The following is a 72089-nucleotide window of genomic DNA, read 5'->3' as shown; positions in this document are numbered from 1 at the left end:
GGAAGATTGCAAGTTCAAGGTCAGCCTGGACTATATAGCAGGAGCCTGTCTCAGAAAGAAAGAAAGAAAGAAAGAAAGAAAGAAAGAAAGAAAGAAAGAAAGAAAGAAAGAAAGAAAGAAAGAAAGAAAGAAGTAAAGAAGTAAATAAATAAATAAGCTCTTTTCCATACAAATAAGTCATGAAATGACATTGAAGTCTGTCTGCTTGGAACTCTCCTCCCCTTCCAAACCTTTTTCTTCCCTTTATCTGTGGCTTACCTTAACATCACCTCTATTTCTTCACAATGAATAAGGGAAAGTCACTTGGCATCATATTTCAAAAAGATGATCACTTCCTACTGGGAATGCTAAGTGAGAGTAAGGGCACTTCATGACTCTGGGCTATGTTTGTTCTTCGGTGTCTGTTCAGTGTCCGGTGGTGGTGATGGTGGTGGTGGTGGTGGTGGTGGTGGTGGTGGTGGTGGTGGTGTGATGGGTGTGTAGATGCTAGGGGAAGTACTTCAGTGCTTATCCAACCTAGTCATGTCAAACAGAACAGGAAATTTTCAGAGGAGAAATGTTCTAGAGTAAAAGTTCACCCTATCCCTTCTTGGGGACAGATGAGAGGCCTGGCCCCAGTCAGGTGTAGCCTTCACCTGTAAACATTCCGTTCTTTCTGTTCTACCCCCCTCACCCCCTTGCCTGGCTTTCTTACTTACTAGGAAATCCTCTGACAAACATTTGGTTCATCATACAGATTTTACTAGCAGAGAGGGAGTCTCCAGGGGCATTTCATTCCTCATGATCAACCAAATGCCCGGCAGTTTGAGGCATCTCTAGAGTGGATTATGAGATAAAGGAGCATTATGAGTTCTCTTGGATACTCTGGGGCCCTAATGTGACCACATCTATATGAGATAGACCATAATATGCCATGTGGAGAATATACTGCCCCAGATAGTGTGGGCTGTGTAGGACGCCTCCAATAATTTTTTCTCAATGACTCATATGTATGATTCAATACTAACATGTTCTGACTTGGTCTGGAACTAGCAGGATGCCAATCTTCCCAGAGGTCTGAGGGATCAAGGTGCGTAACACATACCGTTGGCCAGGGGGAGCCATACACAGTCACTGCAGGTCCCAGCTCTACCTCATTATTCTCTGCTTCACTCAAGACTTGCTCAGTTGAAAGCAAGAATAATTTTCTCGGGAAACATTTGGAGCAATTTTCCCCCATTTCTCATTGCCAGGTAATGGTATATTTCAGACACACTAAAAAGGAACCGAAGTGAGACCCTAGTCAGTCTCTGAGGCATATTTAAATAGGTTTGATTGCATTGACTTTTTATTGTTTTGTTTTTAACTCCCTGCATCAAAATCTGAAAAGAAGCTGGGGGTGTAGGCCGTAAATGTGCATCAGGCTTAACTCCTGCCTTCATAAAAATGTTGTGGGCCATCTTGTCCCACAGGACTCCTATGAGAAGTTAAAGCTGGCTTGAAAACTGGTAAAGAATATATCTAACTGTGGTTCACTGTGATCGAATTGCTTTGTGATATGGTAGATAATGTGAAGTTTATATGAGAACACTCTTATGGCTGGATATGGTGGTACACACATTTTTAATTTAATTTAATTTAATCCCAGCACTCAGGAGGCAGACGCAGGCAAATCTGTGTGAGTTCAGACTTGTCTACATAGTGAGTTCCAGGCCAGCTAGGACTATGTGGTGATACCCTGATTTTTAAAAATATTTCTGAGAAAGAAAGATGACATGGAATCGGGTAGATGCAAAGGTGGGCAGGGGATGGGGGTGGGAGGGGTTGAGGAAAGGGAAATCATGATCAAAATATATTGCATGAAAAATATTTTCAATAAAAAATAATTATAAATATTCCACACACACACACACACACACGCATACAAAGAAAATTGGTAAAGAACTCCCTCAAGGTACTGTCAAAATATTAAGAAAAGTAATTAATCCATACTAATTATATTACCACATATTATATAACAACATTGGAAAATGAATAATACTATCTGGCTTCTGTTACAGCTGAGAAGGTAATGAAGACAAAATGCCTAAGTAGGTGGGAGGCGCTCAAAAATAATAATAGTTGTTTTAAAACTGGTATCATTATTGCTATTAAAGTAGCAAAGTAATTGTCAATGAGTATCAAGATTTTTTTGGAAAAATTGGCAAGAGATCTATTCCAGCCACCACCACTTCGCCCACTGCAGTGTCTGAGCCACCTGTTAGGAAGCCAGGGACGTGCAGGAGAGAACACAGAATGTAACTAGCCTTATTCACCCCTTTCCATCCATTAAGAAGTACAGATAGCTTCATAAATATGTCAGAGGTAATGTGGTCCTAATGGGCCCAGAAGCAGGCATGGAATTGCATTTAATCTGTTTATTTCTTTATCATTTGCGTTCACGTCAATCTGATGTAAAATCATTTCCTGCTTATCAGTGGTCCATTTTCTCTGGGGATGTGGGTAACAGATAACCAAAGCCATAAACGATGAAACCTGGAGCTCAAATGAAACCACCAGGCAAAGGAGTTGGCAGGATTACAGTAGGATTCAAAGTCCGCCTGGTAAATGGCTTATCATCTCCCACAGATAAGGACTAGAACAGAGGCCAAATGTAAGAGATACGCAGGTTCATAAAAACGAGCCGGGGAAGCCATCTTGCGTCTCTCAGAACAAGTCAGTGCTGGGACATCAGCTGACGATGACCATGGAACCTATAATGCCAGGTCTCAGAGTTCATCTCTTCCTCACAACAGCAGTGTGCTGAACATGTGGTGCTTCTAAGAACTTGCCTAAGGGAGAGAAGAAATGAAACCTTAGGCATACTGGCAATCTTCCTCAGAAAGGCTTCCTTTTGGTTCTGTTTTTATTCCTTCTCATTTGTTCATTTATGAAAAAAAGCTATTTTTTCATTAGCTAAATTAAATGTAAAAAAACAAACAAACAAACAAACAAACAAAACTAACTACAGTCTTACTATGGACAGACTGTCCTAGAAATCACTATGTAGCCTTGAACATACCCACACCACCCTCCTGTCTCTGCCTCCTGAGTGTCAGTATCACAGACGTGCATCACTGGGCCCAGCTTCCTTCTTTTTAGTTTTGGGTCTATATTAAATAAGGTACCAGTACACTAAAATACAATAGTATGGAACAAAACAGGCCCATCTGATGGAAGAGCTGGTACCCTCAGTGCTACAGATGAACTCAGTTCTCAGTGTAGCCCTCCTGGCAGGAATGGCATATTGTACAAGAGGCTCCGGCACCCCTCCGTTTGCCTATCATACTATTAATTCAAGGGGTGCGAAAACTGAAATTTCCCCAGGAATCTCATCCTGAGAGAAGGAAAACAATGAGACCTGGTGACAGCCAGGGGGGACTTGTCTCCTCAAAAGAGACTTCACCCAGTGCTGACAGCTAGTCAGGCATCGTGGAGGGGAGACAAGAGCAGACCACTACTGAAGGCTGCTTAATTCTGCCCGCCTCCTGGCTTTCATTTAAACCTAACCCCATGTTAGCAGTTAGAGATGGATGTGGGGGTTCACAGAGCCCCCTAATTCCTCTTTTTAATGCAGCCACATTGGATACATTGCCTTTCCTGCTTTTCACTATGAATGTGTCTTTTAGTTAGCCTGCTGAGGATGGTTGGCTGACACTTGTTTGCTAGGGCTGGCAGGGCTAAGGCTCTGACATTAACGCAGGTAACAGTGATGCTTTTATTTGTATAAAAACAGGTTTTCTTAAAAAGAAAATACATGCGTGTATGTAAGAATAAGCATGGATCTATGGATGCATACATTCAAATGATCACCTCCGAGGCTCGTGGAACCTGACATCTGTGTGGTAGCTATTACTGCTCTGTCTTAGGGGCAGAGGTAATTTGCAGCATTGTGTTAGAAAAACAAAAAAAAAAAAAAAAAAACAAAGGAACACGTCTTAAGCCTGCACTTGGTGCCAGGCAATTTCCACATGCTTTTCTCCTTGAATGCTCCCCAAACAGTTAGATATCACCATCCTACTTTTTTTTAAAATTTATTATTAGTGTTTTTTTGTATACACACACCCAAGACACAGGCTCCGTGTGGAGGTCAGAAGGCAACTTACTCAGTTCTATGCTTCCACCATGGATATCAGGGGTCAAATTCCAGTCATCAGGCGGTGCCTTGTTCACAGCAGCACCGTACAGGATTTTCCTCTAAGACGCTTCAACACATTTTTCAAAGCTAAAGGCCTTTTCCTACATGCTACGAGCAGTCTCTCCACAATCAAGACAAACACAGCAGACACTGAATTCCACATACATTCACATTTTATCATCACTGCCATTTCAAGTTAAATCGTGATCGGCTGCATTTTATAGAAGCAGAAAAATAATGGCACATTTACAATTCACAGAGCCTTACATTTTATGAAATATGATGTCACAAAAGAAACCACAACCTGTTCTGCTATTTGACATTTTTACTCTTCCTTAATATGGCTGTCAGTAGCTCTTGACTCTGCAACCACCGGCAAAGAGAAAAGAATTAGAGGGCATTGGTGAATTCCCCCACCACAGCCTGCAGGAACATTCTCACCCCCAACCCCATGGCTGAATGTTGGCATTTGAGCGCGTCCTGGTAAATCTTGCCCTTGCTTCCTTCCCTCGGTAACTGTGGTATGCTGTATCACAGATGTTCTACGCGTCTAACATTAGCGTGACTTGAGATTTTTGGATCTAGCCTCGTGGGCATTGCACTGTCCCGGGGTGCTATTCAGCCTAATCAGAGTCATTTGAGCACAAGACAATTGCTTGATGCCTTCTCATTATACTTATTTAGAAAGGGTGTGATGTCTACTTAACTACGACACACAGAAAAACAAGAGGGGGAAACAGCTCTGGGGTGTGTTCTCTACAGTGCAGAAGTAAGAAAGCTAGCTGGCTTGAAGGAAGGGAAATAAAGAACAACAGAGAGCTGTGGTGGTATTGTGTTCCCCCAAATATTGTGCACCCTAATAAACTTATCTGGGGTCAGAGAACAGAACAGCCACTAGATACAGAGGCTAGAAAATGGTGGCACTCACGCCTTGAATCCTAGCATTCCAGAGACAAATCCCTCTGGATCTCTGTGAGTTCAAGGCCACATTGGAAAGAGCCAGGCATGGTGACTGACACATGCCTTTAATCCCAAGAAGTGAGTCTTTAATCCCAGGGAGTGATGGCAAAAACAGAAAGATATATAAGGTGTGGAGACCAGAAACTAGAAGCATTTGGCTGGTTAAGCTTTCAGGCTTTGGAGCAACACAGTTCAGCTGAGATTCATTCTGGATGAGGACTCAGAGGCTTCCAGTCTGAGGAAACAAGACCAGCTGAGGAGCCAGTGAGGTGAGGAAGCTGTGGCTTGTTCTGGTACTCTGACCTTCCAGCATTGACCCCAATAACTGGCCTTGGGTTTGACCTTATTAATAAGAACTGTTAAGATTCATGCTACAGAGAGCATCTAAAAAGTCTATAAGCAGTGTTTTGATAATGTCTGAGGAGACGATGTCACAGATACACAGACGATCGGAATCAGAAAATAAATTCTAGAAGTAAAAAATTATACATGGATTTTAGCAGATCATGGATATCCCCCCAAATATGAAGCTGCATCCCTCTCCCCACTGTTTGAGAGGAAGAGAGCTAGAAAGAGGCCACCTTTTGTGCAGGTGAATAAAACTTGTGGGAAGGTGGTCCCTATGAGAACGGGAGATGGCAGAAAGGCTGTCATCTTAAACCCATGTGGCTGGAGGTATAGGTCACTGTTAGAGTGTGTGTTCACCACACATGACATCAGGTACAACCTCCAGCATCAAGAGACGCTCAACAAAATGATGAAGGCATTGACATCAAGGGTGAAATAAAAACCAAATTTTAAAAAGGACTATAAGGCTGGGCAGTCGTGTTCCCTTATTGGCAGTCTGGATTTCCGTGGTTTCTGTTACCCATGATCAACTCTACTTTGAAGATATTAAATGGAAAATCCATGAATAATAAAATTTTAATGATGTGTCTTTCTCAATAGTATGAAACCCATTCCATCCAGCCACGAGGGGATGTAAGTCACCCAGGTCCTGTGCATCCACAACTGTATTTACTACATAGTATTTAATCACTTAAGAGCTCTCTCTCTCTCTCTCTCTCTCTCTCTCTCTCTCTCTCTCTCTCTCTTATCAAATTATGCTGCTTGGGTTCAAATACTGTTATTTTACTTCATAATGTCCCCAAAGCAAAAGAGCAATAATTCTGGCAGTTCCAATAAGCCAATGCGAAGCTGGAGAGAGTTCCTTTGAAGTGAAAATACAATAGGATACCTTGAGATGGGGAGTACATTCACATGGCTTTCACTAAGATGTATTGTTACAATTTGTCTATTTGATGATTATTTAGTCTTGCTAATATTTCTGGTGCCAAATTAACTGATAAGCTTAATAGCAGGTAGTGGGTGGCTGTTTGAATCATGCCCTGAAGCATCACCCCTAGTGACAGTTACACCTGCCTATGACCTTGAGGTACATGCCCTTAGGGCATGGCTTCTTGGAGACCTTAAGACCTGGCATGCATGCATGTACACAGCTCTCTTGGCTACCTGGTGGTTTGGATGCTGAGATCTTGGATCAAGCCGTTAAGCATGGGACATAGCCCAGCTTTCGCAGACCCTACGATAAATCTCCTGTGGATGTGAGTTAACCCCAAAATAAATTCCTTTGATCATTAAGCTGATACCGTGGGTTGCTAGCGATTTAATCACATTAGCAGGTATAGGTATGTAGGACAGAACAGCTTGTTTAAGAATCAATCCAAGCTATTGAATCAACCACCATTGTAGGGTTTGGGATGTATTGCCTATGGATCAAGGGACCTACTGTACAAGCAAATTTGCTTCTATCAGGGTGTGTGTGTCCCTATGTATTTATGGATATATGGATACATGTACTTTTTTCAAAGGTGATAAAATGAGAGATCCCTGAGTAAACACAAGAGGAAGGCAAATCACGGAGCTGGCCCACAAAATGTGTTCCATGACATGTTTTAGTGTCCATTTCATGAAGTTCCTCCCAATAGGTTAAGTGATTTCCATAGGACAGGCACTGTCATAAGCAGCTTCCAAATATCTTTTTATTTGACATTTAGGATGCCCCTCTCAGATAATAGTGAATATGTTCTCCATTTTATACTTGAGGAAAACGAGGGCCCAGAAAGAGGCATGCTCAGAGAAATAAGGTTCTCCATGCCTGAGAGCCACGTAAAGTCGAAAGTCCCAAAAGCAGCAAACATTCAAGTCTAAAGGTCAGGATATAGTCAGGCTCCAGAGACAGATGTGGGCTTTATCAGCAGTGAAAATGAAACTCTGGGAGTGAATGAGATCTCCGGGACAATGTTCACAGTGAAGAAAGGACAGCCCTGACCTAATTTGGCTGACTCATAAAAGATGGTTATAGTTTGGACCTAGAGTGCCCCCTCAAACACTCTTATGTTGAAAGCTTGATCCCAATATAACAATGTTCAGATTTGGGGGGCTCTGATCTCATTAGTGTATTAATTCACAGATGTATACATATACTTGAATTGACTACTGGAAGGCAGTAGACACTGTAGGAGATGGGACCTAGTTGAAAGAAGTGACTCTCCTGCTCTTGTTCTCTCTCTCTCTCTCTCTCTCTCTCTCTCTCTCTCTCTCTCTCTCTCTCTCTCTGTGGTAAGTGTGTATGTGTGATTTTCTTGGCTGTCACGGGTTGGCCACATGTTCCCAATCTCAGTCCCAAATTGCTCCAGGCAACAGACATATCAGATGTTCTGTCACAGCAGTGTGATGCTGTTATAGAACAGAGGGCTGGACACAGGAAATGGAGCAACCTGCAATCCCAGAGATCAGTAGCAGGAAAACAAGGTGGGTCTCTTATGAAAACCCATGAAAAGGCTGCTTCAAAGTCAGGATTGTCAGCAATGTCAAGGATGCTATAAGTCAAGGTAAGATGGAGGACCCAAGATCCTTTGGCCTTAGAAACATGAAGGGAGAACTGGAGAGATGGCCTAGTTTTAAAAGACTAGGTTCACAACCAAAAAGTCAAGAAACAGGAAGGTAATTGGTGATGTTGCCCAGAGCAGTTTCGGTGATATGGGGCACACGCCAAGACACTGTGGGTTGAGGCATGCCAAGGGAGGAGGAGCTAGCAAGTATGCACAAGTCTCCAGGAAGTCTATCCATGATGAGGTAAATGGATACTGTCCAAGTTCAAAGAGGAATTTTTCAGAGATTACCCCTGATTAAGATATAATCTCCCAACCACAGTTTGTTTTGAATGTGTGCTATTCTGCTTACACATGGCATAATCCTGGATGATGCTTCACCATTCTGAGATTTAGTTTCCTCCTATGTAAAGAACAGAAAACATCCTGAAAAGGGGATTAGGAAAAATAATATCATGTATTTAAAAGCCACCAGTCCTGTGTTCAATATGGACAAAATGCTTAGTAACTAGAGACTGCCATTTCATTGATGTTATTCGAGAAGATACGGAAATTTTCCCCACTGTTGAAGGAAGAAGCTGAGATAAAGGAAAGTAAGTGATGAAGGATAGTTCCTGAAGACACAGGTCAAGATGAGAGCCAGAGCCAAGTAAAGAAACTAATCGTGGAGGAGAGAGAAGTTGACCAGTGCAGACACAGGTCAGGCTGTAGCTTCTGTGGTGTCTTCCAGTTTCTGAATGACGCAATGTTGAGGTCAAGTGCTCAGGGTCGGGTGATGAGAGCAAGGCTTGGTAAGAGAAAAACAGATGAGTAACTTCTCCCAAGTACACAGAGTTCTCTGGAAGTTTCTGGTGGACATGGTGGACCTTACAAAACATGCTGAAGATGATAGATCCCAAGTGTCAAGTGGGTGGTGGTAAACATGCCTTGGTGAGTCACCCACAGCATCATGGACTGGCCAAGGAAGACAACATAAGACCCCGCTGCTTCTAATCAGTTTTGAATAACATCCAGTCACATGATAAATGTCATTTTGCTTAGAGTTAAAAACAGGCTCCATATCTTCGATAAAAGGATTTCTATTTCTTCTAATTAGTGATATGACTCCTACATCCTATTGATAAGTATGCTTACAAGAACATTTAACTAGCCCTGAGGTGGGGGCAGGGGAAGAGCTTTCTTATCATGATGTTGCTATTCTTGCTGCTAAGATTCACAGGGTGAAAGCTCCACTTAAAAATAGAAGAGCCAAGCAGGCCAGATGTGAAAGATCCAGTTCCATAATTTACACAGAAAGGTGATTCTTTTTATAATATTTTAAACTGTGGATCTTTTCTGCAGATATCACCGTGAAAATACCCTACAATCTGTCACTAAAAACTATGACTAATTGGCTCTTTATGCTTAGTTTTGTTGACAAAGTGTATTATCTTCATCACACCATTGTTATTTGCCAAAATAAGAGACATTTGATGAGGAGCAATTGGATAACATTCTCTTTTCAAATCATTCACTTAAACAAAAGGACATTACTTTCCATTTCTCATTATTTAAAAAAAAAAAACAGTTATTAAGCCGAGTTGGCGCAGCGCTCCTGTAATCGCAGCACCCATGGGGGGGGGGGGCAGAAATTTAGACGTTGAAGGTTATCCTCAGCTTCAAAGGGAATTCAAAGCCAGCTTTGCTGTAACATCTCCACAATATTTCCTCCCGAAGGAAATAAAAGAACAGTAATTCGTGTGAAGTGAATGATAGCTATGAATGAGCTATCTTGCCTTTAGAGTGACATAAGACTGTTCACATTTTGCTGTATATTCTCACTGTACTTTCCTACACATTTACCCTCCATGTTTTTAAACAGAATCTAGTTTGATTTGACAGTGTATATTATAAACAACTTTCAATGTTACTAATTTTTTCAATTATCTTTTTAAAACCATTTTTAATGTGTATGAGTGTCTGAATGTGTGTGTGTGTGTGTGTGTGTGTGTGTGTGTGTGTGTGTGTGTGAAACACATGCATGTCTGGTGCCTGAGGAGGCCAGAAGATGGCATTGGATCTCTTGGAACTGGAGTTGCAGATGGTTGTGAACCACCATGTGGGTGCTGGGAACTAAACCTGGGTTCTCTGGAAGAGTAGCCAATGCTCTTAAATGCTGAGCCATCCCTCCAGGCCTACAGAGATCATTTTAATAGCTGTTATCCTGAATGTGCCAAAATTTAGAAACACAATCCCTTATTGCTATCTATTTTTATTTCGTCCAACATTTTTTCCTGTTGAGTCTGTAACCCCACCGCAGGATAAACATCTTTATATAAAATCCTGGGTATATAAACTCATATCTTTCATGTAGATTCCTGGAAACCTAATGAGACATTAAAGACTATGCTTACTTCTTAAAATATTTGTTAATAAAAATTAAATGACCCTTCCGTAAGTATATAAAAATTAAATACACCTCTGGTGAAAGACTAGTGGTCCGGGCCCAAGGCACACTCACTCAGCTGCAGCGAATGCAGCGAATGCACTCTGTGCACCGTGTGATCCCGAAGTGTGGAGAGGAGAGGGAGATCCAACAACCCTTGGTCACACAATGATACAAGTAACAATCAGAAAAGACACACGAAGTACATTCCCATCAGCAAACCAGAGCACCTGTTTCTACAAGCTCCGCAACTGTTAGTACTAAAAAAAAAAAAAAAAAAAAAAAAAAAAAAAATCCCAGTTGCTGAGTACAGTGTTTCCATGGTCATTTGTATTCTTGTGACTAATCGAACTCGTGCATCGTTCATTTTCTCCCCACATACTTATACTGCTTTGACATATTTTGGGAGAAAATGTTACTTAAAAATCTGTGCATTGTTTGACTTGTCTATGAATGTCCTAAAGTTTCATTTTCTTCCATATGAGACTTCTTCAGCTCCTGAGAGCTGGCTTGGAGTTGTCAGTATTGTGATGGAACCTCTGTTTGCGGGGTGACTTTATGATGCTCAGTTGTCTCGATAACAGCCCGAGGAAGAACGAGGAAGGAATCTTTACAGCGCGTGTACAGATGTTTTCCTAAGTTATCAAGTACTTAGTGGATCTAAAGAAAGGACCAAGCAGACTTCCTGTCCTCTCAGTATCTGAATTCACTTGCTCAAGCATTATTTTGTTTAGTCGAAAGGCTCCAAAGACTCTGATCTCAATTATTGACACTAGCGAACACTTCCCTTGATCTCATTGTGTTGTGAAGTAGGCCTTCCCATGTAGCCTAAATTGTCCTTTAATGTATAAGCTTTCCACCTCAGCCTCCCAAGTGTGGGATTACAGCTGTGGACCCATGCCCCACACGGTTTCCCCCCTGCATTTTGTGTGTCCACAGGCCCAGCTATCTACCCACCAAGGGAAGGAACCCTCAGTGCCACTCAGTGGTACACCCTGGTGGATGGTCCATTGTCTGTGCCACAGTGGTTACATTGTTTCTTAGCACATGGTATTCTTGTGTGCTTGTTTGCTTGTCTCTTTAATAGTGAAGCATGGTCTCAGACTGTAGCTCAGATTGGCCTGGAGTTTTCCACATCCAGCATACCAGACTGGATTCAAACTTGCAGCCGTCCTCCTGCCTCTACCTCTCAGAAGGAACAATTGCAGGTAACATCACCACATTCAAGGATGTGATACATTTTTAGCTAGTGAATTGAAAGACAGGTCCAGTGTGTCAACTTTCGCTGACCTGGGCGGAGCTGTCTGAAGACCTGAAGGAATGGGGTGGACTACAGTCTAATGCTGTAGACAACCTTCCTTCAGTTTCGGTGAAAGCAATGATCCAAGGAAGGTTGTTGGAGTTCAGAAAAACATGCAAATAAATGCCAGTAAGCACATAGTAAATACTGAGAGAGCAGCCCTTTCCCAGAACTTTCTCAGGACAGACCAATTTAAACACAGTTGCCTGGCATGTACTACAGATTATATTTGGGAAAGCAAGGCAGAGGCCATATCCAGATTCAGGGCACACTGATTGGGTTCTAGAGCTGTGTTCTGACATCCAACAAGAATAGAGACCAATCCAGGGAACAAAATTCACCTGAGGTAAAAGGCCTCTGCCTTTTCTTCCTGGAGCCTCCCTCACAGTTCCCTGAGGCACTGTTCACCATGGGTCATTCTTTTGACCGTGTTTGACACAGTGAATGACGTCTGGAGAAGATTTCTCAATTTTTCCGAAGACAAACACAAACAGAGCCCTTATCTTCTCCTATAATCTCCGGGAGCGACTTCCTCACTGAGAACAGGGTGACCCTGTTGAAGGTGGCAGACAGGCGCTCCTGGGCTTGAGCCTCCCCTTCCCAGCAGCATCTCACTTCTTTGAGTTCAGTTTCTTCTCGGGGTTCTGTCGGGACTGGAGCAACTGTGCCGCATTCCTCATCTTCTTTCCCCTTCAGATCGGCTTTTTCATTTTTCATGTTTTGAGATTATGATATGATTATATCATTTCCCCCTTCCGTTTCCTCCCTCCGGCCCTCATGTATGCCCTTCTTTCAAATTCATGGACTCTCTTATTATTAATTGTGTGTGTTATTATCCATATGATATATTCTGATCATGGCTCCCCTTCCTCATGTCCTCTTAGACCCTCCCACACCCCACATGCAACTCTGCACTTTCTTTCTCTCACTCTTTAGAAATCAAACTGGCAATCCAAAGACAATTATACCAGAATAAAACCAAACAAACAAATAGGGTGGAAAAAAACAAAGAAAAAGCACAAGAAACACATGTATACACACCTTAGAAACACGTGATTGAAAAATGCAATGGGCCCAGCAAAAGGCCCATAAGGTAAAAAAAATGCCCAAACAAAGTATTATGAGACAAAACATCTCCAAAAGTACGATTGAGTTAATTTTGTGTTGGCCGTCTACTGCTTGGCATGGTGCCTGCCCGTTAGTGTGATTTGTATTGAAGATAGATTCTGGGTTAGGCGTGGGAGCTCTTACCCACTCCCCATCTCAGCACTGGGACCCCATCTAGCTTAGACCTGCACAGGCCTTGTGCATGCTGCCACAGTCTCTGTGAGTTCATAGGTGTCCTTCTGTCCTGTTGTGTCTGTAAGGCACTGTTTCCATGGTGTCTCCCAGCCCCACTGGTCCTTACAATCAGTGTGCTCTTCCCCAGGGAAGACTACTTCACCTGCTCTCTGCCTTCTTTAGTCCCGTGCAGCTCTTTGTGTGGGGTTGAAGTCTAACGGTCTTTCCCTCTTTTTCATATCTATTGTCCTCTTTCAAGTCATGCATAGGCAGCTACTTGGGAGAGACTTCATTAGTGTAGCCTCTGACGTTTCTAGGAGACACAGTCTCATAACAAACTCCCTGTTCCTCTGCTTGCTGCAATCTTTCTGTCCTTTTTTCCACAATGATCCCTGAGTCGGGTTGTAGATGTATCAGTAGTGGTTGTAGGTTCTCCTCCAAGATCCATGATTCACCAGCCCTGGGGAGTTGGCTGGGTTTTCAGTACCAGACAAGATTTCCTTCTTGTTGAACAGAAGTCCAATTACAGAGCTGTTGGTTTCTTCCCAGGTAAGTGTGCCCTTACTGCACCCTTAGGATTATTGTGGCATGATGGTTGTTGTTGTGGTTCATAGGCGTCATAGCTTAGTATGACTGCTAGTGGCTTCCCTCCTTTGGAATCTTGCATGGTGCCTTGGTGAAAGCTAGTCCTCAGAGGGGAGCCTTTGAGGTCAGTTCTAGATCTCTGGCCCTGTTGCTGAAGTATATGGTGTCTTCAGCAATAGAGACTTACCCTCCCACCTCTGCAAGGGGGCCGTCAAGTGCAGTAGCAATAGCCTATAATGTTTTGGGACTCTCTTGTACAACCCTGACCAGCAACTCAAAAGAGAGCTTTTCATGCCTCCTGTTGAGGGGTTTTGTTAGATTGTCTATAACTCTTGGAGGGAGTATTGTCAGTCCAAATAGGAAATTTTCATTTGAATTATATATGTATGCTTATACACCAGTTTATGTGTATTATAGGAGTTTTTGACAGTTAACAATATGACTTCTGATGGTCAAGTCATTATTTTATAAAGATCATCTTAACATTAATTAAATAACAGAAAAGAGGGGTTGGGGATTTAGCTCACTGGTAGAGCGCTTGCCTAGCAAGCACAAGGTCCTGGGTTTGGTCCTCAGCTCCAAAAAAAAAAAAAAAAAAAAAAAGACAAAATAACAAAAAAGAAAAGAAAAATATTTTAAGGCTGAGTTAGTTTAATCTTTTTTAAAATCCCTAACCACCTGCCTGTCTACTTGCCTGCCTCTCATGAGTACAAAATTTCTACAGACTCTGGTTTATAATCCACTTCATAAACAAATCACTTAATCATAAACTAATGATGATATGGATATATTTCTGGTTCTATATAAGACAAATGGAGTGGAAAATCAAATGGACATCATAGAAGACAGCGCCATTGGCTACATAGTCAGGAACTTGTCTCAGTTTTTGAAAAGAAAGGCACACAGTCGAGGCAGTTCATTTTTGTAAACAACATCCAAGGCCTTGGGGCTCTGGAGATGTGGAGGAACATTTCAACTTGAGTATGGTGGAGATTTGGTTAGGAAAATGTTTTCTAAAACTAGGGCTCAAGAAAGGGAAGTTTTCTTCAAATTCCTGCCATTTTCAAAGAAAAAGGTTTCATTTAGTGGCATCATTTCATCACTAACATAAAGCATTTGTGAAGCAGTCTTCACAATGGCCATCTAAACTTCAATGTATCACATGACAAGAGGACTTACTTTGGTATTTGTGTTTATGATCTGGTTTGTGTAAGAAATTCTGGTTATATATAAATTACTTTATATATAAATCCTTACATATAAACTCTATGATTTATATATAAATTATATATAGAGAGAGAAATGTGTCTTATATAATGAGGACTATTTGGGGTTTATCTATTGTTTCCTTTCCCTTTTAGCACATACCTAAACTGCATGTATTAAGCTCCTATGCATTTGAGTATGGCAGATGACTGACTCCTGCATGACAGAATACGGGTAGTAGCTGTGTGTGCCCTTTTAGTCTGTGCAGTTATAGCAGAATATCTGTGACTGAGTGGTTTGGAAAGAATAGAGTATGTCTTACAGTTCTGCAACATCGGACCTGCATCACGAGAGGACTTTTTAAAGAAGGAAACAGGGAGAAAGAGACAGAGATGGAGACAGAGAGAAGACAGAGATGGAAACCCCCACACACACACACACACCGAGAGAGAGAGAGAGAGAGAGAGAGAGAGAGAGAGAGAGAGAGAGAGAGAGAGAGAGGAGACTAGAAAGAAAAACTGAAGAGACTGGCCTGCCTTTATAACAGATGAATTAACTACATGGTCAGTAGATCTATTCCCTAGATAATAACCTTATTCTGTTCATGGCAGCACAGCTGCAGAGCCCTCAGAACCTCTGAACATTTTCAGGATCCTGCCTCACAACATTGTTGCTTTGGGGATTAAATTCCCAACACACAAACTTTGTAAGCCATATTGAAATCACACCATTTCTAGAACTGAATCATAAAACATCCACTATGAAACAGGCAAGCTTAGGAAATTGCTTAGAAACCTGGGATTCCATTTACTTGGGCTATGCACCTAGCAACCTATTAGCAACCCAGGAACCCCACATACACATTCCTGTATAGAGATGCATTTATACCTGCTTTGAACAATGAAAATAAGTTATTCCCCTTAGCAGGCCTCTGGCAATATCTCATTTCTATTCAGATGTATCCTGTACCACAATCCATAATGGGCAATGGGCCAATCTTTTCTAGACTCATTTGGGGTGCATATGTAATAAGGGGAACCACATCCTCAATGTGAACTTTTAGGTAGAATCCTCTATGTACTGTCATACCTATGCATAATTGGGTATGCAGATAATTAAAACCAAATGCATTATGGGAAGGGACATGTCCAGTAAGCAAGGATTTTTACATAATCAAAGCCTATCAATCAAAATAGAAAACCACCTAAACTATGCCCTTACTAACCAAACTCCTCCTCTTGAAACCCAAAGCAATAATCAGGGCCCTTCCTTTTACTCATATGGCCCATTGGCCTCTTGACAAGTACTTTCTAACTCGAACTGCTGTTTTCCTTTGAAGTCAAGTTTCTTTGATACTTTGCTGTCTATATAGACTTCTATTTCATTCCCAACAAGAGGCCCAAGACCTTGGAAACACCCATCCCAGACTCCAACCACTGATAGCAACTACACCCCAAATTCTACCCCACCACACTCCTTTATCTGTTTTGTTTTGCTGGCTGAGCAGATGGGCCCCAAAGAGTAAAGGCAGTTAGAATTACAGCATGAAGGCATAACAGACCCTTAACAGACAAACACAAAATGCTTCTAACCAGAATGTGGCAGAAGCGAGACATGAGTGTAGATGTAATTATGAATGGTTTTATTAAATAAGAAACACAGAGCCAAATGCAGAGTTAAAAGCCCAAGAGGTCAGAGCAGCAGCCGAGAGCTAAGACCAAGACTGCCTTCTTACTAATCACTGCCGCTGCCATCCTTCCCCTGAGAAAGAGACCTACTTCCTGTGTGTCTGTCTTTTATTGACTTTCTGTTCTGCCTTCTCATTGGTTGTAAACCCAACCACATGACCTCCTCGTCACTGCCTGTCTATACAGACCTCCAGGTCTCTATGGTTGGTATTGAGATTAAAGGCGTGTGTCTCCATGCTGGCTGTATCTTTGAACACACAGAGATCTGCCTGTCATGTGATCAGGATTAAGGGCATGTGCTACCACTGCCAGACTTCTGCTAAATGGCTTGCTATTAGCTCTGACCCCCAGGCACTTTTATTTATTAACATACAAATAAAATCACATTTCAGCACAAATAAAATATCACCATACATGAACTTTGGTGGGTTCTGCCATTGAAAATGTAGGGGTTGGCTGTTACAGCAGCTAACACTGTCTTTGAATAGTGAACATGACTTTTCAAAAAGAAAAGCAAGTGGAAAATGAAAGCACCATAGAGCAGAGCAGCAGCCCATGAGAACCTGATTTCAGGCTACATCAGCAACTGTTCAGAACAGATAAGAAATAATTTTGGATGGTAGTTAACATACAACTAACCTGGTAAGCTTTTGGTTTTACTTTCTGGTAGTAATATAACTAGCTAATAATTAATGTGGAATTCAATGGCGGAAAGGCAGGATGGTGACCTCATCTTCAAGTAAGATAATTGTTATCATGCTTTGTTAAAATTGGCATCTGAACAATTTCACTGACTCAAAGTTACTAAGAATATCGTGAACATTACATTTGCATTAACCCTTAATTGCTATGGACCCTGATTATCTATACCCATTTCTAATGAATACCTTTTGGTGTTTTTCCAGATAATCTGAGCAATTTATTGTGAGAAAAATATCATCTCCTGTCATGCTAATGCTATTAACTTAAGATTTATTGGTTTTACATCTTACTTAGTATTTTGTGCGTAATTTCCATTGTCTTTATGTAAATGTGAGACATATATGACAAAGGCTGGGCTCTGGCTCAGTTAGTACTGGTTCAGCAAGCATGAGGTTCTGGCTTGGACCCCCAGCATACATAGACTAGGTGTGGTGGTTCATGTTTTAGATGAAGTCATGAGGGTAGCATCCCTACAATGGGATTAAGACCCCTTTGTTTCCCATGTGAAGATACTGTGCGAAGCCACTGTCTGTAAGCCAAGAAGCGAAGCCACAGCAGACACTTATAGTGGGTAGCTGTTCCAGCTTTGACCTTGAAACACTGCCCCTGGAGTAACAGCAAGTAACTGTCACACCTGCCTATGACCTGCCCCTGGGGTGTGGTTGGGGGGAACCTCTTAAGACTCGAGGTGTATACATGCTGGCCCCTTCTGGATACCTCGTGATCCTGGAAGCTGGATGGGAGACCAAGCCAGAGTTCTCCGCTAGATGGTACCTCATCTCTCCTGGATCCTGTAACCAACCCCTATTGCTGTAAGTTACCCCAGAAATAAACCTCTCTTGATTACCAGATACATTATGTGGCATTGCCTCATTAATTACACTTAGAGACACTGAGTCTGCTGACACTTGACCTTATATGTTCCTTCCTCCAGATGAGATGTGAAAAAGTCCTGTAAAGCCACTTGCTCTACAGTATTTTGTTATGGCAGCCAGAACCCAAGATGGCTGAGATTCCATTCTTCTATGTGCTTTTTGTATTCCTACCAACATAAACATTATACTTCCTAGTCTTGGTCCCAATCATCAGCTCCAAATTATACAGGTTAATAAAAGCTCAGCACAAGTACTCCTAAGTCTCCTGAAATGATTTCAATTAAGTGAGATTGGCTCTTGAGAGGCATTAAAATGTACTGACATGAAAAGAAGAAAATGATGTCTTTTCACTTCATCGTTACAGTCCTTCATTTGTGTCCTGCCCACATAATTCTCAACTAATAATAGCCTATTTCACTCAGTGTGAGCAAAGAATGCAGAGTGCTGTAATCCACATGTGTGTTATTTTGCTGCACATGCCTGCAAACTATAATTAGTAGATATCTTCTTCAAACATCAAGTTAAACATTTTTTTTAGCTTTTTTTCCCCCCTGCTTACAGAAAATTCAAGGGCAGGCAGCTTGAAAAAAACATTTTTAAAAAAGAGCCCTCTTCTATCTTATAATCACGATTTTACTTTGCTCATCCTTTTAAAGTTATATGACTTGAAACAAAGAAGAAGACACCACTCATGGAAACAAGAAAGAACACACACCCGGAAGGATGATGGTGGGAGACATCTCCATTAGATACACCTGGGAAGGAATTCACTGGGGGGTTGGGGATCTGGCTCTGTGAGTAATACCACTTTCTGTGTGAGCCTGAGGACCCAAGTTCAAATTTCCAGCATCCACATACAGACACAGGTAGGTCCCGGGGGCTAACTAGTGAGCCATCCTAGATGAAACAGTGAGCCTCCAGTTTAGGGAAAGACCCGACCTCAAGACAGAGAACCACAGGGGAAGCCATCCAACAGCTTTTTCTGGCATGTGCATGGGAGTATGTACCCACATACTCATGTACAGGCAGTAAACACACACACCACAAACACATACATACCACATACACACATGCATACACATGTGAGTGTAACGCACACACACACACACACACACACACACACACACACACACTCACACACATACATCATTAGATATGGAGACATGAAAATCATTGGTGACTTTGACAAGGGTCATTTTGCTATCATGAATACAGAAGCATAACTTCAGTGGGTAAAAAAAAGTCTTTCTGGCACCTCCAAGCACTTGACTATCCTACAGACCTTAAAGAGATTAATGGGTCACTGTAAGTACAAGATTAGAACTGCATCATGAGAAAAACAAGCTAGTTGCCAAACAACATGATTTCATATTTGCATAAGTTAAATTATTAGTGTACAGAAATGCATGTATCTCTAGACAGCCTTGTTGTGTATCTGTAAGTGTCTAAAGTGAATACAAGAAATATTTGGGACCCCAAGTCTCATCCACTCAACCTATCTCTGATTCTCTGATTTCAGGCAGAGGTGTGGTAGATGGCTCCACTCAAGCTCTGGCTCATGCTGCTGACACCACACCAAAAGAGCTGCCCATGGTTTCTCCACACTTCACATCATAGTCTTCCCAAGGAGCCTACTTAGCCTTGCACACAAAAGCCAGGTAGGACAAGATGGGGATCACTATTAGAAACAGTACCTAGCTGGTAGACATAGGGCCTAATGGGTAAATTTGCTAGCATACTCCAGCAGCCTTTAAATGGACAGGTTCAGGAGCTATTCCTTTTATTAACTATTATAAAATATTCAGTAAACAAGCTTACCATTTTAACCATTTTTAATGTAAAATTCAATAGCATTAAATACACTCATGATCTTATGTAATCATCACCAGTATCTATTTCCAGAACTTTCATATCATCCCCAATATAATATCTGTGTTAAAATTGGTACCCACAAGCCAGTAGTTCTGCATTCTCCTTATCCTTGGTCCCTGCTAATCTCTATTATACTTTCTGTCCTTGTAAAGGCAATTGTTCTGTATAATAAAGCCAGGTGTGGTAGTGTATCCCAGCATCTGGGAGGCTAAGGTGGGAAGAATGGTGACTTCTAAGCTAGCCTAAGCAACATTGCAAGTCCCTGTCTAGAAAAAAAAAACAAAGTAAGAAAAGTGGAATCATTCATTCTTTGCCCTCTTTACTCTGTCTTAAGGTGGAATGACATAATTTGTGTCTGGAATGCCCCCCAGGTCCCTTGTGTTGACAGCTTAGTTCTTAGCATGTAGCAACTGGAAGTCAGTAGCATCCTGAGGCCGTGGGTGGGGCCTAGTTAGAGGAAGTTATGTCACTGAGAACATGATCTTGAAGGGGACTTGAGACACTCATCTAGTCATCTGTCTTTTTTGCTTCCTGGCTTTCATGCACTGAGCATCTTCATCTGTCATGAACTCCCACCATACTGTGCTTCCTTCCTGCAGGCCCAAAAGCAGTGGGCCAACTGATACTGACTAAAGCCTCCTAAGTCTCCTTCTGAGTGGATCGTCTCATGCATTTTTATAGCAGTAGAGAGCTGCTGACATTCTTAATTTGCCAAGCACAACCTTTTGAAGTTCATTCATGTCAGTATTTTGTTATTTTTAAGTCTTACCATTCCATTGTAGGATAAACCACCTTTTCTTCATACAATCATCAGTTGATGGACGTTAATGCTGTTTCTAGCTTTTGGGTGTTGTGAATGAACCACCATGAGCACTGATACAAGTATCTGCTCACATGTGTGTTCCTAAGAGCATTCAGTTATTTAGAACATATATTTAGCAGTGAAAAATGCTGGCTCATACAATAACTCAAAGCTTAATGTTCTGAGGAATACCAAACTGCATCCTTCTTCTGGGTCTTGGTGGAATACAACCTCCGAATCTTGACTACATGACCACATACAGGCACCTCATTTTTTCCTGTCTGCCTTTGTCTGCTCTCTATGATGTTTCTTGTTGCCTATCCGCACAAAAATCAGTCGAAGTCTTGCATCAGGCTTTCCTTGTAAGGGTGCCCAGGTGGGACAATGCCTACCCATGATAGTAGTTACCTCAGGGAATTAGGATTGGAGGAGAGACATTCAGTTTTCATACTCTGTACATAAGTCAACGTCACCACTTTGTTCTGTTCCTGTACACAAACAGCTGCTCCAAACCACAGAAGCACACTGACAATTCCTGGTACTCTGCCTTTAAAACAAGTTGTGGAGCTTTCAGGTTTAATTTAAGGACCTTAAATTCTTAATTTGAGATGATGCTGTTGTCTTGGGTTTAGATTCCTGAGACATCTAACTCATATCAAGTTTTAATTTTCATTGACCTCATAACAACCCATCTTTCAGGCAAGAAGATAGTTATTAGACCCCATTGTAAATGAAGAAACTGAGGCACCAGGACATTAAGTCACTTCCTCTAGGTCCTTCAGACAGTGAGTGACAGAGAAGATGCAGAGTCAGCCTTCTTCAGTACTGTCATAAGTGGTTTCCTGGGATTGGTACTCCCTCAGTTCTTTGAACATGCTGGACTGTCTTTGACTGCCCTCAGTAATTCTGCTTCCTCCTCCTGCAGCGCCACATGAGAGATGACAACTTCCTGCCCTCCCACCTGCCAGACACCAGATAACTCTGAGTGTGATTTTCCCTTACCCTACTGTTCATTTACAGTTGTTGAGATCTTCAACACCTCATATGGCTCTTGTTCATTTTCCAGATTTTCTGGCTCAATGGACAAAAGAATGGACAGAAAGTTTTAATTAAAAATGAAGATACCTAGGCCATACTAATGTTTTACAACTCCAAGAACCACTGTCCTAGACCATGGATGCCAGTAGTTTAGACTCTGGGCTTATGGACTCTGTTGCTATACTCAAATTGCTGTTAGCACAAACTCAGACACAGGAAATACATGAATGAGCATGGATATAACCCAACAAAACTAGATGGATATTGAAATTTTGATTTTATTGATTTCCTTGAGTCATGGATCGTATTCTTTCAATAGTTATCAAACATTTAAAAATAAAGGAGATATTCTTGTAGTTCACGGGTCATATAAAAATAGGGCATTGGCTAAGCTTTAGACAATAACCTAGTTTACAGCCCTCTGCCCTAGTACTTCTAGTCTGTAAATTTATGCATGGTATTACATTCTTAATATTTAGTTAATTAAGAAGTGAAAAGAAGTATAGACTGAGTTCATTTTTTTCTCGTAGTTTAGTGTTCTTACCTAAAACATGGTGCTTCTGATGCTTGTGTGCTTATTTTGGGCAAACCATTTTATTTATTTTATTTATTCCCTCTTAGTCTGATACCTCACCAGTAAAATGAAATGTTGGGAAAGAACAGTGAGGGGTTTCCAAACCCTGATCATTAACCCCTATTAGCACTTACCTGGGATTCAGTGTGATGGGTGAGAAGGGATACAGTAAGCAGATGCCCAGGGGTACTTGTTTTAGTTTCTCCTTCTGTTGTGATAAAATACTCTAACACAACTGTGGTGGTTTGAATAAAAATGGCCCCCTCAGGCTCATAGGGAGCGTCACTATTAGAATGTGTGCCCTTGTTGGAATAGGTGTGGCTTTATTGGAGGAAGTGGTCACTATGGGGCAGGTATTGAGGTCTCAAATGCTCAAGTCAGGCCTAGCATGACAGTCACTTCCTGCTGCCTACTCTTCCAGATGTAGAACTCTCAGCTACTTCTCCAGTACCATATCTGCCTGTACAACACCATGCTTCTGACCATCATGATAATGGAATAAACCTCTGAAACTTAAGCCAGCCCCAATTAAATGTTTCCCTTTATAAGAGTTGCCATGTTTTGGGAGGCCTCCAGGTAGTGGGACCAGGACCTGTCCTTAGTGCATGAGCTGGCTGTTTGGAACCTGGGGTCTATTCAGGGATACTTTGCTGGGCCTGGGTGAAGGGAGGAGGGGACTGGACCTGCCTCGACTGAATCTACCAGGCTGAGCTGAATCCCCAGGGGAGTCCTTGCCCTGGAGGAGATGGGGATGGGGGGTGGGCTGGGGGGAGGGTGGGGGGTGCAGGAGGAGGGAGGACAGGGGAATCCGTGGCTGCTATGTAAAATTAAATTAAATTATAAAGTAAAAAAAATAAATACTAGTCTGTAAAAAAAAAAAAAAAAAGAGTTGCCATGGCCATGTGTCTCTTCATAGCAATAAAACCCAAACTAAGGGAGAAAGTATTTATTTTGGCTCATAGTTGAAGAGTTACCAGTCCTTCATGCTGGGGAAATCAAGGAATCAGGAGCTTGAAATAGTCGTTCCCACTGCATTCACAGTTTGGAAACATAGAGTGATGAATGTGCCCTGCTGCTCAGTTACCTTTCTCCATTTGCACAATCAGAGTGCCACCCAAGAAATGATGCCACCCACAGTAGACAGGCTTAACCTAACCACCTCAGTTAAAGTAATCAAGAGAGTCCTCTATAGGCATAGCCAAGAGTCCTGCCTGCAGGTGATTCTAGACTCAGTCAAGTTGACAGTGAACACTGACCATGCCCAGCCTGCATGCTCATTGCAACTAAGTGCTTTGCTGTTATCTCTTGTAGAGATTTAGCTTCAAGACTGGGCTTATTCAAAGGAAGAGGAATATTTTTCTTCTTATCGTATTTTGGATGCCTATCAGTGTAACTGTACACGAAATGAAATAAGAGGAATAAAAATTAGGTTGAGTCTGAACTATTAATATTTGAAGCAGATTTGATTACATAACTGGAAAACTCTGGAATATGCACTGGACAAATTATAAGAAAAATTAACAAAATAGATGAAAACTCCTTTTTCCTGTACTGAATAACACCCAACTTCAACAATAAAGTGCACAGCCAGTAATAAATTAGACATAAGTTATGTAAAAAAGCTTTCCACTACTTGAAATTAAAGATTTAATATCATAAAGACAGCTTTCATTTTATTTTGTTTTTTTTTTTCAAGATAGGGTTTCTCTGTGTAGCCCTGGATGTCCAGGAACTCACTGTGTAGACCAGGCTGGTCTTGAACTCACAGAGATCCACTTGCCTCTGCCTTCCAAGTGCTGGGACTAAAGGCGTGTGCCACCACCGCCCAGTAAAGGTAGTATTTCTATGAAATTACTCATTAATGACACCAGAACCGTGTTTTTCCCTAAACAAATAGATTCTGAGTCGTTCATTTGTTTGCTTGCTTACTTTGAAAGATGAGCCAGCCAGAATAGCTGAGAGAATTCTTAGAAATTTTCTAAATCAATAATTCTAATTAGTTAAATGAAAATATGATTAGTAATAAGGATAAATGATCTATATGCAGTTTATGGGTACATATTCATATACCCATATATGTCTCTGATTAACAGAATCTGGTAGTGTTTCATGAAAAGACAGATGAATGTCACAGAATGAGGAGTCTAGAAATAGACAAAGACACATATGGGAATTTAGAATATGATAAAGGTGGCATTTTAATTCGGAGTAGAAAAGATGGACCACTCAATAAACGATGGTGGTAAAAGGGATTAGCCTTCTAGCAAAAAAGTAAAATTGGAATCCTTCTTCACTTCTAATAACAAATGAATTCCAAACAGATAAAAGAATTGAACTGGAAAACTGAGCACATGGGGGGCTAGAGAGATGGCTCAGTGATTAAGAGCACTGATTGCTGTTCCAGAGGATCCAGGTTCAATTCCCAGCACCCACATAGCAGATAACATGTGTAAAGTCTGTAACTCCAAGATCTTACACCCTCACACAATCATACATGCAGGCAAAACACTAATGTACATAAAATAAGAATAAATAAATTTTAAAAAAAACTGAGCACACAAATCTACTAAAAGAAAATATGGGTGTTTTCTTATTTAATATCAGAGTAGGCAAACTCTTTCTGTACTGGTTAGTTTTTTTTGTTTTGTTTTGTTTTCTGTAGCTAAGGACTGAATCCAGGGCCTTATGCTTGCTAGGCAAGTGGTCTACCACTGAGCTAAACTCCCAACCCAACAAACCCTTTCCAAACAAGAGAAACAGACTCAGAAGATGTTAAAGAGATCACTGAGCTATTTTAGACTTACAAATTCTATACCTGAGCATGGAAAAATATCCCATAATAACTTAAGTGACAAACATGGAAAAAATGCTTATAGCATATATGACAAAAGGAGATAATTTTCTACATATATGAAGATATCAAATTAGGGAACAAATGTACATTTCATTGGAAAGATAAAGAACAATAACAGTTCACAGAGAAGAAACACAAAGACTTCTTCACAGAGAGTTAGATGACTGTATGTAAAGTGGGGTGGAAGGAATACGTTTCACCTACCAGAAAAGCAAAATATGTGGTTATTTATAGCACACTGGAAGATGAGCATGTTAGAAAACAGACTTCATCATAGAAGGTAGAGGAGGTATAATGTGGAACACTTTGGGAGCAATTTGATAATCATTACCAAAGTTTAGATTTAGAAATCTCTTCTAGAAAAATATCCTACATGTTTGTTTACACATTGTGCAGATTTAGAATGGTGACTATTGTGGTTTATTTATAACACAAAACATCAAAGCATAATTAAATTTAACTAGTAGGACTTTAGTTATGAATATCTAGTGGGGAACTTTGAATCTGTTGAAAGATATGATAAACCTATACTGACAGTTCTGGAATGATCTCCTGAATACATTTCATGCAGGAAAAAAAAAACAAGCAATAAATAGTGGAGTGTGATTGTAATATTCTAATCATCTAGAAGAAGGAAATGTGTGTGCACATGCAGATAATATAGAATTCATATAGGATATCTCTTAAAGTCTAACCCCCCAAAAAACCAACAACAAATAAACAAACAACAGCAACAACAACAACAACAAAAAAAAAAACCCTAACACGTTAACAATGGTAGCTTATAAAGAAGTGAGTTCAAAACAGGGATCCCCGGGAAAGTGGCTCCTACATCATGCCTGGGCAACACAGTAGAGCTGGCCCTGAAGGTGTAGGTGTGGGAGAACTGGCCTGGCCCCTTGTTCATCAATGCAAAGGGTGAACTAGCCCAAGGCAATACAAGAGATCTCTCCTTGTTGGTTGAGAACAAGGGAGAGCTGGCAAGGTGACCAACCCTGCAACTACCCAGGCACAGAACCAGGGTTATGAGTTGGGCAGCCCCATCTGTTATCTGCTGAAGCACATGAAGGGACCAGTCCTGCAGACCCAAAGCTCCAGGATCTCCATGACACAGGGCAACAACAGGATATCCAAGAGGAGTCCCAGTGAGGGCCCAGTATCAGTAGTGTAGCAGGAACCAGAGGCCTCGAACCAGACCAATGACTCTGCAAGGAACACTTGCAAGTACAGATAGATGGATAAAAGGATAGACTGTGTGACTCACCGTGTTACACTGCAGCTTCCATAATGAGATTGATTTTTCCTTTTTGTTTTTTTTTCTTCTTAAATTTTATTTTACTTTATTTTATTGGGGGGGGTGTTACAAGGGTGGAGGGCAGATATGAAGGGACAAGGAAATGAATGGAATGGAGATGCATGATGTGACAGACACAAAGAATAAATAAAAAGAAAGTTTTTTAAAAAAAGCAGGGATTCCCCCAGTACATTATCTAGTCTCCAATAACCCTTTTTTGAGTTCCCAGATTTCAGCTAATCCTATGGCTTCTTGCAACAAAAATGTTCATGACAATCAAGTATGGCTTATTTCTGACTAATGGTTAATTTTGAAAGGGGGAAGCTGTCTTTCTTCCCCCTGATCTTCCTGCTGGCCAGATTACAGACCTTGGTGTCTACAGGGACCATGAGAGAATGCTCACATTTTGACCATGGCAAGGCCACAGGATAACAATGGCTTCATCATGCCAACCTCCAGCTGCTCACCCCTAGACTATCTTTCTGAGAAACCGATGACTAGGTTGTTTTAATCATTAGTACATAGGGGGTTTTGCCATTTGTAGCCAAAACCAACCCTGACTCATTCAGAAAAGGGGCCAAGCAAAGACAAGAGAAGGCACACAGCAACACTCTCCCCCATCACTGAATCCACTTGATGGTTTAAAATGTGGAAGTTGATGAGCATTCTGAATAAAGAACTCTTCTTAAGTTTCACTAACTTTGCAGGGACCGTTGAGAGCATCTTCATCCATTAAGATTATCACAGTTCTGGTAGCTATTCACTCAAGAAGTCTAAAAGCCCACGTGATAGACCAAATAATTTCTTACTGAGTATTCTGGCTGTGACAGTCTATGAAAAGAACAGGTGGGTGGGTGTGCCGTGGCCATAGAGGGAAGGAGGAATGCACATCTAGCACACCTCAGTCTCCGCTGGAGTCTTCCTAATTACAGACACTCGGAGGCTAGGGCTTTTTATACCAACATAAATTAAGTTGTTTGTTGCTGGATCAATTCTTAGCTGGACTCATTCCAATGCTCTGCTAGGAGAAGCAACTCTTTTATTTAATTTAGGATGTGCTGGAGAGACTGCCAAACCTCAAGAACCCAGAAGCATTCTCAAACAGAAGGCAAGCTACACAGCCAAGGTGTCAGTTATCTCAACTCTGATTGATGAATACAGTCTTAAGAGACTCAAATAGAGAGAGGTTTCATTTGGCACAGATGACCCAAGACCATGATTCAGAAGCACTGTTTTGTTTACAGCATTAGCCAACAAAGGCAAACAAGGGAGTGTGGGAATGTTGATCAACATGCTGGAGCACAGGAGCCCTGAGACCCTCTTTATATTCATTGGGATAAATTCTTCTTATATTCTCATTATATGCTAGTGGCTTTCACAGTTCAACATTGGAATCATCCTGAGGGACATTAATTACTATACGTTCTTGGACTTCTTATCTCAAAAACTCCTGTTCTGTACCTTCGTTAAAGCCTGAGTCATTTTCCCTCAGAGTTGCTCTAATAGTTTGAATCAAGTCAGCATTTTTACTTGGTCAATGCGTGTTAAATTTCTTGTCAGAAACAGGGTGGGAGGCACTCAATTTTGTCTCTTGGCTTTGGGGTGATGTACTCCAGATATATCTTGCATTGCCTTTTCAACGAAACTCAGATGTAGCATGCTTGTATCACTGCTTAATTCTGCTTTACTATTCCTCAGCTGATTACTCTGTTACCTCTAGTCCACTATTCCTCTTGGCTTCCTCTACTTGTCTTAGCCAATGTTTCTCTCTTGTAGCTTCATGTATTGCCTTCTGGGGGATGCCTACAAGAACCTCACATTGTTGATGCTACATAGCCCCCCCATGCTTATGTGGCCTCCCATGTTTTCACTTGAGATCTTATTTGATGTGTCCATAGCACCACAACTCATGCAGTCAGTCATCACGTCAATAAATAGTGACAATGACAGATCTGATGGCACAAGCCTGTGATTTTAGCTGCTGGGAGGCTGCAGTGAGGAGAGTGCAAGGTCCTTCTGAACTACGGACTGACTCTAAGACCAGCCTTGCTAACTTGTCTTAAAACAAAAAATGGAGAAAAGACTGGTAATATGGCTTAGTCATAGAGTGCTGTAGAGTGCTTGCCTACTAAGAGCAAGTCCATAGATTCAACCCCAGTACTGAAGAAGATAGACAGATAGATAGATAGATAGATAGATAGATAGATAGATAGATAGATAGATGATAGACAGATAGACAGATAGATGGATGGATGGATGGATGGATGGATGGATGGATAGATAGATAGATAGATAGATAGATAGATAGATAGATAGATAGACAGATAGATGGAGAGATTCATTCATATAGAGAATGTCAGGGTATGCCTCCAGTGGGAACAAGAGCCAGCTACATGAACCATGGCCGCAGTAGCCCCTGAGTGCTTAGTCAGCAATACAGAATGATCTAGATCCTAGGGAAACAGTCTCGAGGCAGTTTTTTGAGGTCAGGGGCACACTGTGGCCTTTTAAAAACAAAGTCTAAAACAGCTTAGACGCTTGCACCCTTGAGCCTTCAGTATGTGAGGTCTCACCAACTACTATATGTTCTCAAGGCACCTTTACTTTTGTCCCAGTACAAAATACTTCAATTTTTTTTAATGGCTCCAATCTCTTCAGCAGTCATAGCCTCCTGGCTAAACTTTAAATATATTCCTTTCAAGTACAAGTTGCTAGTGTTTAGCTTACTTTTCAGTCCTCATTCTCTCTGTAAATCTGGTTAAAGCAGCCAGCAACACCCATGCCACTGCCTGAAAGCTCTGCTTCATTGAGATTTCCTCAGCCACATAATCCTACCCACCACCTTTAAACTCAGCCTCCCACAAAAGACTCATAATCATTAGCCAGAATGTAACATAAATGGATGACCTCTAAGCCAGTTGTCAGCCAAATTCTCATTTCTAAATCTTCAAAAACATTGATTACTGTCCCTGTTCCTATTAGTAGTCTGGTCTCCTAAGTCACCACCAGAATTCCCAACTGTTCTCCATTAACCACATGCTAGGGCTTTTCTAATCTACATCTCCATATTTTTTTTCAAAATCCTGCCACTCTGAACCACATTATCAGGTAGGGTCACAATGATCCCACTTTCCTGTTTCTTTGAGCTTTCTGATGCTGCAACAAAATACCTAAGATAAACAACTTAATGAGAGGAAAATTTTGTCTGGTCTCATAGCTCAGATCGTGGCTGCTTAGCCAATTGTTTAAGGGGCCTGTGGTAAGGAAGTTCCATGATGGGAAGCATGCAATGGAGGAGATTTTTCATCTTAGAGTGACTGGAAGCAAATGCAGAGGAGGTATGCCTTCAATGACTTAGCTTTCTTCCACTGGGCTTCCTACAAATTTAACTTCCTTCAAAGAGCATCATAATTTAGAGAATGAGCCTTTAAAATGAAGCCTTTGGGGCACATTTAAGATCCAAACCATAACACAACATTCCCTAACTGTAACCACTGAAAAGACATAGAATAAACAGCCAGTCCAGAATCAGTGTGTTCCTCCAGTGTCCATATTTTTATCCTTAAATATTTTCTTCTTAAAGCTCTCTGGAAAAATAATCAATTCTGGCAAAGAATGTCAAAGACATACTGTAACACCTGCTACTAAAGAATAAATAAAGCAATTAAAGACAAGACCATCAGGGCTGTGTAAAATGTGCTCAGAAGCCAGCATACATGAGCCACACTTGGTTGACACAGGGAACCTGAGCTCCAATGGCAGCACACCTTCATTGGATTGAAGTCTTTAAAGTGTATTTTAAAATCATATTTTTAAAATCATACTTAAAATAAGCTATCTGGTTACATCTGAAAGACGACAGAGAAATAGCATATCATTAGAAATCTGATGAATGGTAAACGTTGAGCTCTGGTCCAATGGCAAACTATGGATATTATTTGGACTTCAAAAAGTTGTTAAAAGTTTTGACAAAGCAAACAGGTCAAAATAAACATTTGTATGATAATATTAATAAATTATAATTTGGCTTGCATGTGATGATAATGCTGTTATGGGTCCATTTGAAAAAAAAAAAAAACAACCTTAACTGAACATAGTGGCATACACTCAAGAGTCAGAGACAGGATTATTGTGAGGGTCAGTCTGAGCTCCATATTGATGTTCTATATCTAAAATATAATGATAATAATACCAAAGACTGGGGATGTAAATCAATGGTAAAGCACTTGACTAGCATATCACAAGTTCAAGAGTCAATCCTCCAACATAATTAGTTAACTAAATTATCTAATTTCCAAGACTTGCTTCAATATAACTAATGAGGGGGTGAGTTGAGGACATATAGATGAGAAGAACTTGACTATATATTGATAATTTTAAAATTGAATTATCAATAAATAAGGTTCATTACAGTATTTTCTTTTATGTTTACAATTTGTTAAAAGTTTTAAAACATCAACATTAGGGACTTCCGAGTATGATGGTGGATTAGATGATGTCCCTGCAATATATAATAATAACAAAAGTTGAAGAATAGGAATACAATCAAATGATAGGGCACTGACCTCACATGTGATAGATTCTGAGTTCAATCCCCAGCACTAATTAGATAATTAATTCAAAATGGAAAATAAAGTCATTATGTTCTAGACTGAACATACTTATTGAAATATGACCCAGTGAGCAAGAAGAAACAGTAAATTCAATCCCAAGCACAGGAAGACTCAGAAAGGAGGGATAGGACTGCTGAGAAGTCCAGAGAAACAAAACAGAAATGTGGTGAAAAGAAGTAAGCCGATCTGAACAGAACAGACTCACAGATCCCTGCCAGGGAAGAGGCAGCAGACACCTCATCTAAAAGTAAACCAAGAAGTCCCTGGTGAAAAGAGGCTAGCAGTGCTGCACACAGGACAAACCACTGGCTCCCACAGGCCTCAGATTCCGCTGCAGGTTTTGGAGAGAGTGAATCCTCCAGTGGATGGGTCAGCAGTCCAGAGGAATCCCACTTTGTTATGTTCGCCGACTCAGAGGGCTGCAGCTCGGTGCTGTCTGGAGAGTGAACCCATTGTATAAAACCGAGTTACCATAAGGACCTCTGAACAGAAAACAGTTACAAACCCAGGAGCCTGAATTCAACCTGCTACAGCCCCTGGGTGAGAGATAGCTCTGGAAAGACAGTTATGGGAAGTGGGAGAGCCAGATTCTGACAAGCTAAGATGTGCAGACAGCAGGAGGCTCAGCCAAGGCATCCAACATAAGAAAGGCAGCCTCATCCTTATTGCCTGGGAGCAGACTTCATCAGTGGGGAGTGACTCCAGAGTTGAATAGCCTTGAGCCTGGGGTTGGTGGTGGATCAGCCTCTACTGTAGAGCCAGGTATCCGCCATGAACTTGACCACTGTACAGCCTAAGAACTCTGGTGTTCTTGCCAACCACTTGACATCCATCCACAGGTGCCTCTCTCCAGCAGGGTGATTAATGCTTAATGTGTTTTGAAACTACAGAGAGAGGTCTGCCTGTAGTTAGTTATCTCAGTGCGCTGGGAGACACATCTGAGCTAAGACACTCTGATGTCAGCTGAATAAGGTGGCCATAGCAACAGCAATGATGAATACAAGATACATTCACCGGCAGACAACAAAGGGGGATATGGTGGTTTGAATAAGAATGGCCCCATAGGCTCATGTATGAGTGCTTGGTCATCAGGAAGTGAATGGCACTATTTGAGAGGGACTAAGAGGTGCGGCCTTGTTGGAGTAGGTTGGCCTTATTGGAGGAAGTGTCACTGGGGGGTGGACTTTGGGGTTTCAAAAGTCCAAGCCAGTCCCAGTGTCTCTGTCTTCCTGCTGCCTGTGGATCCAGATGTAGAACTCTTGATTACTTCTCCAGCACCACGTCTACCTGCATGCCGCCATGCTCCTCACCGTGATGAAAACGGACCAAACTTCTGAAACTGTATGTAAGCCCCAGTTAAATGTTTTCCTTTATAAGAGTTGCTGTGGTCCTGGTGTCTCTTCATAACAATAGAACAATGGGACAACACTGCTTTTTCCTGGGATCTCTTTGTATCTTGGTCACCTGTTGAAGGGTACTTCCCACTTTCGGGGAGAGTCTTCTCATTTAAGTTAATGCTTTCTAGAAATATGTCCACAGATCCACCCAGATGCTTATATCTTGGTTGATTCTAGATCCTGTCAAATTAGCAATCAAGATTAATCATTACATGCCCACTTGCCTGCCAAGATATGCCTGCTGGTACAATAGTGGCATGACAGTTATGGAAATTATCAACCACTTTCTGAGTGAATATGAGGCCTTCTCTACAGCAAGGGTTTTGAGCCAGGTACTGCAAACCTAGAGGAGATCACAGGCTCCAGCATGGAGCCTGCTGTTGTGATAAATAAGCATGCTGTCAAACTGCCTTCTAAATATTTGTGTTTCTAACCAGAGATTTGTGTTGCTCTCAGATTTGACCAGAGGAGTTTCTTTTGGCTGTGGGTAAGAGTTAATGTGGAGACTCATACCTGGTCCAAATGCCAAGTATGAGAAAGTGACTGGGAGTGCTCAGCTGTGGATGAGTCATCTGTACTAACCTCCTCCCATTCAAGGCTCAGGGAGCATTGTGGAAGAATGGGGGAAATGTAAGAGCTGGCAGATGAAGAGAGCTGAGGAACGCACACTTCTGGACACGAGGTGGCTTCAGCACACAGCCACTCACAGCCGCTCTGGTTACCTGTGCACAGCTGCACAAAGAAAGCTCGCCAATTCCAATCCATGCTGTGTGTATAGTCTTGGGAATGGGCCTATCCCCAGGAGCATGATTAACCCACCAGGGTTCACATCCTTAAAGAAGGTAAACTCTCCCTGTCCCAGAGGCTACCAATGCCAATAGCCCCTCCCCTCAGGTGAGATTTCATGCCACCTCCCCTCCATGTTGGAATTTTGCCTTCATGGACAAAATTTCTTTCTTTGTTTCAGCATCTCAATTTCTTTGGTGAATTCCACTTCCAAATTGCTGTCTTTTTCATCCACAAGTGGTTTTCTCATCCACTTTACCTTCTTCTGGGTGTTGCTGGCTTTCCTCCTCCTCAGGTTCTGTCAATTTCTTTATGTTGTTCCTCTATGCTTTTGGTTCCTCTTTGAAGTCACTTATCATGTTTAACAGTAAACCTCTGAAACAATCCCCCAGTGTGTCACCTTGCTTAGTGTCTGAGAATGCAGAAGCCGAGGAGCCAAAGCTGGGTGAGTGGGGAAGGGGGGAGGGTTCTGGGAAGAGTTGGAGGAGGGGTGAATGTGATCAAGTACATCATACGAAGTTTCCAAGAACTGATTGTAAACATGAGGGGAAAGGCGTTTAACACATTTGGCTAGCACTGACATGGAAACTCAAGTTGCTTTGAGATTCTTCTGTTTTACCCCAGGTAGAGTGGCTGTCCTGAAGAAAACGAGTAACAGCAAGTGCTGGCAAGGACACCAGGGACGGAAAACTGTCACACAGCGCCGATGGGACAGAAATGGATCCGGCCACTATGGAAATGAATGAAGAGTCTTCATACAAACTAAGAGCAAGACTGCCATACAGCCCAGCCATACCGTGCCTGTATATATCATCAAACAATCCCAGGTCAGCACACCACAGACATACTCACTCGATGTTAACTGCTGCACTCTTCGGAATAGCCAAGACATGGAAGTACCCTGGTTACTCACCAAAAACATAAGTTGACAAAGAAAATGTGGTACATGTGCACAATGGAATTTTATCCAACTATACAGAAAAGTGAGATAATGGCATTTTCAGGAAAATGGATGGAATTAGAGATCACTGTGTTAAAAGATGTAAATCTGACTTGGGGAAACATCAAGCTTTCTCTTGTGTGGAATTTAAATTTAAATATGTACTTATGTGTAGCTAGAGTTTTCCTGCCTCGCCCACTGTCAGGACAAATCTCTCTCACCAGCCAGTCCCACAGCTGCTCAGACCCAACCAAGTAAACACAGAGACTTATATTGCTTACAAACTGTATGGCCATAGCAGGCTTCTTGCTAACTGTTCTTATATCTTAAATTAATCCATTTCTATAAATCTATACCTTGCCATGTGGCTCGTGGCTTACTGGCATCTTCACATGCTGCTTGTCATGGCGGAGGCTGGCAGTGTCTCTTCCCACCTTCCTGTTCTCTCAGTTCTCCTCTCTGTTAGTCCTGCCTATACTTCCTGCCTGGCCACTGGCCAATCAGTGTTTTATTTATTGACCAATAAGAGCATTTGACATACAGACCATCCCACAGCACTTATGTTTGTGGGGAGGAGATAAAAAATAAGACGGGGGACTGTACAAATAAAGGAAGAGGTCTAAAAGGGGAGGACAAGAGAGGTAATGGAATACACATGACAGGAGAGCAGAGGTGAGTATTTGGGAGAAAGACAAACAAGAGGGCAAGGTGGGGCCTGGGGGAGGAGGAAGAAGAAGAAGCCACAGTGATCTATATGTATGAAAATATCTCAATTGTTGAGCAGTGGTGGTGCATGATTCTAGTCCCAACACCCAGGAGGCAGAGGCAGCGGATCTCTGTGAGTTTGAGGACAATCTGGTCTACAGATCCAGTTCCAGGACAGCCAAGGCTACATAGAGAAACCCTGTCTTGAGGGGGAAAAAAAACACAATTAAATGCATTATTTTGCATCTAACCAAGAAATCAATTTTAAAGACAAAAATCACTAAGTAAAACATCAGTATTTACTGCGGAGTAAAGTCAAACCCAATTGTTAGACTCACAGGACCTGGGAAAGTCCTTCCTTCTACACCCTCTCCTCTGCAATTACAACACACATTACTGTGCCTAATTTATGGGGGGGTTGAACCCAGGGCTTTGTACTTGTTAGCACTTGGCCAACTGACCTCCATCCCAGCCCTTCCCTGAGTATTAATAACTATTTTTAGTATCGATATCAAATACTATTACTCTGGGCAAATTTATTTCATTATCTATGAATTTAAAAGGCTCCTGATTTTGTTCACAAGTGTTAAAAATAAAATAGCCCCAGCAATTTTTGTTGAGTAGAATCAGATATACACCCCCATGAAACGCTAAACGACCTAGATATTGCTCTACCTGTTCCTGGTAGTAGCATTGTGTTAAACGTCAGCCAGCAGGCTTTCCTGCCCGAGTATTAGCCTTCCTCCAGTGTGCCTCTAAGGAGCCACTGAAATCTCAGCATCTTTCTTCTTCCTCTGCACTTCTGAGGCTTCTGTCAAATCTAAGCTTCTGAAAGTTTTGTTCCTGACTTACTGAATTCAGCACCACCTAGTACTTGTCAGATAGTGGGAGGAAAGAGGAAATCCAGCCAGAAGATGAAACAGGAATTGTCTGGGAAGTAGAGTCTATGTATAAAAGACTTAAGTTATTTATACGTCTCTAGATTTTTTTTTTTTTTTTTTTGGTTTTTCGAGACAGGGTTTCTCTGTGTAGTTTTGCGCCTTTCCTGGGACTCACTTGGTAGCCCAGGCTGGCCTCGAACTCACAGAGATCCTCCTGGCTCTGCCTCCCGAGTGCTGGGATTAAAGGCGTGCACCACCACCGCCCGGCCCGTCTCTAGATATTTTGAAGGAAATTTGGGTGTCACTTTTATAATGGGATAGTTGACAAAATCCCTCAGTTTAACAGGCATGCCATGGAATGCTGAATGTTTAATTTTACAAGAAAGGTGTCATATATAAGAGGAATGCATTGGATATCCATCCACCCAAAGGTAGAGCTCACTAGCATGAAATGTCTTTGAGTGGGCAGAGCAGAGGCAATGAAGACATTGCTGTGTGCTCTGAAGGCCTCCAACAGCATCAACAAGAGGGAACGAAGACCTCAAAAGAGAGCAGGCCAGCACTGGGTTAATTGCTCTGGTTACTTCTAGGTATGAAAATATTGCAAGACAAAGGATTATGGGAAATATCTTGGCTTTCCCTTTCCAAAATACTCTTGGCCACTAAGTTGGTGTTCATGTAGAAGACATCTGCTTGTAGGTGATGGATGAGAAATGAAATAAGAATATAACATAAACCGTCTGCCCCCGACTCCATACTTTGCCAGCCATTACCAGTACACGTGGGTGTTGAATTGGTAGCAGGCCCGGATTTCCTAAAAGCAGAGATGGCTCTCAGTTAAAAATGGCAACTTGAGGATGCATTTAGTTACCCTTTTATTCCATGCAAGTTTTCTATTGAAATGGCCTGTAAGATGCAGAGAACCTCTGACAGCATTGGGGGTGACTGAGAAAGGAAGGAGTCTGCTAAACTTTTAAAGACAAGTCCTGTCACCCCAGGTTTCTATGCAGTCTGAAAAGCAGATAGAAAGGGACTCAGCAAAATTTGACTCTAGCCCTCAGTACTTGGGGCTCAAGTAAAAGTAAGCACAGAAAGGCACATGAATCAACCCCTTGAATCACTCCCCTATCAGCTGCACAATGAGGACGACTTGAACTGTGAATGCTGAGCTGGGAAACCAGTAAAAACACCAACAACAACTCTTTCCAAATAAAGGTAACTCTGCTAGAAACAGGATGGGCTCCTGCCCCAGATGTCAGCCACCCCGTCCGTATTCAGAAAGAACTCACTGACCAGAGGCCATACTCTTGTTTTCTTTCTTCGGCTTAGACTACTAGATTTCTGAACCAGAAAAAAATACATATAATTTATGAGTACAGTAAGTTGAAGCATTTCCCCTTTGTCTTAGTTGGCCTGTAACTTTAAATATGTGAAATCTCCATAAAATCTCAAACCATGAGTATTGGACAAGGCCTGCTCTCCCTCTTTAACTTGGGAAATGGCAGGAAATAAGAAAAGACACTATGAGTCAACCGGGGCTCTCATACCAGAGACAAGGGGAATAAGGATGCAAAACCTTCCCTCTGAGTAGTTGAGGACTCAGAATAAGTACTCATAAAATAGGAGGAAATGTAAAAACAGAAAAGACTGGAAAATGTAAAACCTTTCAGATGTTGGGGAGCATGCTCCTTTAATCCCCTGAGAGGTGGAGGTGGGCAGATCACAAATTCAAGGGCAGCCTCACTACTGAGCAAGCTCAAGGCCATCCTGGGTTACATGAGACCTTGTTTCAAAGAAAGGAAAAGAGAGTAGGGAAAGGTAGGTGATGAGGAAAGAGGAGAGAGAAGAGAGATAACCTTGAATATGTGGCTCCTTTTGGAACAGTGGAGATAGGACCCAGGGCCTTGAGCATGCCTGGCAGTCACTTTATCCCTAGGGCACATCCCTTGGCACATGACTTTGAATACATAATTTTTGCAAAATAAATTTAAACCTAAGTAAAGCAACTTGTATGAAATTACATTTTTTGTTAAGAGACAGAGCATTAATTTGAAACTTTGAAGCATCTTTAAAATAAACAGGAAAGCTTCACATTTATTTAAAGAATTTCCATAATGCTGAGAACAAGCCTGACCCAAATAGCAAATATATACACTACATGCACACACTCAAGAGTACACACACACACACACACACACACACACACACACACACACACCACCATGCAGATTTAGTTCACTTAGTACAGGCAGAAAAAGCAGAAATGAAACAGCAGAGCCAAAAGCATACTAAAATAAAATAACACACTGTGATGATGTTCATCTCAATAATGCAAATATATTTAGAGACAAGAGTCAGAGTAATTTTGGTAGATTTAATATCAAGGACAGGTGATTATGTAAGCTAACATTATTTGCTGATGAAAACTAAGAAAACATTTCTTTAATTTGGTTAAGCCTAATTCTTATCCAAAATGTGATCATACAAGATTTAACTATTATCACCCCAAAAGCAAAGGGACAAATTCCTATGAAATTCCTGTTCCAAAGAAAGGAAAAGAGAGGGTAGGGGAAGGGAGGTGATGAGAAAGGAGGAGAGAGAAGGGAGATAACCTTGAAAGTGGCTCCTTTTGCAACAGTGGAGATGGGACCCAGGGCCTTGAGCATGCCTGGCAGTCACTTTATCTCTAGGGCACATCCCTTGGCACATGACTTTGAATATACAATTTTTGCAAAATAAATTTAAACCTAAGTAAAGCAACTTGCATGAAATTACACCTTTTGGTAAGAGACAGCGTATTAATTTGAAACTTTGAAGCATCTTTAAAATAAATAGGAAAGCTTCACATTTATTTAAAGAATTTCCATAATGCTGAGAGCAAGCCTGACCCAAATAGCAAACACATACACTACATGACTCAAATTGAAATTTGAGATGTTCTTACTGAATTAATAAAAATGAAAAAAAATACATTTTTGCAACCATTAAGTTAAATTATAAAGTTTTAACCTTTGTCTTCCTTACTTTAACTTGTGTGTCTTTACACCCCCTCATTTCTGTGAGGCCTCAGTTCATGACCACAGGGTGCTTCTCAGAAAGACCTAGTGTACTGTGGTTCACACCTGCAATCCAAGCATTTATAGAAAGACCTGGTGTGCTGTGGTTCACACCTGTAATCCAAGCATTTATAGAAAGACCTGGTGTGCTCTGGTTCACACCTGTAATCCAAGCATTTATAGAAAGACCTGGTGTGCTCTGGTTCACACCTGTAATCCAAGCATTTATAGAAAGACCTGGTGTGCTGTGGTTCACACCTGTAATCCAAGCATTTATAAAAAGACCTGGTGTGCTCTGGTTCACCCCTGTAATATATAGTTATAGAAAGACCTGGTGTGCTGTGGTTCACACCTGTAATCCAAGCATTTATAGAAAGGCCTGGTGTGCTATGGTTCACACCTGTAATCCAAGCATTTATAGAAAGGCCTGGTGTGCTGTGGTTCACACCTGTAATCCAAGCATTTATAGAAAGGCCTGGTGTGCTGTGGTTCACACCTGTAATCCAAGCATTTATAGAAAGGCCTGGTGTGCTGTGGTTCACACCTGTAATCCAAGCATTTATAGAAAGACCTGGTGTGCTGTGGTTCATACCTGTAATAACGATAGTTACAGAAAGACCTGGTGTGCTGTGGTTCACACCTGCAATCCCAGCGTTTCTAGAAAGACCTGGTGTGCTGCAGCTCACAGCTATAAGCCAGCACTTAAGAAGCCTGGGTAGGAGAACTGATGGAGTTTGAGGGCAGACTGTGCTACATAGTGCAATTCTTGTCTGAAGGGGCAGGGAGTGGACGGGTAACGTCACAGTTAAGAACACTGGCTGATCCTGCAAAGGACACAGGTTTAATTCCCAGCACGCACCCGTGTCGTGGCTTACAGCCGCCTGTCATGTAACTCCAGTTCCAATGCATTCGTGGACTCCAGGTATGCAAGTGGTGCCCAGACACACATGTAAGCACAAAACTCAGGTACATAAAAATAAAAATATGTCTTTTTTTATTTATAAAGGGAGGACCTGAAAGAGGAAGGAAAGAGGAAAAGAGAGAGGGGAAGAGAGGGAGAGGAGTTGAGGAAAGGAGAAAACACCTGCTAGATAATTTTGCTGTGTTCTTATGACTTCTGCTTGAGCTATCAAGAATTAATTCCTAAGAATAACAGTAAAGTATCTCTCTCATACAGCAGACAAGATAGTGATCATCATCATCATCATCATATTTAAGCCTGATCATACATCCAGCTAGGGATAACAAATATGACACAGAGGATGTAGAAGTTCCTTTTTTATTTTATTATTATTTTTGGTCTAGGGTGATTAGAATGTGCAAAAAAAAATAAGAAAAGAAAAGAAAAGTGGAAAGAAAAAAGAAAAGAAAAGTGCAGTCAGATGTCACTTTCAGAGTTCACTGTGACGATGTTTTTCTATCTGAAGAACCATAATCACATGCATCAGAGGCATGAGCAAGGAATGTGCTGCCGATTATCCTACCGTGGACTCAAGGGAAATCACAAAGGAGGCTCCATACCCACATATGGCTGTCAGATAAGGTTCAAAGGGCAGATTGAGGGCCTGGGAGATGGCTCAGTGGGTAAAGTGTTTGCCACACAAGCCTAGCACATGAGTTCAGATTCCCCAGGACCCATGTAAAGGCCCATTGTGTAATGTGCACCTGTGATCCCAGCACTCCTGTGGTGAGGTGGGAGGCAAAGACAAGAGAATTGCTGGAGGCTAGCAGGTGGGCTAGCCTGGTGCCCATCATTTCAAACAAGGTGGAAGAGACAAGAACTGATACCAGAGGGATCTGACCTCCACACATGTACGATAGCATGCATATGCCTGAGCGCGCTTGTGCGTACACACACACACACACACACACACACACACACACACACACACACACACAGATTGATAGAGTGTCTATGATATTTTCTTAGATCCAAGCCACATTCAATTGACAATATGATAAAGTCCTGTTGATGAAACTACAGCAAGCTCATAAAATATAATCCAACTTCAGAGAAGGTATAATGTGAGGAAAGTGTAAAAATTAAGATTAACCAAATAGCACAGCACTTTTAGTCCAGTATGTAGTGCCTACTAGTCATGCAGCTCCTGTTCCTAAATAGACAACGATGCTCTGAATTAGAAAGGGCAGTCAGGGGAAGGGAATGGCAAGAAAGGAAACTTTATTTGGGCACCACCGTGAATGCAGTCATCGGAGCTGTATGTAATGAACAGCCCTTTCATTCTTCTAAATTCTAAATTTTGATCCCCTGTCTAAATTATTTGTGCTCTGAGGGGCTGCAACCTTATCACAAGTTCTTCTTCCAGGATGTCAGCTTCCTCCTCTACCTAAAGTCTTCTGACATCCCACCCTGGCTCCCTCACTTCCAGCTTCGCACTTCCTCCTGAATAATGCGTGGCTCAAAATGCTTTTCATGCATTTTCTGGGTCCAGTTATGAAAAAGGAAAACACAAGAAAAATTGGCCATCAGGAAGTGGATGCAGAAGAATAGCAAGTTCCAGGGCACCCAAACTATAGTGAAACCTTAAAAAAAAAAAAAAAAAAACCAGCTGTAGCTAGAGTTTTCCTGCCTGGCCCACAGTCAGGGCAAATCTCTCTCACCTGCCAGTCCCTCACCTGCCAATCCCACAGATGCTCAGACCCGACCAAGTAAACACAGAGACTTATATTGGTTACAAACTGTATGGCCTTGGCAGGCTTCTTGCTAACTTTTCTTACAGCTTAAATTAATCCATTTCTATAAATCTATACCTTGCCACGTGGCTCATGGCTTACCGGCATCTTCACATGCTGTTTGTCATCATGGCGGCTGGCAGTGTCTCTCTGACTCAGCCTTCCACTTCCCAGCTTTATTCTCCTCCTTGTCCCGCCTACACTTCCTGCCTAGCCAATGGCCAATCAGTGTTTTATTTATTGACTAATCAGCAACACATTTGCCATACAGAACATCCCACAGCACTTCCCCTTTTCTTTTTCTTTTTTATTAAAATAGAAAAGGGGAAATATGGTGATATTTTATTTGTATTAAAATGTTATTTGTATATTAATAAATAAAGTTGCTCGGGGGTCAGAGCTATTAGCAAGCCATAGGAAAGCAGGGCAGTGGTGGCATACGCTTGTAATCCCAGCATTTGGTAGGCAGAGCTGGGTAAGTCTCTATGTGTTCAGGGATACAGCCATTATTGGATACACATGCCTTTAATCTCAATACCAATCATGGAAAACCTAGAGGCCTATACAGACAGGCCGTGACAAGGCGGTCATGTGGTTGGGTTTACAACCAATGAGAAGGCAGAACAGGAACTCTATATAAAGACTTTAACACAGGGGTAGCTCTGGTTCGGAGAGGTAGGACCACTGCAGGAGGAAGGGTAAGGTTTTAGCTCTTAGCTCTGACCTCTTGGCTTTCTTCTTTGCATTGGTTCTGTGTTTCTTATTTAATAAGAAGGTTGGTTACATCTACACCCAACTGCTCAGGGGCTGAGACTTACAGCTCAGCCATAGAGTGCATGCAAGCTCAAGACCCTAGGTCCAATCCCTAGCACTGAAATGACAAAAAGAAACACACACACATGCACAAATGCATACACACGCACACACACATATGCACATCTACACATAAGCATACACATGCATATACACACAGACACACAGTGTGCCCACACACATGTGTACACACGCATATACACACACACACGCACACACACACAGAGACCCATAGGTATACACACATGTGCACACAAATGCACATATGCACACATACATACATGCACACAAACACACATGCACACACACACACACACACACACACACACACACACACACACACACAGGACTATACCAGTCAGCAAGGGCAGATAGTGACTGAGTGATCTCACCCATGGCTTAGTATGCTGTGTTGACAACTCTAAGTGTGAAAAACAAGTCTAAAGCCTTAATAGCTCAAAAACATAACTTTTCATAATTTTACCTTGTAATTTACATTTCATGCACATGAATGCACAACGTGTTTTCTTCTTACAGCTGAGTTATTCTTAGGTAAGATTGCTGAAGGCAGTGCCTAGGTGATTGAGAAGGGGCAGGTTTAACAGGGAAGTCTAGCTACTTATAGCAGGCACTGCCTTGACCCAATAGATTTGCAAATATCACCCTCCAGGAAGTGCCCTCCCCTTGGCCAGCCCCTTCTTCTTGGTCTCTGTTGGCTGTGCCTCCTCTCCCACATGAAGTCCTCTTTTTTTCCTTTGTGTTTTATTTCTTATTCAGTTTTGAAACTTCAAAATGCTAATTAACCTTAAAAATATATGTATATAAGATTTTTGCAAGTCATGAAGCCAAAGAATACCCAAGACCACTAATCAAGGCAGTTGATATTTTAATGTATTTTAGAAATCAAAGCTAACATGAAAAAGTCTGAGAAAGAAAATATGACACTTTTCAATAAAAACAGGATCTAGCCCTGTGCTTTTCCAACACAGACTCACTTGTCTCAATCTGGCCTCAAGCCCTGATGTACATAATTTTATTTCCAGCAGCAGGTGGCTGACCCAAGAGATGTGATTTGCCAATTTCATATTTTTTAAGTACAGCATTAAAGGACAGTTTGTCTTGATAACTGTTGGCACCCCTTGGATTTTATACTTAAGGTGAAGGCCTTGCTAGTCTCACTCAACCCTACCCTGCCCACTGCCCAGTTTATGATATAAGAAAGCATCGCTAAATTATAAACTTTTAGAAACTGGATTTCTTATTCTATAACATGGTTATTTTTCTTTGAATAACCTGTGTGAGCAGCTGCGGTCATCCATCTCCATGGGTCCACACTGTCCCCTCACATGGCCATATCACGGTTTGTCCATATTTTTACCTCAAGATACTGGTTGTCAGCATTTATTTGCAGCTTTAAACCTTGCTTCTGTGAGCGTCCCTGAACACATCATCTGTCTCCAAAGGGCTTCTGTAGGCTCCTGAGCAAAAAGAATTGCTAGACCCCAGGAGCATACAACTCGATCGTTATGAAATAACACCATCTTCTCATCCCAATGCTCGGATGATCTGCACTACATCATCTACCACGACCAAGACTTTCTGTGGCTTCTCAGGTCCAACAAAACTTCTTTAAAGGTCTTGCTAACTCAGATATCTTGTTTGTGTTTTTTTCATTTGTGTTCCCATGATTAAAATGCAAATACATAAGTATTTCATACCTTCTCTTCCATAATAAAGACAAAGTCCAAAGCTCTGCAAACTTGCATAAAGTTGAACAGATATGGGCCGGGGGATAAAGGTTATGTCCTTCCACATTCCCAAGTCTCCAATTCAACCTTTAACCATTTCAGCTTCTTGTAGGTATGCTGATGGCTCCAGAGAAAGTACTTTGAGCATGCCTTGTTACTGCTTATCATGGTATCCTTCCTAGGATGTGTGACACAAGCTGCCAACAGCCAGGCAGCACAACACGCGTGACACCATGGTAACAACCAGTGTGACATAGCCGTACAATCTCATTTTGGAGCAGTTATTCTGTAAGATTTGCACATGTACTTTCTTCATGGTCATCCAACTCTTGCCTTGAATAAACTCTTGCTCAAATGCTTATATGCAATTTCAGAGTTTGGTTTCATGGTGATTCTGTATTTTGCTCAATTTTATATTAAAATCTACCTCAGTGTGTGTGTGTGTGTGTGTGTGTGTGTGTGTGTGTGTGTGTGTGTGTGTGTGTGTGGCATAATAATGCTTAGAAACAAAATATAATTTTGCTAGTCATTTTCTTTAAGTTTTCAGAAATTCTTTGCATGTTCTGGATATCCATCTTTTGTTGTTTGAATTCTAAGTATTTCCTTCAACTTTCTACCTCATCTTTTCACCCTGTTTTTGACATCTTTCAATTTAAAAGTCCTGCGTTTACTGTAGTTGAATGTGCTCTGTTTAGCTTTCACCATTAGTACTCATGGTTCACGCTTATAAAGTCATTGTCTCTTCTGTTATTATGTAGATTTTATTTTAATGTTTCTTCAAACAGTATCTAGTTTGGCTTGCATACATCTGGATTGATGTTTGGACATCAAGAGGCAGGTGGATCTCTGAGTTCGAGGCCAGCCTGGTCTACAGAATGAGTTGCAGGATAGACAAGCCTACACAGAGAAACCCTGTCTCAATTTTTAAAAAAAAAAATTCCATTTCTAAATGTGAATAATCTGTTGCTGTAGAAGTAAGTGTTTACTAGAAAGGCATTCAAAGAGAGCCTGTAACATCACATCTCATATGTATGAGGCCTCTGCATAGGTATCTGTTTCACTTTATGTGGCTGATGAGTGGTCTCACTTAGAATAGTTTCCAAACACCTTCTTATCTTGTTGGTCATATCCTCCCCTGCAGTTCCTTCGTCCTTGTTGTTGTTTGCCCTTTATTGAAAATCTATTTTTTCCCATATAATATATTGTTATTATGGTTTCTCCTTCCTCTACGCCTCCCAGTTCCTCTCCACCTCCCCTCTCAACCAAATCCATTTCTTTTCTGGCTCTCATTAGAAAATAAACAGGCTTCTAAGGGATAGTAATATGATTAATATAATATGATATGATAAAACAAAAACATGATATGATATGATAAATCTAATACATCAGAGTAGGACAAAACAAACAAACATAAGGAAAAGAGTCCAAGAAACAAATACAGACACAGAGGCCCAATCATTTACACACTCAGGAATCTCATTAACAACATTAAACTGGAAGCCGTAATGTATTCACAAAAGACTTGTAGGGTAAAAAGAGACTATACGTGTGTGTGTGTGTGTGTGTGTGTGTGTGTGTGTGTGTGTGTGTGTGTGTGTGATTTCAAAACAGGTAAAATTCTGACACGACATTATGAGATAAGAAGCATTGGTGTCCTGTAATCACAAGCCCCAGGAAAGCGAGCCTCACCAGAGGTTGTCCGAGGGAGGCACAGAAGGACTCTCTAGAACCTTAGAGGAGAGGGTGGCCTGACAGCATCGTGACTGTGCACTTGAGACACAGAGAACTGTAGGAGATAATTTCTGTTCTCTTAAGCCAAGAAGTTTTTGATAAGTTATGACCAAGTTATGATGACTAAATTAGGTCTTTTGAGTTGCTGTGACCATGATACCTGACTGAAGCCACTTCAGACAAGAAAGATTGAATTTAGTTCCTGGTTTCATAGGCTCCCAGTCCACTGTGTCTGAGAGAAAGCATGTAAGAACAGTTCACTCATGCCCCCAGAAGCATGTGGTGAAGTCTTTTCCCATATGATAGACCAAGAAGCAAAGGTAAATCCAGAGCCAGAAGCCAGTGGTAACCTCAGAGCCCCCCTACCTCCCCACACTACTTCCAGCAGCAAGGTCTCACTCCTAAAGATTCCATAGCCTCTCAAAGCACATACTCAAAATATGAGCCATTTCAGGTTCAAACTATGGCAGTTGCCCTAAAGAACTAATAGGCTTTCAATAAATATTTACAAATCTTCATAATGGTCTTGTTTATATATTATTGTATTTATTCTAAAATTATTTATTTTTTATTTCTACTACAAATGGCATTGATTAACTTTTATTTGTAGTAGCTTATTAATTATATTTATATAGGCCATTAGTATTTGGATGTAGAGCTAGAAATTTCACTAAAATCTCTATATTAGCAAAAGTGTATTTTATTGAAATATTAACACAAACAGAAAAATATCCTTTATAGATGAGTAAAAATGTCACTTATTCTTTGCACTTTGACCACATATGAGTCACTGCATTAACAGTCACCCACTGAAAAAGAACAAGTTTATTTTGCCCAAGGCTGAAAGTAGAACTTGTCTATGGATGTAAGTTAGAAGGTAGTTAGGCCGAATGTCATTTAGAAAACAACAGTAGGAGATTCCCCCTCCAGAGTCTGTGACTTTCCCATACATAGGCTTTTGACCATGATTACAGTACATGTGTTCACTCCCATTAATTAGACCTGAAATCCATTTTTTAAAAAAGCAGTTGGTTACACCCAAAGCAGAAATGTCACTATTGCACCAGTGGGCATATATTGTTGGCGAGGACAGTGTTCGAGCACACAGGGTTCACAGCTGAGTATGATTATTGACTATGTTTCCCCATCAGTCTGCATAGTACCTTCTGGGGGTCCTAATGGAGATGCAACTCTTGCTGCATGGCTGGTTGAATCCACAGATGCATAACTCACAGATATAGAGGAAATGACCATTCTTTCATCTAAAAACTTCTTTCCCCAACTCCCTTAATCCCCTTTTTCAAAGCTAAACTAAAGGGCACTTCTTCAGAGTCTTCCCTGACTCCCCAGTATAAATTAGAGCCTCTCTTATTGTTTCTTTAACTCCCAATATGTCTCCCAAACAACACTCGTGGTATTTTCACCATAATTTTAGCTAGTATTTATTGAAATTCACTCCTTTAGTGTATAGTTCTATGGGTTTTGACAAATGTGTAGCCTGTGAATGACTCCTGCAAACAGAAGACAAAATAGCTTGATTGACACTCATCCCCAGCAAAGTTTCTCCATGCCCTCTTCCTGTAGTCAATTCCTCAGCTCACTTTCAGTCCCTGGCAACCATCATAGTGTTGCTTTTTCTGGAATGTCACTAAGACATTCTTAAAAGTAATCAAAAAGTAGGCAGCGCTTGTGATATAGCTTTCTGTCATTCATCATAATGACACTGACGTCCATTATGTTGGCCATGCATCAACAGCTCATTACTTTTTATTATTGAATAGTATTCTATTATGTGGCTATACCAATGGCTTGATCATTCACTACTCTGCTACCATAAAGATTCAGGTACAAGTTTTTATTTCTCTTTAATAAATAACCAAGAATTAGATGGCTGGGTTACACAATAAGTATATGTTCCTGATTATTCAGAAAATCTGCAAAATTGTTTCCCAATGAGGGTAAACTACTCTACATTCACACCAGCAATGAATGAGACTCTTGGGAGCATTGTTTTTGCTGCTGTTGGTTACAGTCAGGTTATATTTCCTTTGCTTCAGCATTTTGACAGGTACACTGGTTTGTAACTCTGACCCCATATAACATTCCCCCGTAACTGCCAACGTAGAGTTTCTTTTCATACATTGATTTGTCATCTGTATGTTTTCTTTATTTTTAAAGTTTTTTTATTTTTTGAAAATTTTGTATGTGAATATTGTTTTCCTCCCTCTTTACCATCTTTTTAGTTCCTTCCATGACCCCCCTCTCTAAAATTCATAAGCTGTTCTTCCTTAATTACTATTATTACAGAAGACATGCTTGTTTTCTGGCTCTTAAATTTTTTGCCTTCTCTTCCATAATGTTCTCTGGGTCTTAGGTGTAGGGGTTATGTTGGAGATGTATCAACTGTGGATGAGCACCCCATGACCCCTTGTTCTCTATGTTTTGACCAGTTGTAAATTTCTGCAGTGGTCTCCATCTGCTCAGAGTAGAAAATTATTTGCTGAGGGGTGAGAGCTATGCTTACCAAACTGATCAACACACAGAATGTGTGACCCAGGCTGAGCCCAGAGGTTGGATGTGGCCTGTGCATTTTCTTTAAGAAAGAACTCAAGAAAATAGACATCAAAATACCTAACAGCCCAATTAATAAATGGGCTATAGAGCTAAACAGAGAATTCTAAACAGAAGAATCTCAAATGGCTGAAAGACATTTAAGGAATTGCTCAACATCCTTAGTCATCAGGGAAGGGCAAATCAAAGCAACTCTGAGAAACCATCTTATACCTGTCAGAATACAATACCTAAGATCAAAAACACTGAAGACAGCTTATGTTGGAGAGGATGTGGAGCAAGGGGAACACTCCTACACTGTTGGTGGGAATGCAAACTTGTATAGCCAGTTTGGAAATCAGTATGGCGGCTTCTCAGAAAAATTGGAAATCAATCTTCCTCAACACCCAGCTATACCACTCTTGGGAATATACCCAAGGAATGCTCAATCATGCCACAAGGACACATGCTCAACTATGTTCATAGCAGCATTATTTGCAATAGCCAGAACCTGGAAACAACCTAGATACCCCTCAACTGAAGAATGGATAAAGAAAATGTGGTACATATACACAATGGAGTACTATTCTATTGGTGAAATTATTAAGGCCACTCCACGTAGATAAAAGGAGATTTATTTAATGGCGTAACTTACAAATTAAGGGATAGGTAGGTCGCGGAGTCTGGGGAAGGTGTATCGCAGTCCAGCGGTGTTCTCTGGAGCTCTGCTTGGTACACCTCTCTAGTCCAGGGTCCCGCAACAGAGAGAGCGCCAGCCGATCCAGATCTCGGGTCCCCAGGCGCCTCCTTTCGCCCCGCCTTGTAGGCGTGACAGTTGCCGAAGTCTCAATGGGGGTTGGAACTTACAGATCAAAGCTGGAATGGCTACCCACTACATCTCCCCCTTTTTGTCTAAATAAGAAAGTTCTAACCTAATACAAGACTATATACAAAGGAATGGTTATCAAATATAGTCCAGGAATAATGAGGGATAATGACCTAGATAAGATGGAACTACAACCAATGCAAACAATATCAAGCAAGAAACACATACTATTATCCAGAGAAGTATAGAGCATAGGTAAATGGCATGTTACAAAGATCATTCCAAAAGGTGTCCTATCCTAAAGAACCTGAATCTAATACTTAATATGTTCTATCTACTAGGTTGTAACTATAACTGCTAGTCTTCAATCCCATCAAAGACCTGAGAAGGGCGCCAGATATTGGTGAAATTATTAAGGCCACTCCACGTAGATAAAAGGAGATTTATTTAATGGCGTAACTTACAAATTAAGGGATAGGTAGGTCGCGGAGTCTGGGGAAGGTGTATCGCAGTCCAGCGGTGTTCTCTGGAGCTCTGCTTGGTACACCTCTCTAGTCCAGGGTCCCGCAACAGAGAGAGCGCCAGCCGATCCAGATCTCGGGTCCCCAGGCGCCTCCTTTCGCCCCGCCTTGTAGGCGTGACAGTTGCCGAAGTCTCAATGGGGGTTGGAACTTACAGATCAAAGCTGGAATGGCTACCCACTACACTATTCAGCAGAGAAAAACAATGATATCATAAGGTTTGCAGGCAAATGGATGGAACTAGAAAAAAATCATCCTGAGTGAGGTAACCCAGATACAGAAAGACAAACATGTTATGTACTCACTCATAAGTGGATACTAGATATAAAGCAAAGGATAACCAGACTGCAACCCACAGCTCCAGGGAGGCTAGCTAGTAAGGAGGACCCTAGGAAAGACACGGGGATTGCCCCGTGATGAAGAAATGGATGAGATCTACATGAGCAAACTGGGGGTGGGAGTGATAAGGGGGGCAAGGGATGAGGGAATGAGAGTTTAGGGAAGCAGGAGGTTTGAGCTGGATCAGGAACAGAGTGGGAAAACAAGGAAAAAGATACCATGATAAATGAAGGCACCATGGGAATAGGGAGAAGCAAAGTGCTAGGGAGGTCCCCAGGAATCCACAAAGATGACTCCACCATAGACTACTGGCAATGGTTGAGAGGGTACCTGAGCTGACCTACTCTGGTGATCGGATGGCTGAATACCCTAACTGTCATCATAGAACCCTCATCCAGTGACTGATGAAAGCAGATGCAGAGATCCACAGCTGGGTCCCAGGCAGAGCCCCAGGAGTCCAATTGATGAGAGAGGAAGGATTCTATGAGCAAGAGATATCGAGACCATGATTGGAAAAAGTACAGAGACAACTAGCCAAACTAGTGGAAACACATGAACTGTGGACCAATGGCTAAGGAGCCCCCATGGTACTGAACTAGGCCCTCTGGATAAGCCAGACAGTTGTTTAGCTTGATCTGTTTAGGGGGGCCCCCAGGCAGTGGGACCAGGACCTGTCCCTAGTGCATAAGCTAGCTTTTTGGAACCTAGTGCCTATGGTGAGACACTCTGTGCAGCCTTGGTGCAGGGAGGAGGGGCTTGGACCTGCCTCAACTGAATGTACCAGGTTCTGCTGACTCCCCATGGGAGACCTTGCCTTGGAGGAGGTGAGAAAGGAGGGTGAGTTGGGGGGAAGGCTAGAGAGGTGGGAGGAGGGAGGACAGGAGAATCTGTGGTTGGTATGTAAAATGAATAGAAAATCTCTTAATAAAAAAAGGAGAAAAAAAGAAAATTTCTGGGGGCAAAAATGATGGCACATGCCTTTAATTCCAGCACTTGAGAGGAAGAAGCAGGCGGATCTCTCTGAGTCTGAGACCAATCTGGTCTATATAGTGAACTCTGGACAGTCAGGGCTATATATGTGAGACCCTGTCTTCACACCTACCCACCCACCCAAAAAAAAAAAAAACAAAGAAAGAAAGAAAAATGTCTGTTCCAGGTTTTTGCCCATTTTATTAAAAAGCAAAATGACTGAACTATTTAATTTTGTATCACTGAGTTTTAAAAGTTTTTATTTTTTAATACAAGGTTTTCATCAAACAAAATTTTACAAATATTTTCTCCCACTTCATAGCTTCTCATTTCAATCTTGTAACTATCTTTTGTAGAATAAGGGTTTGTTTTTTTTAGCTTTAATGGAATACACATTATCAGGTTTTCTTTTAATAGTTATTGTATGGATCCTGATTTTTTTCTGTTTTCTTTTGGAAGATAGACTTCTATGTTTTACACATATTTTCATGATACATTTTAGTTTTTGTAAAGTATGAGGTAGGCTCAGATGTTTTGTGTTGGTTTTTCTTCCATATAGCTGGGTAATTATTTGGGCCCTATTCATTGTAGGAACTATCTTTTCTTGACTTTCATACGCAAGATAGACATGTTTTTGGTTTTGTTTTTGGGCAAAAAAACCATTTGTTTTTTTTTTTTTTCTAGGTAGAGTTTCCTTAGGTAGTCCTGGTTAGCCTGGAACTCTCTATGTGTGAGAGTCTGTGGAAGACCAGTTCTGACCTGCTTCCCACCTATCGAAGGGTTCTCGCATGGGAGGAGAGAGGAAATAGGAAATGTTAGGTAGAAAGAGAGAGCTGGACAATGAGGAGTAAGACAGAGACACAGGATAGCTTCAGGAGGGCCTAGGTCAACACCCAACAGCCTCTTTGTTTATTCAAAAGGGCTTTTTATAATATGCCAAGGGGAGGGGCAAAAGACCTCCCCCTTGCAAGATCAAAGCACACTGTATAGCCAAGTGTAGACTCTTCCAAACACCTGGTAACCACGTCTGTGGTCAAATCATCCCATTGTGCAGCCCTGCTGAGTAAAGTAAACTCAGATTCTCAGACCCTGAGTAAAGTCTCATTATATAGCCTCCATGTCTATGTTAACCAGACTGTCCTCAAATCTACAGCAATGTATCTGCTTCTGCCTCCCAAGTACTGGGATTAAAGGCATGTATGCCTGGCTATAAAAGACACAAATGCAAAGTATTACATGGTCTGTCATTGTGAACATTCAGCATATACTATGAAAAAATTGCAGGGCTTCCATCTCTGCTGATGTGGCTACATGCTCTATTAATAGATTGTCAAGAAGCTGCATCTTCTGGTGTTATTGTTAGTGTAGTTGCTATAGCAATTCCAGTACACACACCTTCCTTAATCTACGTAGAACTAATATTTTGCCACTAAAAGGAAAAGGTAGATGCCTTTCAAACTTGAACTGCTGACACTTCCACCAGACTATGTTATATATTTTGTGTCAACTATCATATGTATTATATGTGGAAAGAAAGAACCCTATTGTGTTCATCCAAATATTTGTCATTTTTAATGCTCTTACTTTCAAATTCAGAGACTCTCCCAAATGTTGACTGGCATGTCTTTCAGAGCAAGTCTGCTAGATTTCCTTCCTTTGAGAATTTCTGCTTCTAGCTCCACCCAGAAAGGAGGTTACTTGTCTCTGGATATAGACTTCACAGTTGACAATTTTTTTTTAATTTTTTGATTTTATTAGCACATTTAATAAATTTTATTTCTATTTCAATATATGTGTGTGTGCTTGTTTTTGTGTGTACCATATATGTGTAGTATCTGTAGGAGCCAAAAGACGGCATCAGAACCCCAAGAACTGGACTTACAACACAGGTGATTGGTTATAAGCCACCCAACATGATGAGTACCAGAAATGGAACTCCAGTCATCTGCAAGAGAAGTATTCTCTCTTAATTGCTGAGCCATCTTTCAGACCCTTTATTAGCATTTTAAGAGTTCTTACTTGATGCTCCTCATCCCCCAGTTACAGTTAAACTCCCAGTTACAGTTAAACTGACTATACTTCTTCTCATTTCATTTCTCTCTACTGGTTGGAAGATAGGTCCTTATTTCTCTTGGTCATTATAATACAAAAGATACTTAGCTTAAAGGAACACTGTGCTCACCTGCTTCATACACAAATACAAAGATTTGGAAATGCTTTAACAAGTTATTTTACTGCTTTTTCTTATGCAATCTGACTGTATTTTTGCTCTAAATTTTAAATTTATAATGAATATTATTAGCATTTCATGTCATCAATATTGTCCTTCATTTTACCAGAATTTTCCCCCCATGGTTTTGCCTTACATCTCAAACTATCATTGGGTATCTTTTCTGTTTGGGGGTGTTTGTCTGTCTGCCTGTCTATTTTTGGGGGACAGATTGTCCATATGTAGCATGACTGGCTTGATACTATGTAACTCTAGCTTCCTTGAACTCACAGCAATCCTCCTGCCTTAGCTTCCCAATGCTGGGATTATAACTGTGAGCTACTCACTACACCCAGTACTATGTCCTTTCTTCTTGAAATACAACTTTCAGAAGTTATTGGAACAAGTCTTATTTTGGAGCAATAGTTAATTTTTATTGAAGTGTCTGTATAAATGATCTTCATTTTTGAAAGATGGTCTTTCTGAGTGTCTATTCTAGGCAGCTAGTTGCTTCATCTCAGTACCTTGAAGGTACTACCTTACACCTGTGCCCTATCCTTGAATTCAGTTGTCAATGTTGTTATCACTTCTATGCTTTTATCTCTACTTTGAAAATCTTATTTCTGTAAGATGGGTCTGAATAATCATCACTTTGACAAAAGCATCAACCAATAAGTCTTTGTAAATTGTTTTTCATATTCTTCCAGGTTCCTTTTGCCACTGTATCATCTTACTCTGCCCTTTCATCTGTCCCATTTTTTCAGATCTTTATATTACTTATTTGTAAGTTGCTTGGAGGTTTTATTTGTTTGTTTTGGCTTGGTTTTTATTTTAATTATTTATTTTTTAGACAAGGTATCATTGGCTAGCCTGGAACTTGCTATGACCTCAAACTTGCCAAGATCCTACCACCTCTGCCTCTGTCTCTGCCTCCTCAGTGCTGTGATTATTTGTGTGTGCCACCGTGCCCAGGGATTTGTATTTTTGCAAATGCTCTTATGTCCTTTGATTTATTTTCCACTTCACTAATTCTTACTTTGGTTTACATGAACTGCTCTTCAGTCATTCTGTTGTGGGAATTCAATCTGTTTAGCCAATGGTATTGGGGTGGCTAGCACTATGGGTATGATCTGCTCTGGGTACATACCAGATAAGAACTGAGGAGGAGGTTCATACACACTCTCTTAAACATGGAAGGTTTCCTGACACCATGGCTTGGTGACCTGGTCCAGAGCTTTCCACATCCTTCCCTGGTGGATGAAGAGGCAGTGGTGCCACTTCATTCTGTATTCATGAGTGTTTTATTTCCATTTCATCCCTTAATAAATTCTTGATCTCAGACTTCCATTGATTCTTGCATAACCTGGCATCCAACATGGGGCACTCAAAGATCAGTCTTGGACTATAAACTGCTCAGGACAATTACAAGATGGCTAGCTGAGATGGTCCACCTTCTTATACCACTCTAGCCAGAACTTCAGATAAGCTTTACCCATTACTCAGAGACTGGCTACAAATGTTACTGCTACCTCATGAGACTTACCCATTGTTTTAGTTTTCTTTTAGCATCCCATAGAGATACCATTGCCCTCCAGACAGCAGGAAATAATTCTAAGAAAATGACACCCCCTCTCGCAACAGGTGGGGTGGATGGTTTTTGGTTTTTCTCAGGATTATAGATAAGTGTCATCTGTAAGGGGTTTGTTATAAGTTGTTATAGGGTTGGGGATGGAACAATAAAGATTAGACTCAGGAATCTCATTTAGAATAGAAAAAAGGGGGGAGAGATATGATAGGATAATAAGGTATGTTATTATATCTACTTGTAAACTAAAAAAGCAGCTCTCAGTTTTAGATAATTTGCATTGGTATGGATTCTTGTATATTGATACAAATGTAAAATTATTTTTCTTTTCCTGTTTAAGATAATTTGCATATTGATACAAATTCAAAATTATTTTTGTTATATTGTATATATTTTTCTACTTCTGTTTAAAATATTTTTGCATATTGATACAAATGTAAAATTAATTTTGTCATTCTGTATATATGTTTCTATATCTGTTTAGGATATTTTGTGTACTGATACAAATTAAGGTTATTTTTATCATATTGCAGTATACTTTTTACCTCTGTTAACATATTTTTGTATATTGTCACAATTTTAAGGTTATTGTCTTTCTACTGCACATGTTTACAGATTATTTATTTTTATAATGTGAAACTTTAGTCTATATAGGTTAATAAGAATTACAGGTTATTAGTCACCCATGTTTGTCAAACTTATAGTCATGTTAGTTAGTTTTCTAGGTGTGCAGAGATATATTCCACAAGGTAGGTAATCTTCAAGCACTTCAAAGACCTACAGAATATGGCATTTAAATGTTTTAATAACTTAGATTCTGTTTATGTGAGATACAACTGCTCCTGGCAGCACCAATCTACTCCTGAGAAGATGATAGGCATTGAAGACACTCCATATGGAGTTTGTTTTCTTCTTGGCAAAACTGGCCTATTGGTCAAAAAATTCCCCTTGCTTCAACTGCTGACAGTAAGCATTTTGTCCAATCCAGATAAGCAGGACACAAGGAAAAGTGACTACTGAACCTTGCCAAGACAGGGTAGGACAGTCCTTCAAATTTTCCTGCTTCTGAAAATGGTCTATCAGATATTCCAGGCCTATAGCCAAAGTTAGATGCCCCAACATTGCAGAGAAACATTGGATGACTGGCCAGGTGGCCAGGTGGTTTCTGTCATTTCTTGCATTTTTTTTTGAAAGTTACTTGCTTACTTTCCTTCTCAGGTCTTTGATGGGGTTGAAGACTACATAGTTACAGTTACAATCCTCTTGAATCTTAGCTAAGGACATATTAGGTACAAGACTTAGACTCTTCAGGATAGGACAACTATTGGAGTAATCTCTGTAATTTGCCATTTACCTATGATCTGGACATCTAGTATGTGTTTCTTGCTTGATGCTGTTCTTGTTGGTTGCAGTTCCATTTTTGTTTATGTTATTACCTTTTCTTTCTTCTGGACAATACTTGATAATTGTTCTTATTGTACAGAGTTTTATATTAGGATTAGAACCTTCATAATTAGGTAAAAAAAAGGGGGGGAGTGTTGTGGGGGCTCAATCCATTTAGCCAATGGTATTGAGGTGACAAGCCCTATGGGCATGGTCTTCTTTGGGTACGTGACTGGATAAGAACTGAGGAGGAGGGTCACACAGGCTCTCTTAAACATGGGAGGTTTCCTGACACCATGGCTTGGTGACCTGGTCCAGACCTTTCCCCATCCTTCCCTGGTGGATGAAAGAGGCAGTGGTGCCACTTCATTCTGTACTCCTGAATGTGTTATTTCCATTTCATCCCTTAATAAATTCTTGGTCCCAGACTTCCATGGATTGCACATTATCCTTCCACAAATTGAAATTTTATTTACTCTAGAAAGCAAGCTGCATGAGACAAATAAATACTTGTCATTTCTTTTGTTCCCGTGACGAACCCAGTTACCAGGAGGATGCCTGTCACACGGCAGATGCTCAGCAAGCATTAGTTGGCAAACAATTGTGCTTTTTCTTCTTGGCAATCCTATTTGCCTTTTTGCACTATGTGCTCACTGTGGTGGTCTCTTTTGACTGTTTCAGATTTTTATGCCCCTCACCCCATCTACCTTAAGCTATAATGTCTCAGCTTGGATTCTGTATCCAGCAATTCTAAATCTATATAGATGGTTGTTCTGGGCCTGACTCCTCCTTTCTCAAGCCATTGTTAGTGGTAGCTGGCTTCCTTGTGAGTTTCAAGTTTGCATGGGGTTTGTATCCAGGAACTCTTCGAGATTTGAACTAAAACTGTTGTATTCCTAGGAAGACTTACACTGGTGTTGCTGTTCCTGGGGGCTCTATGGTCTTTTTTACTTTCTCCCTCTTTGGAATTGTTTTTAAGACAGAATCTTATCTGGCCCAAGATGGCCTTGAACTTGAAAGCCTCCTGCATTTGCCTGCCAAGTGTTAGGATTACAAGCCTGTGCCTGGTTCTTGCAGTTGATTTTAAACTTCAGTTCTTTGTCTATATTTCTAAAGATTGTGAAAACAATACAGATTATGCCAAGTCCATGGAAGAAATTTTTAGGGGAAAATACACGGCATTTTGTTGGTGTCATTGCTGTCTGTCTTGCAGAGGGTATCGTTTGCTTTATTTTTATTATTATTAAAAGTTTATTGCAGGCCAGGTGGTGGTGCACGCCTTTAATCCAAGCACTCAGGATACAGATGCAAGCAGATCTCTGTGAGTTTGAGGCCAGCCTGGTCTACAGAGATAGTTCCAGGATAGCTAGGGCTACCTAGAAGAACCTTGTCTCAAACACACACACACACACACACACACACACACACACACACACACACACACAAAGATTATTGTAAAGAACTTGAAAAAATTTTTAAATCACACACTTAATCAGATAAGTGCAAAAAAATTGATAGTGAAAGTGTAAAATACAACATGAAGCTCCACAGCTTCAGAATGGCTACTCTAACTATATAGAAGTTCACTGAGATGTGTAGACTTTAGGTCTAGTTATTTTCATAGTTAATTTGGGTATGTGGTCATTTGCTCTTTAACAGTCCACACAGCACCATGGATGATGCTCTTCTGTAAGGGATAGATTTTCTTTTTCTAGCTCACTAGCTTACCAGGGACATAGCCCTTTCTGTGCCTTCCATCTAAATGAGGTGCTCTTTAGTTCATTCACATCTAGTACTTACACTGACCTAACACTTCATCTCCAAATCCCTCTGTGCCTCCAAACCCAAGGCCACATCTGCCTACTAACTAACACACGAGAGCACTCAGGACTGTGTACTGCATTACCAGCTGAGCCTGTAGGACTGTTCACTGTATCACCTACCTGTTCAGGCTGCAGGACTGTTCACTGTATCACCTACCTGTTCAGGCTGCAGGACTGTTCACTGTATCACCTACCTGTTCAGGCTACAGGACTGTTCACTGTATCACCTACCTGTTCAGGCTGCAGGACTGTTCACTGTATCACCTACCTGTTCGGGCTGAAGGACTGTTCACTGTATCCCCTACCTGTTCAGGCTGCAGGACTGTTCACTGTATCACCTACCTGTTCAGGCTGCAGGACTGTTCACTGCATCACCTACCTGTTCAGGCTGCAGGACTGTTCACTGCATCATCAGCTCAGGCTGTTGGACTGTTCACTGTAGTTGGGGTTTTTGTTGTTGTTGTTTTGGTTTTGTTTGCTGTTTGGGGGTCCACCACTCAGCTCCCAAATAAATACATGGAGACTTATTGTTACTTATGAATGCATGGCCTTAGCTTGGCTTATTTCTAGCCAGCTTTTCTAATTTAAATTAACCCGTTTCTCTTCTTCTATGTTTTGCCTCTGGGCTTTTTACCTTTCTTTATTCTGTATGTCTTTCTTCCCTTTTTACTCCGTTGCTGGCTGGTTGGCTGGGTGACTGGCCCCTGGTGTCCTTCTCTCCTTCTCCTTTTCTCGATCCTCCCTCTTCTTCTTTTTCTCCTATTTATTCTTTCTGCCTGCCAGCTATTGGATGTTCAGCTCTTTATTAAACCAATCCAGTGTTTTAGACAGGCAAAGTAACACAGCTTTACAGAGTTAAACAAATGCAACATAAAAGAATGCAGCACATCTTTGCATCATTAAACAAATATTATGCAGCATACAAATGTAGCACATCCTAAGATAACATTCCACAACAGTTTACTGCATCACCTGCTCAGGCTGTAGCACTGCTGACAGATACCACAGGCTGGGGTGGGCTGCCATCACAGTTATTTTCTCCTAAGTCTGGAAGTTACAAGGCCAAGGTTCCTGCAGACTGCAGATCTGATGAGGACTATCTAGCTGCTTCTCCCTGTGTCCTCAAATGACCTTTACTTTGAATATGACTGGGAGGTGACCACAGGGCAAGCTTTCTTCTTATAATGAAATTAATCATGTAGGATCTGGGCCTCATTCTTGCAATGTCATTTAATCTTAGTTGCCTCTGTAAAGGCCCATCTCAAAGTGTAGCCACACTGGGGCCTACGGGTTCAAAGCATGAATTTGAGAGAAACATGTATATTCAGTCCATAACAGTCACCACAAGAAGTGTGGAGATCTGGAGAGAGCCCCCGGCTCCTCTGTATTCCTCACATCACAGTATTTCCATTGGTTTCATAAAAGTTTCATTTGATCATTGCCAAGCTTTGTTTTGAGTTTTCCATTGATGATATTTAAGGGTCATGTAGCCAACAGGAGTTTGTGAATCCCTACTTTCTGTTCTTCAAGAAAAATCCATCCCCCTCCATGTATTATAAGCATCCAGTAGGCAGTGTCCTTGAGTCTCATATACATGCTTCAAGTAACACATTGGATTTATATTCTATCGATGACTTCTCTCTTGAAATTGAGGCTCACAGCCACCTGCTACTTGGTCTCTTTACTTGAAATCATCTCAATTGGAGCTCATGAATTTCCTCTCAAATTTATTTTTCACTCAACTTCACTTTTTCAGTTAATATCATGACAAACTGCTCAATGGCCCAAGTCAAAACCCCTAAACCTCGGCCAACACTCCTGCTTTTGTTCTTCTCCCCACATACAATCCAAAACAAGAGAAAAAGGAGATGGCAGGACACTTCTTCACTGAATTTCATACCAGAGAGAGAGGAGTCTTGTAAAGTGTTATGGAGCAAGTATAGGCAGAGATTAGTGCTAGCTGCTCCACAGACCTCAGGGTTACAATAGGGAGCCCTAGGTCCCTGGGGAGCCTTTGGTCCATGCACTTCTCTCACCTGTTGCCTCTTTGCCGTCTTTTCTGCTTCCTCACTCTTCTAGACTTCGTCAGCTCTTGACTGACTTCAACTGTGTAGACTTGCTGTCGTCATTCACCTTACATTTGGGCTGTAGTACTGTGAGGAGCCAGACTGACTCAAGACTTTCTCAGAGGATCTGACCAAAAAAAAAAAAAAAAAAAGGACAAAGGGAACTTTACTTCTGTGTCCTTGTCCAGGAATGGACTTGGTAAGACCAGTCTGAGGCTGGAGCCAGTGCCTCGTAGCAGTCAAGGTCATGGCTTCTGATGACCCAGTTCTTCCTCCTGAGCTGTGGTTATCAGTCCCAGGGCAGCTGTGTCTGAGGTATCCCATGTTTTCTTGCCAACACTGTCTGATTTAGCTCTCTGCTGACCTCCCCCTGCTGCCCTCGCCCACTGCAAATAGTATATATGATGCTGTACTTCATAAACTTGCTTGGCATAAGTCATCAACTTACACAAGACCTGCTGGTCCCAGATATTGCTGTCTTCTTTATTTATCATCTTTATTTCTCCTCACCAGGCCTCCCATTCAATACCTCACCATTTGGGACCCTTTATCACTCTGGTTTGGATCATTGTCTTCTTATTTTTGTTCAATCTTCGGAACAAATGCTTAGGAATAGATTCAATGGTACAAAGACATTAACTTTGGTAAGCATTCACAAATGTTTTCTAGGACAGCCGGATCCATTTAGTGTGCAATGTGCCATGCTCATTTTTAGGTACTAGACTTTACCATGGGGATTAGACTACAAAAAGCTTGGAACTGATGATATTCTCTCTTCTGCTTCCTTTCATTTAGTGTAAAAGTCATTATAAGCTGTTCTCTGGCCTTAATGAGCTGGCGTCAGAAATGTGTTTCCTTGAATAAAGGTGAAATCATCTGCTCCATCAAAGTAAACAATATCCCCCCTCCTGGGTATCAGTCACGGGGCTATTTGTACAGATATATGATACCAAATATCCTTTCCTTTAAGCATAATTTAATTTTCTAATATTTTTAAGCAAGAGAATTTTTCTGGAATTTTCAAAACCATGCCCATTTAGCTCCTAAGAGGGTAGGTACTTCCCATGCTTAGGGAAGTACCAACACATTTTTATGTAACAGAAAAACCATTTGACCCCTGGTCACCATCATAACACCCATAGAACAGGCTTAGCCAGCTCTTCATGACACAGCAGGCAATGTGCAGAGAGAGCTCTTTGCCCTGGGTCATTCCTTTTTGATCTCCACAAAATCTGCATGAGGTTCACATTATTCCTAATTCTGACTCAAGATCCTTATTAATACATATTACACACACACACACACATACATACACACACACACACACACACACACACACACACACACACACACACACACACACCACACACAATATTTTTTAGTGAAAGCAAGAAAAAGATTATAGAGTATTAGGCCTCTGAAAGTGACCACTGTGTGTCTTGGAATGTAGGGATGGACACTGTTATAAGAAGAATTAGGAATGATGGATAGATACAAAATAATGGTGTACCAGTCAATAGCAGGATATACCGTATAAACCTATACATTTCCAGATCAGGTACCATTAATCAAAAATATTTAAAAAGGATGGATAGGGATTATTTCTGGGGAAGAAGGGACAATTAAAAAAGGACTGTGAGCAGACCTCTGAGACAGGAGAAAACATTGCATGTTTAATCTGAGTGGTGACCACCCTCACCCATGCAAAGCTGATGGATAATTATTCAGCCATACAGCCAATATTTGTGTGTTTTATGAACTCTGCAGCAGCATATTTTTTTTCATTCCCTTGCTTCCAAGATTCAGATCAGTGGGAATTTTAAAGTAGATTTTAAAATTGACTTAAGAAGATTATCATTATATGTTTGAGTGAAGTACAAAGGAAAGTAAGTAGAGTGTATTATTTTTATAAAGACAACACTGGAAGCAATATGGCTTCCAGTGCTGTAAGTTCTGGAAGTTCCATGCTATAAGTAAATGATGAAGATGTGCATAGAAGGAGCCCATCTGGATAAACCATGGTCTAGAATTTGTTAAGAAATACGTGGCATCCTAATAATGGGCTCACTTACATATGAGGAGGGCATGGGGTCTGGTGGCAAAGAGCCTCTAATGTTCTTAAAATTTTCATTTATTTCAAGAAGAATCTACTGATTTGGACCCGTGTATTATAAAAAAGAATAAACATTATTTTTAAACTTGAAATGCTTCTGTAATTTGATCAAATTTTTGATCTAAAGATTCCTTGGTATTTTTCCAGAGACATCAAAATTGGGATTTCCAGTGTAGGTGAGTGGGCAGGTATATGATAAGTATGTGTGTGACCCTGGCTTTAAACCCCACCAAGAACAAAAAAAAAAAAAAAAGAAGGAAAGAGAAGCTGAGTATTTCTACACTAAGTGGTGGGTCCACAGAGCTGTGTGTGTCCACGCTATATAATCTATCGTAAGTGTCAGGCCAATTTACAGTGAGTAGGCTCACTTAGCCTGACAGTTTCCTGAGGAAGGAGAATGCACCCCATACAGATGAGGATGTGAAGGGCAGTTTCTCTGTGTTCCTACTTGGCCATTGTTTACTGTTTCAACTGTTTAGAATCTAGAGGATCGGGCTGTTGGTTTCAGTTACAGCTCACCTCGTTCACTAGAAGCTTTCACTGTGATCCGACCTTTTAAAGAAGTTTAGACAAGGCGGACTGCCACGAGAAAGGTAGGTGTGGACGACTGGTCACATTTTAGCAACTCTGGTAACTTAATGAGCACGGCCGTCAACTGTCACGTGACATCCCCCTGCGCCTGTGACCATTTGCGATGAGCTTCAGTCTGTGGAGCTGAAATGAACATTTCCCTTCGAACAACAGAAGGATTTTTGAAGACGTTAACCTACAAGCATCACTGGCCTCACTTCATATTATGGCTGAAGCAACAGTATAAGGGACAAGTGAAGCAAGACCGAGGCATTGGTTTGGAAAAGAGACATCTAAATTCCAGGACTAGAAATGGCTTTACAGTTATTTTTATAGAGAAGGGTGCCTCAAAATTTTCCTCCTTCACAAAACGTATGTATACTTTCTTAATGAGAAGAAAAAGTGGTTCAGTCAGTACCTTCTCTTTACACAGCCACCATGCGCTCCTCGGTCTTCCTCAGGAAGAGGTGATGGCTGGACCTGCCTGTCCTTCTACCTTTCATTGGCCTGCAAATCTAAGCATGAGAAGGACTGCCATTGCTGAGGTTCTGATCTTATCCTGCCTCTTAAGTGGTAAGTGACGATAAAGCAAGAGTTCAATGGAGGGACAGCTGGTTAAGAAAACAGAGAACTGGAATACACTTGAGTGCAGGGTGGACTTAAGTGAGGTGACTGGAAAAGTCCAGTTGCAGAAGCTGCCTTCTCTTGCTGCCCCTAAACCCCCTCTTGGGTTAATTACCTTCTCTCTCTATGAGACACTGTAAGCCTCCAGGTGCTGAGAACAAGATCAGTTGGTGAGCTGATTCTATTCTAAAGGCTCATCTGTATTAATGCATTTACTCCTCACTACCCATCAGGTGGTTTTTCTCATTTTATAGAGGAAGGAACTATATTAGCAAACAGTGTATGGAAGAGGTGTGTAAGTAGAAATGCAGCACAGACCTCCTATTTCCTATACTTCTCTCATTAAATACAGGATGCAGCTCAGGTCTGTGCTGCATCTTCTACTTATACATCTCCTCCAGAAAGGAGAGGAGCATATGAAAGGTGAAATGGCATGAGTAAACATCTTCAGTGACTTGGATATCATGAAAAAGTGATTCAGCAAAAGGATGGTGCTAGAGATTATAGTGTTAAGAAAAATTAAGCCAGACCCAAAACAAATAGCTTATATTTCTTCATATTTGGATTCTAGATTTTTACACTCGTATGTGTATGTGTGGGGGGTGTGAGAGAGAGAGAGACAGAGACAGAGAGAGAAAGGAGATCATTTATGAAGAAGGGGACCAGGTAGAAGAGGTGGGGGATAAGGGAGGTAGTGAAGATGTGAATATGAACATTTATATACATATATAAAAATGTCATAATGAAACCCATGTCTTTGTGTGCTAATTAAATATTAATAATAAAAAATCTACATTTTTAAATAATTCAGAAGATTGTATTACTTTTTCTGTACATAAAGGAAGATGTGAGAACCAATGAATAAAAGTCAGCATCAAAAGAAGTGTTCTTGTTGGTATTCATGAAAGTTCCTGCCTCAGTCCTCCTGTGCTTTTAAAAAAGGTCTGAGTAATGAAGGGGGTCTCTAAGAGCTGGCTGGAAGACTGGGTGATGATAAACCCAAGAAAAAAGCTCCCTTGGGGATTCCCTGAGAAGCAGCTGGCCCAGTAACCCAGGCAGCAGCTGACCCCCAGCCAGGAAGAACCAAGATCTTTAGCAGGAGGAGGTGAGGGAAGGCCTGGGGCACATGAAAGTCTGGCAGCTTCGGGACCTCAGAGTTACTGCCAAGAACCAGGCTAAGGTTTCAAAAAAGCTTTTGTTTCTCCATCTCTTCCACTTAGGAAAGCTATTAAGATTTGTTTTGGGAGAAATACTGGAAAATATAATTCCTGGCTGAAGCATATTTATTTTTAAATGATTGGGCTAATGCATCTAAATTGCTTAGCAGATTCCTAGGCATAACCCCACTCTTCATTGTTGTTGTTTTTGATTTTTGAGACTCTATTTTAATTACAACATTTTCCCTTCCCTCCCTCTGCACCCTTCCATATACTCACCCCATTTCTCCTTCAAATTCATGGCTTCAGTCATTATTGCATGCATTTCCACACAAAAATATATTTTTAATTGATCTGACTAAAGGGTCTCATTACCCAGACTATTTTCTATTGAAAGTCGCCTTGGTTGTAGCAAAGAAAGATAAAAAACACATTGCACCATATGTCTAGTAAGTTATTATATGAATTATAGTAAAAAAAAGTAACATGGCAGTGGTGATTATATATTAAAAGATAGAGAAATGCCAGGTATGGTGATGCATGCCTTCAATCCCAGAACTCAGGAGGCAGAGGCAACAAGGTCTCCAAGTTCAAGGCCATCCTGATCTACAGAGCACATTCCAGACCTGCCAAGGCTACACAGTGAGATCCTATTGGGGGGAAAAAATGAAAAACAAAAAGAAAGAAAGGAAGGAAGGAAGGAAGGAAGGAAGGAAGGAAGGAAGGAAGGAAAAGTTAAGAGGGAAAGTATGAACACTAGGACAAATTTTGGCCCAGTTTTTGAGTCTTTGAACTGTCTGGGTCATTCTTAACAGTAACAAGCTTTCTGTCATTGGCCAAGGCTCCCTGTAGGAGTCATCACAGAAGATTCCTGAACTGAAAGGCCTTATTCTCCAGCACCAGTCTAGACATCTGCGTCCAAGTTCTATGTCATCAACTAGCGCAGCACATCTGAAATACAGATTCGTGGACTACACTTCCCATGCATTCTAATTCAAGTCTTCCGGGTACATAGAAATCTATTTTAGATACTTACCTCCATCTGATGCACTCGGAAACTGGGAACTAATATTCTAGATGCTGCCTAAGTCCAAAAATCTCTGAACTAGTTTTACATAATCAAATGAGCAATACTATTGAACAACAACTGAATTTGAGTACTAAAGACAACCAATAAATATGCACTAATCAAGTAATGAATATTCAGGTGTATAACATACTATCCTAGGCTTAGAAATGAAGACCTAGCTGGGGGTATGTGGCTGGTGTAACTGATGTTTTAATTAGGCACCAAGAAAGTATCCTCATTTCTGATTCCTGTCAGTTCAGGGTGCTTCTGATTCATTAATGTAGCACATGCTTTGAAATTTCCCTTATTAAATTCTCAAAATGAAATCATCTCAATTTATGTGGGTTTGTATAATCAATCTTTTAAGCATTGCTTATTCTTTAAAGATGAAAATCACTAATATTTTTGGGTCCCTCTCTCCTTCTCCCTCTCCCTTTGCTCTGTTTATTCTTTCTGATTTCCATCACAATTTCCCCCTTCTTTGCTGTACTCGGAGATGTTGGAGGTGTGATTTGCAGGTCATGCAATCTCTCCATCCCATTCCATGGATGTCTGTTAAACCTTGGAACCTGTAGAACAAAGCCTGGTCAGTTTTGTATAAAAGAGAGCTTTGCTAAAGGTGAGTCTTGATCTTTATAAGTGCGGAGACAATCCATATATCATCTACTAACACCGGCTGTATGCCCACTGTTGTAACGAGGGTTTGGCCAGGACTACATTATTCTAGTCATGCAATAATATGACCTGGATGGATCCCATTACTAATCTCCCTACCTCAAACACCTCACTCACTTTTCTTATGTTTTGAGTGCTAGAGATTGAAACCAAGTCTACACACATGGCAACTCCCCAACTACTGAGCTATGTCCATAGCTCATTATCCCATTTTAAAGATGTATTTATATACTATTCATACATGTATATGTGTGTGCACATATAGGTTTATGTACATTATGTGTTTGCAAGAGCTTCTGAAGGCCAGAAGAGGGCATTGGATCCTCTAGAATTGAAGTTACAGGTTGTGGGTCACCCTGTGAGCCCTAGGGACCCAACCTGGGTATTCTGCCAGATCTCTGGGTCATCTCTCCATTATCTCCATTTTTTTTAATGAAAAATTGTAGGCACAAAATGGTTAAATAATTTTTAAATAGTTACTGGTAAATGAGTATGGTAGCCAAGATTCAAACACAAGTACTTTGACCCCCAAAATATTAATAAATCTATATGTAGCCTCATTGACAGCATTCACATCTCAGAAAACACTAATAGATTATTTGCAGAGTTTTCTAAATGCAGGCTCCTTTGCAACTGCCCAGATTTCATGTTAAACACAAGAAACAAATGCTGACAGGATTAGAAGAAAATGCTGGTGAACACATTTCAAGTTTGAAAAAGAGGAGGCCCCTTAACATTCAAAACCCAAAAGTCATAAAAAAACATAATTGATTTGAATGTGTCCATATTTTATAATTCATAAAATCATGATAATGGTAAATGATAAGTAAATGTAAAAGACAATTAGCTGGAAATAATAAAAAGAAATAGATTACAGAAAAACATTATTACCTATCCAGAAAAATACAGAATTTCTGAAAATCCCTTTTTAAAAGATGAGCTAGGGACTTGGTAGATGGCTCAGTCAAGTGCATGGAGAAATAAATTCAGACCCCAGGAATCCAAGTAAAAAAGACAGACCTGGTTGTGTGTGCCTGTATCCCACTGGGGTCAAAGTCAGGCAGATCCATGAAACTCACTAGCCAGCCAACCTGGCTGAATCAATGAACTCTAAGCCCAGCATCCCAAACTAAGATAGAGAGAGATTGAGGAAAGATACCTGACGTCAACCTCCGAGCTCCACACATACATGCACAGACACACACACACACACACACACACACACACACACACACACACACACACACCAAACTATCAGGAAAAAATAAAACATGAAGGCAATTCTTGGCACAGAAAATATCAACATGGAAACAAACCAAAAAGCAGTTTAACCTTGCTTGTCAAAAGCAAGGCAATGTGAAGTACAGAAAAAAACCTAACATGTTTAGTCCAAAAGACTGATAACAAATATGTCTTATTATATAAAGGAGAATTGCACGTATACATACACCAAATAAATAAATAGATAGATAGATAGATAGATAGATAGATAGATGCAGAAATCTTTTAATAAATGGCCTAAATGCTCACATACAGAAAGCAGTTGGACTATGTTGTATCCAAACCATGCAACGCTGTCTGTTATGTAGCATGTGCTAGATCTACTTGTTAATATGGGCAAATATCCAACCTTTGTCAAATGGGATGAAATCAATTACAAATTTATGCACATAGTAGGACATAGTAGTCTACATATAAATAGAAATCAGCAAAGCAAAACTTCATGGAATTGGAAGGAAAACAAAAATCAGAGGACATCAAAGTTATGCGAGAGAGAGGAAGAGCCACAATTCCCACCTCAAGGGGACTGGTATTAAGAAGTGTCTGGGCTCTGTCAATCTTCACAGCCTACCTGCCTGGTAACTTTGAACTTTGTTGTTCAAAGTCTCTCTATTATTGATGGAGAAAGGTCCCAAAGCCCCTCAGAGTCGAGGACATTGGTTCTCTGACATCACTCTTCTACTCCTGAAATGTAGGCATTCACATTGACATCAATTTAAGAAGTAAGGGATTCTATGCATAGATTAGAGCCTGAAAGCTAGCCTACAAAAATACTTAGAACTGCCTGTGGTGAATCAACGACCTGGAATGGCTTTGCTGTGTGAGAGGAGTTCGGTATCTTGGAAATTTTACCATTTCCCACTGGTATGGGTTAAACAGAATTGAAAGTTACATTTTAATGTGGCTTTATCAACAGCTTCTAAACATTGCCAATAGTGGCAGTTGTGGAAGATTAATGCTTTGTTGTGGGGGATAGTTGCTAAGGCTTGGATCTCGAATGTCCCCCAAAGGTCCATGTCTTACAGGCTTGGGCTCCAGTCTTTAGCCCTATTGGGAAATGCTGGAACCTTTAGAAGGTGGGTCCTAGTGGAAAGAAGCTAGTTATGTCCCAGAGCACATGCTATTGAAGGGAATACTGAGTTCCCAGTCTTATGCTCTTTTTGTTTCCTGGACACCATGAAGTGTGTGGCTTCCTTGGCCATGTTCTCCCTTTACGGTCATATTACTTACTACAGGCCAAAAAGCAACATGGCCAAGAAATCATAGACTGAGATCTTTGAAACTGTGAGCTAAAACAAACCTTTGCTCTTTTCAATTTACCTCAGGTGTTTTGTCACAGGACAGGGTGGTGAGTAACACAGGAACATCTTTCATTATGATGGAGAATATAGAAACATCCCTAGCCTTTCTTCCTAGATGCCCAGAACAGATGCACCCTGCTGCCCTACCCAACTGTGATAGCAGAAATCTCTGAGCGATAACTTACATCCTGGGCTTAGGGAAGCAAAACCAATCTCTGGCTGAGAAATCCCTTTTGTCTTTGTTGCTCTGGGAATGCTCATTAGTCTTCTTGACACATCTGAAGCTTCGGGCAGTAGAACTAGGGGACAACTGGAATTTGCTTTTCACTTTGTCCATTTGCAGGTGTTATACTGTGATTTAACCAAGGGGGAAAGGCCAGGTATGGTGGTACACACTTGCAATCCCAAAACCCAAAAGGTTGAAGCTGGAGGATTGAGAACTGAAGGGCAACCTCCCTTGCATAGCAAGGCCCTGTCTCAAAACAAAAAAATAAGCAAACCCAAGCCAGAAAAATAGTGGAGTGATGTATGATAAGATTTCATGTCTAGGAAGCACTAGAATAACTTGTGCAGATCCAGCCTTTTGATTAAGTTACAGACCGGAGTGATGCTGGGGAGTGGTTATGAGCAAGCCCCCCACAGCTAACACAGTCAGCATGTCTAGACAATAGCAGTCGTAAGCAGAAAGCTGTGGTTGTTTTATAGCTCCAAAGCATGTGTACTACAAAGTGCGCAGCTCAGTTTACCTGGGAGTTCTTAAAAGTGAGATGAGGAAGCCATTCCTGGTGTAGGAAGTCTAGATTCGTGTCTAAGCTGGAGATTTCATTTGTCTTTTATTTTTACTTGTTTACTGCAGGAAGCACGCAAGGCCAGGTGGGTGGCACCTTCCTAAAGCCCCACCCACCTCAGCATCTTTTCTTTCTTCAGGTGGAATCCAGTGGTTTTCAATTAAAGGCTGCACTGAGGACAGATCGGAGTGCTTCAAGAGGGTCGTAAAGCATTACGAAATCCGCTCTTCTCACTGCTGCCACCGTCCCCTGTGCAACTTCTGAGGAAGTGGGCTATATCCTTGTCACGTGACTAGCCAGCCAGACCTGAAGCCTGGCCTGGTCTTCTCGTGATGGCAGCTTCTGTGTTGCAGGTGCTTAGGACCATGGTCAGAGGCTGACTTCGGCATTCACTATGTCCATATCCTCCAACTCCCCCACGGTCTCCAGTGTGTCTCACAGGAGTTCTGTGTCACAAGAGCTTTGTTTCTGTTGCTATGATAAAATATTGTGATGAAAAGCATTTTGAGAAGGAAAAGGTTTATTTGGCTTATACTTCCAAGTCATGGTCCACCACTGAGGAAAATCAGAGCAAGAACTCAGGGCCAGAACCTGGAGGCAGGAATTGAAGTGGACTGAGACCATGGAGGAACAATGCTTGCTAGCCTGTTCCTCATGGGTGGCTCCATTTGCTTTCTTATATACCCCAGATGCCCCAGGAATGGTACCACCCAAAGTGGGCTGGGCCCTCCCACATTAATTTTGAAATCAAGAAAATGCCCCCTTAGACCTGCCCTCAGAAAAAGCCCAATGTAGATATTTCCTTAACTGAGGCTCCCTCTTCCTAAATGACACCAACTGGTGTCAAGTTGACCCCACTCCCCACCAAAAAAAATCCTTTCACCATCATATCATCTCTCCTGCTTCTGCTTCCATCCCCACTTGCTGTGGTGTTAGCAAGGCTATGGAAAAGCAAAATGTCCACGGTTCTCCAAGTCAAACCCGTGTAGTGAGTAACTGTTTCAGCTTTGACCTGGAAGCACTACCCCCATTGAGGCTTCCGGTAACTGTCACACCTATGAAGTGGGGCCGAGACAGGAGCCCTTAAGACCTGAGATCCAGATGTGCTGGCTCTCTTGGTTCCTGGATCCTGGACACTGAAGGAAGACCGAGCAGAGTTCTCCAGAGAACACTGCTGGACTGCACTACACCTTTCCTGGACCCTATAACCTATCCCTTTACTTGCAAGTTACCCCACAAAATAAACCTCCCTTTTAACTATGTAGAATTGCCTTAATACTACAACCAATAAACCAAACACATAACCTCTACTTAGTTTATCATCTCCCTAAACATTTCCACACTAAAAAGTATGCTGATGAGTGAATTACCTCACAGGAACCAGAACAATGCACAGCCTGATGTGGTTTATGGGAGAAACTAGCAGATCCCATAAAAAAAAAAAAAGCCACAAATCAGCAAGTCAGGCCTGTGGGAACAGCGAACCCCAACAGCAAAGGCCTGAGGCAGGTGGGCAGGACACCCCCTTAGTTCTTCCTTCTACACCAGGTTTGGCCCAGATGCTGGGTTTCCATAGTTACCCCATGCCCGAGTGCTTGTCTGCTGTGGGTCAATCAAGCGACCAGTCTGGATCTGCAATCCTAGACAGGCAGGGGCTAGGTGGCCATCCTCAGGAAAACCAAGGGACTTGTTTAACACACTGGGTTTCTGTTGCGCCCATTCAGTGCCCTCCCTCTGCACCCTGAGCACTCTTCTGCTTTACAACTAACCTTGAATTTCTCTGCACTTTTAGGGGTTTGAAAAATATCAAATTCTGCCGGGCGGTGGTGGCGCACGTCTTTAATCCCAGCACTCAGGAGGCAGAGCCAGGTGGATCTCTGTGAGTTCGAGGCCAGCCTGGGCTACCAAGTGAGTTCCAGGAGAGGCGCAAAGCTACACAGAGAAACCCTGTCTCAAAAAACCAAAAAAAAAATATATATCAAATTCTTTTTGCCCTTTTTGAAGGACTTAAGATATCTAGTGTCCTGCAATCTCTATAAACTTTGGAGGAAAAATTTTTTGGAGGAAATTTTTTTAATGCAACAGTAGCCAAACATGATGGTAAATGCTTGTGACTCCAACATACAGGAGGCAGAGGCAGGAGAATCAGAAATCAGGCCATGCAGCCAGATCTTGTCTCAAAACAAAACAGAAATTAAACTAAAGCCTAGGACAGACTTTCCCCCCACACTTCAGTTATATTCTTTAGATCATGTTTCTGAGACTAAGAAAACAATGTCTTCATCCTTATTTTTAAATCCAATCACCCCATTCTGTCATTTAAAAAAAATCAGCAGTAAACAGCTGTTACCTCAGATCAGCAAACTATGG

General features: G+C 41.2%; 1 protein-coding gene across 1 annotated transcript; it reads left to right on the top strand.

Moving 5' to 3' along the window:
* Positions 1-32418: 32418 nt before the first annotated feature.
* CUNH9orf57 (chromosome unknown C9orf57 homolog) lies at positions 32419-70029 on the top strand. Its single transcript, XM_052714314.1, has 4 exons — positions 32419-32460; positions 33651-33747; positions 66171-66293; positions 69859-70029. Exons 1-4 carry the CDS (start codon positions 32419-32421, stop codon positions 69981-69983), a joined length of 387 nt encoding a protein of 128 aa, XP_052570274.1. The 3' UTR covers positions 69984-70029.
* Positions 70030-72089: the final 2060 nt, after the last annotated feature.

Source organism: Peromyscus californicus, unplaced genomic scaffold, assembly GCF_007827085.1.
Source record: "Peromyscus californicus insignis strain IS unplaced genomic scaffold, ASM782708v3 Scaffold_4__1_contigs__length_199733344, whole genome shotgun sequence".
Taxonomy (NCBI): Eukaryota; Metazoa; Chordata; class Mammalia; order Rodentia; family Cricetidae; genus Peromyscus; species Peromyscus californicus.
Note: the sequence above shows the minus strand (reverse complement) of the source record. Positions and strands in the feature narration are given on the sequence as shown.

What these genes read in the sequence shown, in the direction of transcription:
- CUNH9orf57 (XM_052714314.1), top strand. Translation starts at nt 32,419, where the DNA reads ATGCTCCTCACCGTGATGAAAACGGACCAAACTTCTGAAACT. An exon ending in CGGACCAAACTTCTGAAACT is followed by an intron (nt 32,461 to 33,650) that starts GTATGTAAGCCC and finishes TCCTCTTTGAAG; the next exon opens with TCACTTATCATGTTTAACAG. An exon ending in AAAAGAGAGCTTTGCTAAAG is followed by an intron (nt 66,294 to 69,858) that starts GTGAGTCTTGAT and finishes TTCTTTCTTCAG; the next exon opens with GTGGAATCCAGTGGTTTTCA.